Below are 72,089 nucleotides of genomic sequence, written 5' to 3' on the forward strand. Positions count from 1 at the left end.
ATTTTGGCCCACTCCTCGAAAAAGAGGGAAAGTCTTCCTCCAATGACAGGAAACGAGGAGGGGGCCGGCGCACCGTCATTGAGAGGGTCGCCCCTGAACTCCTGGCAGCTGCGGAACGTTTGTCCGAGCAAAAGGAGTTTCTCTGCTGAAAGCGGGCACGAGAAGTGAACCCAGCAGAACGCCCCAGGCGGTACCTTCTAGCTTCAAGGAAGCGAGGTCTGTAAGAGAAGCGGACCGCCTGACCCTTAGAGGAAGGCTTCAGCCTATCTTCGGGCAAGCGCTGAGGTTTGGAATCCCCCAGGTCTTTAACAATGTTTTCCAGCTCCTCACCAAACAGAAGGCCTTGAAAGGGCAACATCACCAACCTTTGCTTAGAGGCCATGTCCGCCGCCCAATGCCGTAGCTAAAGAAGACGGCGAGCCGCCACTGCTACTGCCATGTATTTAGCCGAAGCTCTGACAATATCATAAAGGGCGTCAGCAAGAAAGGACAAGGCCGACTCCATCCGCGGAGCCACATCTGAAAAGGGCTCCGCTCCATCACCGGGCTGTTCCACTGCCTGTTGCAACCAAGCCAGGCAGGCTCTAGCAGCATAACAACTGCATGCAGACGCCCGAATAGTGGGACCTGCAATTTCAATGGACCGTTTAAGTGCTGATTCCAGTCTACGGTCTTGAATATCCTTCAGGGCAACACCTCCTTCAACAGGGAGGGTAGTTCTCTTTGTCACAGCTGTGACTAGGGCATCCACTTTAGGCATAGCAAAGCGAGCCATATGCTCCTCACTCAGAGGGTATAATTGCCCCATAGCCCTGGAAACTTTCAAAGGTCCCTCGGGGTCAGCCCATTGAGCTGAAATAAGCTCTTGGATGGAGTCATGCAAAGGAAAGGCTCAAGCAGGCTTTTTGGTACTAGCCATCCTAGGATTCACAGAGGAGGCTGTGCCACTGGCAGGGTCCTCAATAGAGAGAGCCTGCAGGGCATCAGAAATAAGCGCTGGCAGCTCATCACGGTGGAAAATCCTCACCGCGGAGGGATCGTCCAGATCCTGAGTCACTTCTGCACCAGACTCTGGCTCCTCAGACCATGAAGGCCTGCCAGAGTCCTCCGAATCCTCGCAGCCCGACCACGGGGGGGGAAAATGGAGGTGCAGCACTCTCTGAAGGAGAATGAGCCCTTCTGCGCTTCATATTCTGCCAATTATCAGGGAATAACGCCTCAGAGGTCATACCCAGGCTAGAATCCACTGGGGGGGGGGGGGGGGATTAGAAGAGGCCCCTGCAGGGCTTTGTGGGAGAGCTCTTTTAAGCATGTATGCTTTATGCATTAATATGACAAAATCAGGGGAGAAAAACTCACCCTGGGCACCCGGATCTCTGCCGGGGCTAGTAGCTCTCATATCAGCCTCACTCCGAGGCCTCCCCCCGGGCTCAGGACTCTCCGTCTCAGCGGAGGTCACGCCATGTGGTAAATTCAAAATGGCGTCCGCTGCCAGCTCAGAGCGCAAAGAATCGTCGCTCGCCATGCTCGGGCCGGCTCTAACGTCTGTAAAGCACGATTTACAGAGCCCCGCTGCTGATCTGCGCTTGCCACACTTGGAACAGCGCTTTACTGTCTCCGCAGCCATCGCCGAAAACGGCGGTAAAATTCAAAATGGCGGTTCGCGCCAAATCGCCCCAATCGCGGGCCCACCCTGGAGGAGTCAGAAAACACTCTTACCTCACTGGACCGAGTATCACAGCTCCGGTCCCACAGAAAAAGGCAAGGAAAAACATCTGTTCCTTTTTTTTTTTTTTTAACGCTGTGAAGAAAGCAGAGGTAAATAGAACTCCGGAGGCTCAGGTGAGTGGGAAAGGCAGGGAAAGGGCGAACCTATGTGCCTGCATCCACTGTTGGTGGGGAAGGACAGGGAAAGTTAAGCAATGTGTCCACATCCACGGAGGTATGGGTAAGGCAGGGAAAGGGCGAACCTATGTGCCTTTAAAGTGAAGCTGCTATAGCCTCCAACACCCCTGCTAACAACTGGCAAAAGCACAGGAGCAACCTCCAGGCAGATTTTAGATGGAGCTCGAAGAAGCTGCAGCCACTCTGCTAGGGGAGATAGAGAATACTGAAGAGAGGCAGTGGAGCAAGCTGGTATGAGGCACTGAAAAAAGTGTGCTCTCTATCTCCCTCTGCTGGTTGATGGACACAACCCATCTGTAATGGCTGCATCTGCTTGATGACAAGGAAAGGCCCGTTTCGGTGAGAAATGAAACGGGTGCTAGCAAGGTTTTCCTTTGAGTGTGTATGTTTGACAGAGTGTGTTTGACAGTGACTGTGTGCGAGAGAAAGTGAATGTGAGATTGTATGTGTGTGTGAGACTGTGTGTGTGTGAGAGACAGAAAGACTGTGACAGTGTGTGTGTGTGTGTGGGAGAGAGAAAGACAGAATGTCGATTGATTGTGTGTGAGTGTCACAGTCAGAGAGACACAGCGTGGCTGTGTGTGAGAGAGTTTTGCTGTGTGTGTGAGATACCGACAGAGTGTGTGTGTCAGAGAATGTGTCTGTGAGACAGAGAGAGGTAGGGTTGCGGGGTAGGCAGTTTTTGAGGAGGGGGGGGGGGGGCGACGTGCACAGAGAGGGATCAGTGGGGCCAGTCAGGTGGGGGGGGTAGCAGCATGGGTGTAGGCATTTCAAGGAAGTTTATGTGCGTATGTGACTGACATTGTGTGTGTGTGTGCGCAACAGAGGGGTAGGCGCGGGCTTGGCGATTTGGGAGGGGGGGTGGGTCAACATGCACGGAGGGGGATCTGCAGGGCCAGACTTGGAGGGGGGAGTGTGAGAGATGGAGTGTGTAACACCGTAGCTGTGTGCGAGTGTGTGTGTGTGTGAGAGAGAGAGAGAGAGAGAGAGAGAGAGAGAGATTCCTGAATTCTTTACCTTCATATGGAAACATTAAACATTTCATGTCCTATTCTTTTTCTGCCTCCCTGTTGAGTTTTTGTTTGATTAAAATATGTCTTAGTTTGCAAATAAAAACTATACACAATGTTCAGCCAAATACATTTCCAAGCAGTTTAAAAACAATTATTATTATTTTTTGTTTTTCTGGAGGTGAAAGTGCTCTTTAATCCTAAACATTCATAGTATTGTTACTGGTACCATATCATGCCATAATAATTAGATACAACAGATGTTTTGACCTTCTTTGGGCTGTAATCTCATACCACAACAGAATTAAATTTCACTGATCAGGGCACAAAATGCCAAACTTTCTCCCCATACCCCATCCTGCAGATATTTTGTTGAATGAAATCATAGAAGAAAAAAAGTTCCATTACTTTGAAGAAGCTACATTTGCTGAGTAGAGTTTCCGTTGCAAGTGTTGTTTTCTTCGTCATCATCCTGAGTCCTCAATGTATAAATTGTGCCTTTTTGTTTTTAACTCATCGCCACCTTTCTGACTGACACTGGAAACTGGTTAGTAAAAGATTGAATTCTGGCTATTGCACTTCTTTCCTTCAGAGCAGCTTCTTTCCTAGCTTCTATTTTAATCTGTTGTCACAAAGGGGGAGCGGCGGGGCCAGTCAGGGGTGGGGAGGGGCACTCGACATATTGGGCCAAAGCAAAGATTAAGGCAACCTATCCTTCAGATAGGAGCAGGAAAGAGTGAATCTTCCGTTTAAGTGAATCCACAGTCCAGAGCAGTAAGAGGTGGAGGATTTTCTTTCGTGGTTGCGGGGGTGAGGGGGGGTGGAAGTGGTGTGTTTGGGGGAGCGGGGGAATTAACCTGTTGTCTCAGAGAAAGTGCTGATACTTTACCGGCACTGCTCTTCTCCTTTGGCGCCCTTGGCAGTTTCTTTTTTTTTTTTTTTTTAATACTTTTTTGTTGACATTGACTCGTGCTGCTGTGCTGTGATTGGACACAGTCATTTGAGACGTCATCATGTCAGCAGATGGATACACGGAGCACGAATGCTTCAAGGTGTTTGTCCACGCTGCCAGCTTCAGAACGTTGGAGATGGGTTTTTTATTATATAGGATGCTATTGCCCCACAGAAGCTGGTTCAAACTGGTCTGAAAAAGCAGTGGGCCAAAGAAAGGGAAGAAAAAAAAAAGAACGAATATACACACAAACACATACTGAGTTACATTAAATGCTTCAGAGCAATGTCTCATAGAAGGATCATATTTTGGCAATGAAAATTAACTCTCAAGGTGCACAAAAGAGTGATGAATAAAGAAAGTTAAGCACAGAACACTTCCTATACTAAAACTCATGAAATGTGTTAAAATAAAGGCATCATTTTTCTCCAATGTTCTATTTACCAAGTTTGCAAATCTTAAAAACGCTACTAACTTACAAAAACAAGTTGTACTAGAACCACTTTCGAAAACCCTATCTAAATAGGAGCCAAAGAATTGAGGCGGTGCAAAGAAAAGCTACGAGAATGGTATGGGATTTGCGTTACAAGACGTATGAGGAGAGACTTACTGACCTGAACATGTATACTCTGGAGGAAAGGAGAAGCAGGGGTGATATGATACAGACATTCAAATATTTGAAAGGTATTAATCTGCAAACGAACCTTTTCCGGAGATGGGAAGGCGGTAGAACTAGAGGGCATGAAATGAGATTGAAAGGGGGCAGACTCAAGAAAAATGTCAGGAAGTATTTTTTCACGGAGAGAGTGGTAGATGCTTGGAATGCCCTCCCGCGGGAGGTGGTGGAAATGAAAACGGTAACGTAGTTCAAACATGCATAGGCTGCGTAACCCTGGCAGCGCTATAGAAATGCTAAGTAGTAGTAGTAGTAAACATAGAGGAATCCTGTTCAGAAGGAAAGGATCCTCAGAAGCTTAGCCGAGATTGGGTGGCAGAGCCGGTGGTGGGAGGCGGGGCTAGTGCTGGGCAGACTTCTATGGTCTGTGCCCTGAAAATGACAGATACAAATCAAGGTAAAGTATGCACAGAAAGTAGCACATATGAGTTTATCTTGTTGGGCAGACTGGATGGACCGTGCAAGTCTTTTTCTGCCATCATCTACTATGTTAACTATCTAAAATTTCTATGGACAAAAATAAACACATGAGTATCTATTACAAAAAAAGTCAAATGACTAAAAAGAGAATATATCAGAGAAAGCCTAACACAAGCTACCACTATAAGACATCAAGAATTTATGGCTATTCTAATTTTAACAAAGGAAAATGACAGAACCAATTTCCTTCTCTTTTGCTTCCTGACATCTGGCCTTTCTCTATTGTTTGTTAAAGCTGCCAGTATCCTGAGTTATGCATACTGAATTCACTGTTGTAGTAACTCACCCTGTGAAGAGTCACTGTGTGTTGTTCCCATATCGCCGTTTCCTCCATTACTGTGCTCTAATAAAATATGGAAAAAAATCTAATTAGTACATATTTTATATTCAGAGACGTTTTTAAATTCAAATGAAAACATAAGACCTTATAACAAGAATAGCAAAGTAATACATACAATCTCATGTTAATAGGCTTGATACGACTGTGCTAGGTTCAGGGACAAAGGTTATGTTTAGAGACAGGAAACCTTACAGACACAAAACTTTCTTCCGCAATTAAGCAGGTTTGAAAGCTGCACTAAACCAATATAACCTTACTATAATGAATCTAGTCAGAAGGAATGTTTCCTAATAAAACATCCTGTGAAATTCCCATTTCTCCTAAAGTATTCAAATGTCATTGTAAGCTCTGATGGATCTCAATGGCTAAGGTTTTTTAGACCCGCAAAAGAACAGGGATATCCATAGACATCTTTCTACCAAAGACTAGTAGGTAACCTTTACCTTCTACGCCTCAAAGGTAAGGTACAAACATTTAAAATAAACTACAGTAATGAATTATGAAGCATCACAGTACCTAATTTATAGCAGCAGCCCAAGGACAGATTCTGCAGCAGTTTCTGAAAGCAGTTCTACGACACATATGCATGTACTACATTTTTTTTTAACTTTAAAGGCCATTTTCTGACATCTGTGTCCTCTTATCCTCTCATTCTTGGCAACTCCACATGCTTCTGTGCCAGCTTGAGATAGAGCTCAAGCCACCTCCTTCCATCGCTGCCTGAAGTTGGTACCTTCAACTGCATGACACACAGTAGTTCCTCTATATGTTTAAAGTAGGACAGTCGGGGTCTAGAAACAGAGGGGAAAGCTGCAGCTTCAAGCACCGTATTGCTGTGTTCTCCCCAAAACACTTATAATTCAAAATTGGGATTGGGAGAGTTGCACAGGAAGGGCTGAATTGCACGACCCTTCCTGTGGCACTGTAGGAGACCGGAGGGTCTGGTCATAACATTTCTCTACAAATTCATCTTCCCTCATCTTTTCAAGCTGAGGTTTTACATCAACATGTACTAATTTTGGCTAATAAATGGGCCAATTACCGCAAAATATGGCATGCTGTACTCAGCAATATTAATAGTACACATTATAAGTGGCTTCCTTGTTTAGGATCTTAAACAGAGCTCCACCTACCAACAGGCTGCAACAGAAAGTCACTGCCACTTGTTTGTCCTTAAGAAATTTCTGTGTTCAAGGTAAATTTAGTCTCTTGGTGCTCAATATACAATTGCACAGAAATTTCAAGAAAAAGGCTGCTCCTGCAATTACATATGGTATATCGGGTTGCAGCACTTGGAAGGAACATCTGAGATGTACAATCATTTTGCCACTGAGCCTAACTACTCCAGTGGCACACTGGTTCCTTGCAGGTCTTCAGCAATTTGATGGCCTCCCAGAAACACTATAAGTATTCTTGTCCTTGTCTTCACCATTGCTCTGGGTCTTGTCTGTAAGCCTCTCTCTCACAGGAAGGGCCTTTCCCTGCAACTTAGAACAAGCTGAGACATTCAGATCTTTCCTCTGCACTTTAAGGAAAAATGTTGCTTTTTGTATAAAGCTCAGACCGGAGATAATTCTGTGGCTGAGCCTCTACTGCCTAACTCTCCAATTATTACTGTCTGTTGGAAGAACTCATGGAGGACAGAGTCCCTTCCTATGGATACACCAGAGGACGGCTTGGTTGATGGTTTGAAAGAAATCATGCCAATGAATTTCTCTGAAGGACACTGGTGATCTAGTCTGCAGCTTATTGTACAGCATCTTCCATACTGCTTAACTCTTCTCTCAAAGAACTATTAGGTTATCTAAGTACCATTAACTCATGCTGAAAAAGGTGACTTTTTTGTTTGTTTGTTTTGATACCTAACTTCTGCATTCAATAAAGATAAGCAGTCAACGCTATGACCAAAATGTGCAACTAAAACATCCTAACATCCTTAAAACAGTATAACGCTTCAAGCAACAAGTGTTATATCCCAACTTCTGGATATTTTAAAAATAGTATAAACCTCTCGCCTCCCCACCCCCACTCTCAATCCCCCGAGACTGCATTATATGTTAAAAAGGGACTTCTAAAAATTCCATGTTTAAAGGGGAAAAGGATACGACTGGAGTTTACTGGCCAGAATGAACAGATGTAGAAATGTTAGCAGAAATTAGGGAGGCTAACAAACTGTGGAATACAATAATAATGAGTGATTTCAATTACCCCAATATTGACTGGATAAATTTAACATTGGGGAATGCTAGAGAGGTAAATTTCCTAGACTAAATCAAGGACTTTTATGGAGCAGGAACCAACAAGAGGGGGAGAAATTCTAGACCTAGTCTTAAGTGCATGATCTGGTGCAGGAGGTAACACTGCTGGGGTCACTTGATAACAGTGATCATCACAATCAGATTTGATTTAATAACCAGGTTTTTAAGTACACAGGAAATCCAATACGCATTTAACTTAACTTTTAAAAAAGGAGACTCTCTCTACCTACCTATCACTTTTGTTATTCTGTTATATTTTTTTATTTTCTCATCAATATCCTGTAATCCCTATTACTATGTAAGCCGCATTGAACCTGCTTTGAGTGGGAAAGCGCGGGATACAAATGTAATAATAATAATAATCATAAAAATGAGGAAAATGGTTAAACAAAACACCTTAGAAGAGCAGCTGTAGAGGCCGACCAAAACTGCTTTTTTTTCAGTTTTCACTGAAACTGCAGCTGAAACTTATCTGGTTTTGGTAAAACCAAAAGCAAAAACTAATTAAGAATCGTCTATGAAAGGAACTTTGTGAGAATGTGTAAAAAAAATAATGACTACCAGCATTTCTTACCCAAACTGTATATAAGTAACAAGAGAAAGTAGCACTGAGATGTTTCCTGTTTTGTATTTAGTTATAAAACTGATTAAGGACAAACATGACAAATTCTTACTAAAATAGGGTAAAGGAGTCCAGTCATTGGTCTATACTACAGACATTATATCAACCTGATGCACAATCCAGAATAAAAAAAAAGCCCATTGATGTTACTTAATGTAAGGACTATATTGCTCTGAAAAATTACAAATCAAGAGCAATACACTTCTCAAATTATTTTCTAATTTACTGTATACTGAACAATTACTAATTAATGTTAATCTTTTGATAACATACTGTTAAATGTAAACCGCTTAGAACTTATTGGTAAAGCAGGTTATAAATGTCAAATTAAAATATATACTTCATTTCATTGTAATATTTCCCTACTATAAGCTAAGCAGTACTTGTGCTTGAAAACAAATCACTGCAGGTTCCTTTCTCATATAACAGTTTCTGCAAGACAAGTTTGATTAAAACACTGCATCTTCATCGTACCCAATCGAGCCTTGAAATTCTTTAGAACCACCCAAACAGTATCCAAACTAGAATATATATAATAAACAGACTATATTTTTACCTCCAAGAAAAATAGCCTCTGCACACATGGACCTCAGCTAATGAAAACAAAGCAAAAGCCACAATGTTTTTACAGTGGCTGACTTTGCGCCACATTTGGAATGATAGCTGATGTCGTATCTCCACAGTGAAGCTAATTCCTAAGAAGCCTATCATCCCAAATTTACTTCCTGCTAAACTTTTGTATCAAAAGCATTTACCATATAAACTACTATGTAAAATCATAACTGCATTACTAACAATCACATTACACACACACAAAAGGAAATGCCAGTAGCCCCACAAACACACACAATTATCTTACAATCCCTGGTGGTCTAGTGGTGTAGTGAGGGCAGGAATTATCCCCAGTCATTTTTGCCCATGTCAACTCTTATCAAAATGACTGCCATGACCACTTGAAGGGAGTTTGACTCATAGAGGACTTCAAGTGAACAGAACAGAGGACTCAAAGCCACTTGGCACAAGCAGGAATTGTCCCCTATATGTGCCTTGGCTATCCAGTTCATTGAATGCTGCTGCAGCAACCTGGTACCTCCCTTGAATTGAGTGAGAGACCCTATCATTTGCACACTGAATAGCTTGCTGAAGCTTGGGGCCAAGGAGGAAGGGTAGCATTTCAGAACTCGCCCACCACACCAACTATGAAGGTAGCTGCCCTGAGGATTCCCTTGGCTATCTTATCTCCATTGAGCCTTATCTCCATTGAGGAAAGGTCTCTCAATGTTTCATTCAGAAACAGATCTGAATCAAATCAGCCACCACTCTTCAGTTTTTTTTTCAGCCTTAATGTGCTGAACAATTTTTCTGTAGAGGTGATTTGGAATATGGGAACACAGCTTGGTCAAACTCTATCAATGCTGTTTAATTGTCTGAATCCTCCAAGAGCATGTTTATTACGCACTTAATATACCACTCAGGAGAAGGACTAATAAGGAAAAGGAAAAAGAATTATAAGAAATGAAGAGTAAAATTCTGGAAGATAAGTACAAAATTTACAATCAGTAATTGAAGATTCTAAGGTACCTATATCTTCAATACAAGAAATGAATAAAGTTTTGATAACTGCAGTTTTAAAAATGTTGCAGAGATTCTTGAGATTTCAGATTCTGAACTGAAAGGACTGATGAATCAGATAGTAACTGGTGCCTTAAAGACCAATACAGACCTGGGTCCACATGCACAAAACCTAACGAGCCAGCAACATGGTTTTTATACTAGTTCTGGCCGGTTTAGTGAGCAAGGAGTAAAATGAGACATGCACAAAAGGGGCTCTCCAAGCTCTTTACCTATCAAAGTAGCAGCTAACGAAAACAGAATGCAAAGCTATTATAATGAGCTAATTACTACAGAAATGTGCATGCAAGGCGATGTACAGCCGTTTTCTGACCCGATGCACAGCAGCAGTCCCTAACTTTACCGTGGAAAAGTTAATGGGTGGTCAGGAGCTATCGGTACTGCATATGACAGCCGAAACAGTAGAGAGACGGGGTGGAGGGAACCAAAAGAGCTCCCGCAACAAGACTGTACACTTCCAAGCAGTGAGGGAGATGTAAACATTAATGTCGGTTAGATAATATTCTGACTGCTTCATGGAAGGATATACACTTCTCTACAAAAGGCACTTTTTTCATGAATCACGCAACATAAAAAAGAAAAAAAGCCTAAATAACTTTATAGCAAAACACTTTATAGCATACAATCACATTGCTTTAAAAACTACAACTTTCACTACCTATTGGGTAAAAGAGCTGCAGCTCACTGCAAGGAAGGTCCGTTTATAGTTTTATTTTTCAATACTATTTGAATCAGTTCTAGTCTATGGTTTTTTGTATATCCACTGTTTCTCTTAGACTATTATTTGCACACGGTACATTTTAGTCATCACTTTTTTTTAATTAATAAGTACCTACCTTCCTTTTTTTTTCCATTTTTTGACATCAGCTGTTCTTTTTGGCATGCGGGATGGCTATAATTGTCTTCTTGTGCTGCTGCTGCCCTGTCCTGCCTCCTGGCAATGAAGCAGGGGTGGCAGACGAGAGAGCAGAAGCCCAGAGCACAAGTGAGAACCTGGGGCTGGGGGTGGGGGCTTCAGTCTTGAGAAGCAAGTTTTCTTCATTTGAGTTTCGGGATCTGCCATCCCCCTCCCCACAGGAGACGGACGGCAGCCCTGCCCCCTTGGCTGGAGAGTGCAGGCTCCCAGCATTAGCTTATCTGTGTGTATGAGAGCTGTCTGTAGCAGCCATGCTTAGCTCGCCGACTAGCTTCCTCCATATCACATGCAAATGAGCTGGGTTGCAAAAGCAACAAGCAGCTCATTTGCATGAGATTCTCTTTAAGAATCCCTCTATTTCAAAATCGGTAATTTTTACCGATTTGGAAATACAAACAGATTAACGGGGACCTCTGTGCATCTGGGCCCTGGTTCTGTGACTTTTCTTCAAGTATAAAGAAACATTATGAATAGTTTGGCGGGAGAATTGAATGTTGGCGGGGGGTTTTTTTGCCCAATGTTTATTTTATTTTCTAGCCTGTCTGAAATAATATCCATTCTACTAAACGGAGTATTACACTACTTTACTGAATCCTCATATTGTCCATCCTATGAGATTGAGGTGATTTTGTTATCTAGTTATTTATTAAGACACCACTTGATCCATGACGCAGGCCTTCTGGCCAAAACACAGTCCATGTCGGGTCCATTGAGTTCTCAATAAAGGATCTCCTGCCATCCATCCTTCACTTCACTCTTTTGTGTTTTGTTACACTATACTGCGGAGTGTGGACTCTTTCCCTTTGTGTTTAGTAGAGAGGTGTGGTAGCCGTGTTAGTCCACTCTTAAGGAATCGTTCACATGCCCATCTTCCAATGTGGTATATATCATTCAGTGTAAAAAATGTAACGAAGGATGCTATACTGGAGAAACAGGCCAGATGCTTAAGACAAGATTCAATCTGCACAGACATCACATGAAGATAGCCGGTGCCAGTCAGGTTCCCACCCTGGTGGGCCAGCATTTTACAAGACCAGGACACTGCACCAGTGATTTCATAGTTAGAATTCTGAAAGGTAACTTTAAAACAATACAGGAACGTAAGACCTTTGAAGTCAGAATGATTGAATATTTTGACACCCAACAGACAGGACTTAACAGGGATCTGGGTTTTCTAGCCCATTATAAACCATAAAATTGTATTTCTCTGTTTACCACCCTCCTCTCACCTACCCACACCCATCCTGTTAGAATATCAATGAAATACTTTGATGTCTCTATGCATACCTCCTACCCACCGCCACCCTCCCACCCTGTCAGACTGTCAAAGTAATGCTTGGATGTCTCACTCATATTTACTATCTGCTACCACATTTGCATATTTCCGATCCGACGAAGAAGGGCAACCTTCGAAAGCTAATCAAGAAATGTATTAAGTTATGTCCAATAAGAAAGGTATCATCTTATTTTCTTTTCCATGTTTTATTTTGTTTGATTTCTATTGATAACCTTTGTGTTTACAAACAGAAAAGTCAGGAATTATCCTGATGTTTCAAGCAACACCCAAAAACTTTTGCTGAGACTAGGAGTCCTTCAATTAGAGGTCCTTTTCTTCTTAAAATTTCCAAGTAAATGTGTCATTAAGTATAAGCTGGGTAAATATGTTTTTTCACCCTACACAACTGACATCCTTTTTGGCTGCAAGTAAGATAGCTGGAGCTGAAACTGAAGTTCCAGTTAAAACCAGTATAAAACTTCCATCTCAATCCCTTGAGATTGCATTATATGTTAAACAGGGTCTTCTTGAATCTAATAGACAAAGTTCTGCAAGAAACAAAATATATCTTGGAATCCTTATGGTTAAAAATCAACATCAGTTAGTTCTTCGGGTGCAGTACTATTTACTTGGAGTTTTGTGCACTTAGGGGGTCTTTTACTAAAGGTTAGCTCAAGTTATTTGCAGCAAGACCCATACTGCAGTTAACTCAAGCTAATCTTTAGTAAAAGACTCCCTTATACTGCTTTTCTTTCCCTACTATTTTGAAATAATTACCTAAATCATGTAACTGTCTTTACCCCCACTATAGTGGGCTTATGGGATTAAGAAACTGAGGTTAGCTTTATTTTTTATTTTCATTTTTATGAATCTGGAGTAATCTTTTCTGTACAAGCAGTATATGCTTGGTTATTATGTTTATAATCATTCTATATTCTATAAAAATTAAATGTTAAAAAAGGAACTACAGAGAAAAGTGACAAAAATGAAACAGGGGATGGGATTTCTCCTCCTATGAGGAAAAGCTAAAGAGGCTAGAGCACTTCAGCTTGGAGAAGAAAAAAGGCTCAGGAGTGGAGTGGATTGCTTTTATTCATTCTAAAAACACAAGGACTTGAGGGAATGCTATGAAGCTACTATGTAGTACATTTAAAATCTGATAACATTTCTTCACTCAATGTGTAATTAAACTCTGTAATTTGTTGCCAGAGAATGTGGTAAAAGCTGTTAGCTTATCAGGGTTAATAAAGGTTTAGATCATTTACTAAAAGAAAGTCCATAAGGAATTATTATTAAGATGGACTTCGGAAAATCCACTGGTTATTTCTTGCATAAGCAGCATGAAATCTGTTTTAATCTTTTGGGATCTTGCTAGGTACTTGCACCTGGATTGGCCACTGTTGGAAACAGGATACTGGGCTTGATAGACCTTCGGTCTATCCAAGCGTGACAATGATTATGTTCTTATGCCTGCACTGGATCTCCTGTTCGGCTACTGCTGGATACCTCTGGGATCAGCTCTTCCAGAACCTCCTTTGGGCGCCGCTTTATAGAATACCCTTGTATTATAAATCATTCTAATAGGTTGTTAAGCAGAGCAGAGAGCATTCAGGAAACACAAAAATCTTCAGCCAATGCCTCCTTCTCCTAACCAAATTCAAACATCTAATCCAGCACCTACTTATTTCATACAGCAGGGAGGAAGAACTTCTTACAGGATACTGATTTTTATCTGGAATACTATAAGTCAACCTCATACAAAAACAAAGAAAAAGGAGCACAGATAATTCAATCTCGGTAGCAATAAAGGGCTAGCAGCACAAGGAATAAAATAAATCTTTATTACATTGGAAAATATAAAATCTACAAATTGTATCCACAATTCCAGGAATAACATGTATAGAATGTTTGTACGTTTGGGAAGCTTGCCAGGTGCCCTTGGCCTGGATTGGCCGCTGTCGTGGACAGGATGCTGGGCTCGATGGACCCTTGGTCTTTTCCCAGTATGGCATTACTTATGTATGTATGATTATATCACATAGATCTAAATTATATCAGAAGAGACATGTTCTGGCAAATGCCTTCATCAGGGGTATATGAATATAAACAAAGTCACAATTATTGCCATTTTTTTAAATGACGTTTATCACTCAACAAAAGGTTTCTGAACCTGTAAAAGGGATGAATAAAGGCAAACCTACAAACCAAAGAATAGATAAGAAAAAATAAAAAGGAAAGAAAAAAATCCAGAAAGCTTACCCAGGCAAGGGTGGAGACTCTACCATCACAAAAAGGCACCTGGACTCAAGGGTGCAATATACTTAACACCTACAAAATAAAAAACAGTTGAAGCTGAACCTAACCATTGTGATTTACAAAATCTTACAAAAATAATATAGTATAAATGAAAGTTAAACCAAAACATCAATTTAAAAATATGAAACTGTACTTGCCCTGTAGGGGCAGAGTGCAAACAGCCCTTAAACTCTAATCCACTCTTCCATAACAACCAGCCACAAGCTGAAGGTGAGTGGCACAACAGAGTGAGCAGTAGTAAGATCAACCATCCACACTGATAAGGAGCCTTTCAACTAAGCTACATTAAAAAAAAACTAGTGCTGATTTTACTGCACATTAAATGTTTAAGTGCACACCCATGCTAACATCTAACACGGTATAATACCTGCACTAGCTGCTTAAACGCAGAAATAGCAGTGCATGTGCAATGTGGAGAAGTGGTAGCTAACATGAAGAGCAGTATTGTGTGCTAGCTGACATGACTGCTGAGAGGAAAGCTGCACTTAACGCAACCTCAAAAGGTGGCCATAAGTGCAGCCACACTATCAGCAATTTGGTAGAACGACCAGTCTAGAGGAACTACAGTGGCAGACATCACAAACACCTTCTGCCCCCCTCCCAGACATCTTAGACCCTGCTCCCATCCGATCCCTGTCTGCAAACTGGACCCTTCCCCAAGAACACGCCCTTACACCACCAACCCCCCCCCCAAGACCTACCTGGGGGCCACCACAGACAGCCCAGTGGGCCAAGACGAGAGTGAATCCCCTCCACTCCCACCCAGGTATGTGCTGGGATTCAAAATGATACCAATACTCCCTACTGGTAGTTTCTTTCTATGAAATCAGAAACTCTGCTTATATGAAATAATGTCCCCTTAGTACCATCAGACTACTACTCAGGGGCATCGACACCATTTTGGATCCCAACGCAGACCTGCTAAGGCCCACTGGAACACCAACAGGGACCTCAGGTAGATTCTGGGACGGGAACTGGGGAGAAGGTATGGCTCTGGGAGGAAAAGAATTTGTTGACAGGAAACAGAATCAAAGGGGTATGTTATGTTGGAGGGAGGTACAATGGCAGCAGTGACTATATTTTGGAGTGAGCCAGCACTGTATGTGACATTGTGCCCATGCAGTAGATGCAGGGCAGATGCTGGACACTTGGGTTTACGTTTGTGCCTGTGCCTAAACACAGCACCCCCCCCACCCAAAAAAAAAAAAAAAAAACAAAACCCTTACTGAACTTCAGCAGAAGGGCCTTTACAAATAAATTTTAAAACGTTATCCATATAAAAAGAATATGCTGAGAAAAAAGCAGAAACAAAAAGCAAAGGGGGCAATTCTATAATCGGACACAAGAAGTTAGGCACCAAGATGTAGCAAACTGAACGCTAAACCTATAACAGCATCTTGGAACCTAGCTTCTAAGCGTGTAGAATACTACATTTAGGCATGCCCACATATGCCATGTCAACAGCAGGCATAAATGAGCACACTTGTGTGCTACAAACCCCCAGATTCTGTATAGGTCACCCAAATTTGGGTGTGAATCCTAGATATGCATGTAAACTAATTAGGTGCTGTCAATTATTGCAGTTAAACAATTGTCAGGACGAGTTAGGCGTGGTCCACTTTACACCCTATTCTATGACATATCCATTTAAATTTCATAGCGCAGAACTCCAAAAGGGAGTGGCCATGAGACAGTCATGGGCGTTCCCAGAAATTAGGCACAATGTTATAAAATGTCTGCATTTGTGCGCCAGCTTATACACCAGCCTTTGGCAGGTGTAAATGCTTGTGACTTTAGTTAGTTGCAAAATGCACACCAACCTAGTCTATATATCAGAGGTGTAGCCAGGTTTTGACATCATGGGGAGCAGATTTTCATAAAACAGGCGCCAGTTGGTGTCAGCTAGACAGAAGGCCTGTGTTGTTCTCAGATGCAGTGGCTGCGGCGGGCAGTAATAATTAATACAGTCTGCCTCTGTTGTGTTCTGCCTACAAGGAAGTTACATCAAGAGACAGGATGCAGAAAAGGTCCCTGGACTGGTCAAAGCAGGCAACCTATCTTCTTAACTACAAGTAGAAATATTCAAATTATGACCATCACCTCAGGAACAGCACACACATTCATTCCACTGCTAGATACTTTGTTTAAATCAATGAGCTTTTGTTTGTGTGGTGACTCTACAGGATGTGGAGACCACTAGTCCTGAGCATTTTTATTTTGGGTGCCAAGGGCCACCAAAGGCAGCCCTTGCCCACAGCCTACTTTCAAATAGGGCCACTTTGTGAAATAACACAAAACCCTGCAAAATGACACCCTAGTCATGCATCCAAAGTTTATAAAAACCTTTCAAGAAAGTCAGTTAATCGTTTAACTTATTAGTGGAACACAACCACAGAGGTATGGTATGGTCACATTTTCATTATGGTAATACTAGAGCCCAACTAAGGAACAGGTTATTTTGAGTTAGTTCAGAAATTATAGCCATAAGTACAGATAGTTATTCAAATATTATCACATGCACACACCAAAATAGGCATCTATTCACACAATGCAAAAGTTAACAGCAACAACTTCTACAGAATACATTTTCTCATTTCCACCTTCCAAAATTCTAGACAGCGAATGTACAGATGTACAGATCAGCAGGACCAAAAGCAGTCCAAAACAAGTAAAGTCAGAAACACCAGTTTACACCTAATTGTTCAACCACCCTTAGGATTCACCTTTGGGTTTAAAAACCAAAACCATGTGCAAGTAAGGACTGAATAAATAAAAACAAAGTTTAAAGCAAATGCCCTTAATATGTAATACTTAGTAGCAATAATGAAACAATGATAGAATATTCAGTAGCAAGCAGCCAGAGCCAACAGATTTATTTTCCACTTAACATAATTAACTTTGCTAATAGTGTGCTGAACTGCACAATAGTGGCACATTTACAATGGCTGGACAGAACTTCTGATGAAGGATGCCCTTCCCTCATTATTCAATACCTCTCTGAGAAATAGTAGTAATATAAAAGGCAAGTGCATTTTTATAATATACCACTGAATCCACAAAACAAAAGGAGCAAGTTCCTACATGCCATCTTTTTCTTTTGATGCAGGCACAGGAAAGATATTAAATGCTCCCAGGTTTCAACCTAATTAATGTTTGTTTGTTTTTAAATTTGTACTTTTAAATAGTAAGTCTGATTGTTAAGCACCTGAAATCATCTCTGCATGAATACAGGGAGTCCTAAAACTAGTCCCTCCAAATGACACGATTTACAATTTAGAACAAAATAGTACTCTAACCGATGAAACCAATACTTCCTCTTTATAAATCCTATGCTGCACAAGACAGCATGTTTAAAAATATAAGTAAGATCAAATAAAAATGCTACTAACAATAAAAAAGCGACAACGTGGATAGAGCAGCTACTAGATTTGCTTGCTTTGTTTTGGGTAAATGAGGATAATGACTGCACAGAGGAAAGGGAGGGAAACAATACATACCTAATGGCTTTGTTTTTACTTCAGTCTCCTTGTTTGCGCCACTGCCTCCCCAACTTGGTTGCAACAAAATATGGGAAAATTAGGTTCTTACCTTGGTAATTTTCTTTCCTTTAGTCATAGCAGATGAAGCCATTACGTATGGGTTATGTCCATCAACCAGCAGGGGAGATAGAGAGCACTCAAACTTTCACAGTGCCCTCTTGGCCAGCTAGCTCCACTGCCTCTTCAGTATTTGAAGCTTCCAAAGCAGTATGGCAAACCGCAATGGGAATCACAAGAGCTTTCCTCACAGCAAACGATGGCCCATCACAAGGGCATGAACTCATAAAGGAGGGAATGCACATCCTCCTGGAGGGAATAAACTCATCCTCCTTATTGTATAAGTGGAGGGGAACACACGCGCCTCCTGGAGGGAATCACACATCCTCCCAACACACTGGAGGGAATGAACTCATCCTCCTATTTATAGAACTGGAGGGGAACACACGCGCCTCCTGGAGAGAATCAACACATCCTCCAAAAAAAACATGCTGGAGGGAATGAACACATCCTCCTAAATTTAAACTGAACATGAATCCTGAAGATTGTTTTCCAACTTTCTCCCAAGGAAGGAACTTAGAACAGAACCTGAAAAACAGATTCACAGCATACAGACAATCATACAGGGAGGGCTCATGGCTTCATCTGCTATGACTAAAGGAAAGAAAATTACCAAGGTAAGAACCTAATTTTCCCTTCCTTGTCATCAAGCAGATGAAGCCATTACGTATGGGATGTAACAAAGCAATCCCTAGATAGGGTGGGAACAAGCCACACCACGCGCTAGCACTTGTGCACCAAAACGCGCATCCCTCCTGGCAGCCACATCCAGCCTGTAATGTCGGGCAAAGGAGAGCTTAGAAGCCCATGTTGCTGCACTACATATCTCTTGAAGAGAGAGTGCTCCAGTTTCAGCCCAAGAGGAAGAAATCGCTCTAGTAGAATGTGCCTTAAAGGCTACAGGCGGAACCCTGCCGGCCAGCAGATAAGCTGAAAAGATAGTTTCTTTGAGCCAGCGGGCAATAGTGGCTTTAGACGCTGGAGACCCTCTGCGAGAACCGGATAGCAAAACAAACAGATAATCAGAAGTCCTGAAAGAGATAGTAACTCGCAGATACTGCAGCAGAGTCCTGCGCACATCCAAAAGGTGCAGCTGCCCAAAAGATTCTGGAAACTCTTCCTCTGAAAAAGAGGGCAAGAAAATAGGCTGGTTTAAGTGAAAGGCTGAAACCACCTTAGGCATAAAGGAAGGCATGGTCCGAACCGTGACTCCGGACTCTGAAAATTGCAGAAATGGGTCTCTACAGGACAGCGCCTGGAGCTCTGACACCCGTCTCGCCGAGGTAATGGCCACCAGAAAAACGGCCTTCAGTGTCAAGTCTTTCTCCAATGCTCGCCGAAGCAGCTCAAAAGGAGATGCCTGCAGGATTTTCAAAACTAGCCCCAGGTTCCAAGCTGGACAGGGTGCTCGCACTGGAGGTCGGAGCCGAAGCACCCCTCTAAGAAACCGTGCCACATCTGGGTGAGCAGCCAAAGACACGCCTTCCACCTTACCACGAAGGGAGGCCAACGCTGCCACCTGCACCCACAGGGAATTATAGGCCAAGCCTTTTTGTACACCTTCCTGCAAAAAGTCCAGAATCGGCGAGACAGGAGCCCGCATTGGAACAATGGCTCTGGAAGCACACCAAGACTCAAACAGGCACCAAATCCTGGCATAAGCCACGGAAGTGGACCACTTGCGGGCTTGCAGGAGAGTGGAAATAACTTTATTGGAATAACCTTTATCCCTCAATTGCGCCCTCTCAATAGCCATGCCGTAAGACCAAAGCGGCCAGCGTCCTCCATGGCTACCGGTCCCTGAGTCAACAGGTTCGGTACCAGAGGTAACGGCAGAGGAGCCTCCAGGAGCATCTGTCGGAGGTCTGCATACCAAGGTCTCCTTGGCCAATCCGGGGCGATGAGGACCACTTCTCCTGGGTGCAGCCGAATCCGCAAGAGCAGGCGCCCTATCAAGGGCCATGGGGGAAACACATAAAGTAGACCCGAAGGCCAGGGTTGAGCCAAGGCATCCAACCCCGCCGAGCGAGGATCTCTCCGTCTGCTGAAGAAGCACGGGACTTTGGTATTGGCGCTTGTCGCCATTAGATCCATCACGGGCTTGCCCCATTTGGCACAGATCTGCAGGAATACTTCGTCTGCCAGATTCCATTCTGCTGGATCGATCTGATGCCTGCTCAGATAATCGGCCTGCACAATGCTCTGACCTGCAATATGAGCTGCCGACAGACACTGAAGATGCAGCTCGGCCCAGTGGCAAATCAGTTCAGCCTGCGCAGCTAGTGCTCTGCACCTTGTTCCGCCTTGTCGATTTACATAGGCCACAGTTGTCGTGTTGTCCGACATCACTCTGACAGCCAATCCTTCCAGGGTCACTTGAAAGGCCAGAAGCGCCTGAAACACCGCTTTCAACTCTAGGCGGTTGATGGACCACTCCGACTCCTCGGGTGTCCATAGGCCCTGGGCATGCTTCCCCTTGCAATGTGCGCCCCAGCCCTTCAGGCTGGCATCTGTTACCACTAGGCACCAAACGGGGAGCGTCAGCGGCATTCCTCGCCGCAGCATGCTGTCCGAGAGCCACCACTCCATGCTGAGACGGGCCGCAGGGAGCCAAGTAAGTCTGCATTGGTCATCCTGAGAAATAGGAGACCATCTCCGGAGTAGGGAATACTGTAGAGGTCTCAGGTGCGCTCTCGCCCAGGGTACCACTTCCATCGTGGCTGTCATCGATCCCAGCAGCTGGACAATGTCCCAAGCTCGCAGGCGGGGCATCCTCAGGAGCAGACGGACCTGATTCTGAAGCTTGCACCGCCTTGGCTCGGGTAGGAACACATAGCCCGAGTCTGTGTCGAACCTGGCCCCCAAAAACTCTAGAGGCTGTGAAGGGGACAGGTGACTTTTGGCCATATTGACGACCCAGCCTAGAGATTGCAGTACTGAGACCACTCTGGCTGTAGCTTGTAAGCTCTCTGTTGCAGAGTCTGCTCTGATGAGCCAGTCGTCTAGGTACGGGTGAACCCCGATACCTTCTCGCCTGAGAAAAGCAGCTACTACCACCATTACCTTCGAAAAGGTTCGGGGAGCTGTGGCGAGGCCAAAAGGCAAGGCCCTGAACTGGAAATGTTTTCCCAACACCGCAAACCTCAGAAACTTCTGGTGCGGGGGCCAAATCGGTATGTGCAAGTAAGCTTCTTTCAGGTCTAGAAACATGAGAAACTCTCCTGGCTGAACCGCCGCAATGACGGAGCGCAGGGATTCCATGTGGAAATGCCGCACTCTCAGGGACTTGTTCACTTCTTTTAAGTCCAGAATAGGGCTAAAGGACCCACCTTTTCGCGGCACCACAAAGTAGATGGAGTATCGGCCGCAGCCTTGCTCGGCGGGAGGCACCGGGGTCACTGCCCCTAACTGAATCAGATCTTGTAAAGTCTCCTCCACCGCCGCCCGTTTGACGGCAGAACCGCATCGGGACTCCACAAACACATCTCTTACTGGGGCGTTGAATTCTATTCTGTATCCATCTCTGATCAGGTCCAGAACCCACTGATCTGAGGAAATCTTGGCCCACTCCTCGACAAAGAGGGAAAGCCGTCCTCCGATGACAGGCATCGAGGAGAGGGCCGGCGCACCATCATTGAGAGGGTCGCCCCTGAACTCCTGGTCTTGAGCCACCGGCTGCGGAACGCTTGTCCGAGCGAAAGAAGTTCCTCTGCTGACCACGGGCACGTGAAGTGAACCCAGCAGAACGCCCCGGGCGGTACCTTCTAGCTTCACGGAAGCGAGGTCTGTACGAGGAGTGGACCGCCTGGCCCTTAGAGGAAGGCCTCTGCCTATCTTCGGGCAAGCGCTGGGGTTTTGGATCACCCAGGCCTTTCACAATTTTCCCTAACTCCTCACCAAATAGGAGAAGTCCTTGAAAAGGCAACTTCACCAACCTTTGCTTAGAGGCCATGTCCGCTGACCAGTGTCGTAGCCACAGACGACGGCGAGCCGCCACTGCTACTGCCATTTGTTTAGCCGAAGCTCTGACAAGGTCATAAAGGGCATCAGCCAGAAAGGACAAGGCCACCTCCATCCGCGGAGCCACATCCAAGAAGGGCTCCGCTCCATCTCCGGGCTGAGCCACTGCCTGTTGCAGCCAAGCTAGACAGGCTCTCACAGCATAACAGCTGCATGCAGACGCCCGAACAGTGAGACCTGCAATTTCAAAGGACCGTTTCAACACTGTTTCCAGCCTACGGTCTTGAACATCCTTCAGGACAACACCTCCTTCAACAGGGAGGGTAGTTCTCTTTGTCACCGCAGTGACTAGGGCATCCATTGTAGGCATTTGAAAACGAGCCATATGTCCCTCACGCAAAGGGTATAACTGCCCCATAGCCCTGGAAACTCTCAAAGGTCCCTCAGGGTCAGCCCACTGAGCCGAAACAAGCTCTAGGATGGAGTCATGCAAAGGGAAGGCCCGAGCAGTTTTCTTGGTACTAGCCATCCTGGGATTACCCGAGGAGGCCATGCCACTGTCAGGATCTTCAATCGAGAGGGCCTGCAGGGTATCTGAAATAAGCGCTGGCAGCTCATCACGGTGGAAAATCCTCACCGCGGAGGGATCATCCAGATCCTCTGGTAAATCCGCACCTGACTCTGGTTCCTCAGACCAAGAACGTCTGTCAGAGTTCTCCGAATCCTCACACCCCGACCACGGGGGGGAAAAAGGTGCACCACAATCTGAAGGGGAATTAACCCTTCTGCGCTTATCTTTAGGCCAAGCATCCGGGAAAAAAGTCTCACTGGGCAGTCCCAGGCCAGAATCCATCGGGGGGGGGGCAATCAGAGGAGCCTCAGGCAACCCTTGAGGAAGGGCTCTTTTCATCATGTATGCTTTATGCAGCAAAAGCACAAAATCCGGGGAGAACATCTCATCCTGGGCACCCAAATCCTGTCCGGTGCTAGCCACTCCTGAAATAACCTCATCTCGAGGTGCCCCACCCGGCTCAGGTCTCTCCGTGTCCACGGAGGCCGCGCCATGCGGTGTAAGCAAAATGGCGCCCGCTGCCAGCTCAGAGCGGGAAGAAACATCGCTCGCCATGCTCGGGCCGGCTCCTACGCCAATACAGCACGATTTACAGAGCCCTGCTGCTGATTTGCGCTTGCCACAAGTGGAACAGCGCTTTACATTGTCCGCAGCCATCAGCGAAAAACGGCGGTAAAATCCAAAATGGCGGTTTCGCGCCAAAATCGCCCCGATCGCGGGCCCACCCCGGAGGAGTTGGAAAACACTCTTACCTCAAAGGATCTAGTGTACAACTACGATCCTGCTGAAAATCAGGTCAAAAACCTCTGTTCCAGCGTCTCTGCGTTTAAAAACGCGACGCGACTTTTTTTTTTTTTTTTTAAGCTGTGAGGAAAGCAGAGGTATTGAAGACTCCGGAGGTTCAGATGAGTGGGAAAGGCAGGGAAAGGGCGAACCTATATTCCTGCATCCACTGTTGGTGGGTAAGGACAGGGAAAGCAAGGCAATATGTCCACATCCACAGAGGTATGGGTAAGGCACGGAAAGGGCTAACCTATGTGCCTTTAAAGTGAAGCTGCTATAGCCTCCAACACCCCGGTTAACAACTGGCAAGCCAGGAACCACCTCCCGGCAGATTTTTCTGGAGCTCGAACAAGCTGCAGCCACCCTGCTAAGGGAGATAGCGAATACTGAAGAGGCAGTGGAGCTAGCTGGCCAAGAGGGCACTGTGAAAGTTTGAGTGCTCTCTATCTCCCCTGCTGGTTGATGGACATAACCCATACGTAATGGCTTCATCTGCTTGATGACAAGGAATATCATGTTTCTTGATCTTAACTGTTGCTGTAATCTACCTTTGGGAAGCCTGGTGTATAATGATGGAATATGCTGAAATTAAATGGAAGTAAAACTAAAAAATCTTCTTTCGTTCGGACACATGGAACCACATCTGCATCTGATCTCTGTTTTGGTGAACCTTTACTAGGTGAAAACATCTCTGCATAAATACAGGGGGTGAAGGGGAGTCCCTATAGCCAGAGTATTTTGTAGAGTACAGGAGAAAATGCATTTCCGTGTCTCATGTACTGATATTGCACTGTTTATAGAGCCTAGCTTTCTTGGCTAGAGGAGAGGGAGGTCTCCATTTCAGTTTTTAATGAATGTTTTTTGTGGTCTCCCTATTTTGTACCAGGTGTGTTTTTGCACGTGCCTAGACCAATCGTTCTTAACCAAGGAAGTGTGTTGTGGACCAGTAGCATGCTATGACCGGCCTACCCTTCTGGCGCCTATTTTACAAAAGTCTGCTCCCCCAGACGTTAAAGCCTAGCTATGCCTCTGTTGATAATACGTAGATGCTGTGGCCAGGGAGGGGGGGTGCCAAAAAAATTGCTCAGACACTAAGAGTGCTGTGAACTGAAAAAGTTTGGGAACCACTGGACTATGCATATTTAAACTCTGCAAAACCTTATGTACTTTATTTGAACCTCTTCATATGCTTGATCTCCCCACCCCACCAGCATTGTCAACCTCCAAGCTTCCTCTCTGCCTCCTAGTTCTTCCTACCCCCCAAGCTTTCTTTCCCTCTGGTCCTCCCCCCCCCCCCCACCCCCCCATCAAAACCCTAGCCCTCTCTGTTCCTTGCCAGCTTCCCCCAAGAGAGTTCTTACTCCCCTCGCAACCCCCTCCCCTACCACCAGCTGTGTTCCACACCACAGCCACATCCCCAGCTTGCTTTGTTTCACTGAGCATTCCACCAATCAGGCAGCAATAAATAGAATTGAGCGGCTACACAATGAGCCATGTCTTTCTCTTCTGCAGCCTGGAGTTAGACTAGTTATTCTAAACACAGCTGTAGGTTGACCAACATAGTTCAAATTAGCAATCAAGCCCAGGGCAGGAGGAGGAGGAGGAGGAGGAGGGTGCAGCCCAATATACAGATGATTTCTTCCTCCTCTTGCAACATGATCAGTGTGGTGTGGGGGATGGGAAGAATCATCATGCTAGCTGTTACCACCTCACTGTCCCTGTGCAGAAGTCTGTGCTGCCAAGTGCAGACTTTTACACAGGAGGGGAATTCTGTGCAACACAAAATTTGTGCATAACTCCTCCATGAGTAAAATTTCATTTCTACCAAGTCAAGCCCAGTTGATGAAGGCACTACTTTCCACATCCACCCACACAGCAAAGACGACCAAAACAAAAAGGCACAAAATCTTTAAACACATTCTTTAACACTCAGGCCCAGATGCACTAAACCTTAACGACCCTTTAACAAAGAAATTTTCAACCGTAGCATGCATTAAAGGCCATTTTCCGACGACGCTAGCAGCTAACGAAAACGGATTGCAAATGAGTAACTACCATTGAAATGTGGACAATTCGGGATGCACTAACCATACCGACGATTGCAACGAATCATTTACCGTGATAAATTTAACGTGAGGTCAGACCTGTCGTTAAGGCCTGAGCTGTCATCTCCCCGCTTCCCCCTGCAGCATAAAAATCCAAGCTGGCAAGTTTAAAAACAAAAGTGAGATAAACAACACAAACATGCTTTCCTCTGCATACAATTGAAAATCAAAACAAACATCTAAAAAGGAAATGGAGGGGGCAAAGGCGCTCATCAGGAGCGTCCTGTATGGACGGCCTTGCCCCCCCCCCCCCCCGAGGTCGCCGCTGCTCCCCGCTTCTCACTGTATTAAATAAAAACTCAAAATAAAACTCAAAACTTTTGCAGCGCCGGGCCCCCCTCCCTTCCTCTCTCTCTTTCTCCTTCTCCCACCACTGCTCCGCCTCCCGCCATCCTCTGCCCCCGTGCCCCGCCCCCCTGAAGTCGTCGCCGCCGCTCCCCCCTCCACCGGGCCCCCCCTCCGCCTTACCGGGCCTGCGCAGCGCCTCTCACCTCTGTGTGAAGGCGCTGCATGGGCAAGAACAGCAGCTGATCGACGCGAGTCTTCAGGACATCTCTCCTGCCCTGACCTGGGCACACCCCCGTCTGACGTAAGCAACCTATGTAGTTACTATGTCAGACGGGGGTGTGCCCAGGTCAGGGAAGGAGAGACGTCCTAAAGACTCGCGTCGATCAGCTGTTGTTGTTCTTGCCCGTGCAGCGCCTTCACACAGAGGTGAGAGGCGCTGCGCAGGCCCGGTAAAACGGAGGGGGGGGACGGAGGATGGCGGGAGGCGGAGCAATGGTGGGAAACGGAGAGAGAGAGAGAGGAAGGGAGGGGGGCCCGGCGCTGCAAAAGTTTTGATATTTTGAGTTTTTATTTAATTACATGGAGAAGCGGGGAGCAGGGGCGACCTCGGGCGGGGGGGGGGGCAAGGCCATCCATACAGGACGCTCCTGATGAGCGCTTTTGCCCCCTCCCGATCCTTTTTTGATGTTTGTTTAGATTTTATATTTTATGCAGGGGAAAGCGAGGAGCCACGTGTTTGTGTTGGCTTTTTTGTTGTTTGTTTTGTCGTTTGTGGCATGCGCAGAGCAGCCAGCATAACGCTTGGATGCTCTGCGCATGCTTTAGGGGCCGATTACCGACAGGGATTACACCAATTTAACGAATCTTTAATGCATTGTACTTTACAATACCGTACCGAACATTAAAGACCTTTTTTTTTGTGCATTCTTCGTTTTTTTTAAATTTAAGGACTTTTATGTTTTACATTTTTTTACGTTTGGTTGATGCCTCAGACTTCATTGCACTCACTGATACAGACTGCTACTGTAAAGCTCTCAGAATACAGTATGCTTTGTGGTTCCAAAATCTGAGATCTTACTGAAACAAAGACATTGTAATGCAAGAGCACTACACTGTACATTAATCATTAGAAAATACTTCTGCCCATTAACTGTCATGCACACTTTAGAGAAAGTAAACATTTCTGTTGTCAAAATTGTATGAGTGGAGGAGTGGAGGAGTAGCCTAGTGGTTAGTGCAGTGGACTTTGATCCTGGGGAATGAGTTCAATTCCCACCACAGCTCCTTGCGACTCTGAGCAAATCACTTAACCCTCCATTGCCCCTGAATATATGTAAATATATGAATAAGTACCTGAATATATGTAAACCGCTTTGAATGTAGTATATTAAGTCCCATTTCCCTTTCCCCTATATAGTCATCATTTTAATACATATTTTAAGTGATACCACAAAAAAGAAAAAGTTATGCCTCTCTGTACATTCGATTAAACGAACATCCAAGGCACAGCAGATGGCACGAAAGTGGAAAGAACCAGGGGTGTAGCTATGGGTGGGCCCCAGTCCACTGGTGCACATTTGACAGCCGGCATGGGGGGGGGGGGGGGGGAAGCAAGCTGGGCTCAGCTATAGAGGATTCTACAGTCCTGCATCTCCCTCTCCCCCTCTCTTAACAAGCTTCTGTCTTCAAAGGGTTGCTGGCTGCAGCTGGCCCAGAAGCCTTCCTTCTGCAGCAACTTCCTAGATCCACCTGGACAGAACACAGCAGAAGGAAGGGTCAACCGCAGGCAGGGTGTAGGAACTGCTGATGCTGCAGGCAACTCTTTGAAGGGAGACACTTGAGGTGGAGAAAGATCCAAACCAAGGATCTGCTAGGAAAAGGCTAAACCAACAGGAGGAAGAATTGTTGGACATTTGTTGATTTGTTTGTTCTTATATCCCACATTATCTGAAAATTAATTTCAGTTCAATGTGGTTTCCAATTAACAGAACTTAATTACATTAATATACTGAATAAAGTTATAATTAACAAGAATTAGAAATAAACAATTCTCCAATTTTACAATTACATCTTAAAGAATTTCTTTAAAAAGATAAATGTTCAGGTTGTGAAAGAGCAATTATTTATACCTCTTTTTTTCCTTGGGAATTTGATTTCACCATTTGGATCCCAAGTAACTTATCGTTGCTGTGTGAGCTGACTTATAGGTTATGTTTTTGCAACTGGGGAGGTGAAGAACATAGTCTCTTGTTATTGGGTCTGCATTCATTCTAGAAATTTAATCCACCATGTAACCTGGTGCTATGCCAAACAAAATTTTGTACACGAGGGTACTGGTTTTGAACATCGATCGTGCTTTAATTGGGAGCCAGTGTGATTTGAGTAATAATGGGGTTACTCTGTCATACTTCAAATCAAGCGGGCTGCTGTGTTTTGAACTGTGTGTAGCATTTTGATCACAGTTTCCTTGCTACCCACATCTATTACATTACAGTAGTCAATTTGTGATAGTAACATTGTTTGTACTAACAGTCGAAAAGACTGTTTGTCTCTAATTCTTTTTCATCGCCAAAGGATTGTGAAAATTTTGGCTATAACAGCAGACACTTGAGTTTCAAAGGTTAAGTGCTGATCAAAGATTAAGTTTAAATGTTGTAGCTAATGTTTCCATCACGTCTAAGCCCAGTTTAATTATCTATATATATATAAAACTCACCCTCAACGTTCTGAAGACAGTGACGTCAGTGAAGCCAAGCCCTGACTTCCTTCAAAAAGGTTCGAAGGTTCGTGGTGGTGAAGTCACCAAAATCGCTCCGGGCCCCACCCTCGAGGGCGGAGCAATGGCAGAACAACGAAGGGGTTGGCAGGGAGGTGGGAAATCGCTACGGGCCCCGCCCTCACGTCAAACGTCACGACGTTGAGGGCGGAGCAATGCCACAACAACGAAGGGGTTGGCGGGGGGGTGTTGCCGACGAAAACCTTGCTAGCGCCCGTTTCATTTGCTCAGAAACGGGCCTCTTTTACTAGTATCTAATATTTCCAATAAGTCATGGAAGGGAAAGAGGAAGAATTGGAAATGGGGGGGAGGGGGGTCAGGTGAGAAGAAAAGAGATGCTGCATATGGGGTAGGGGAAGAGGGACAAGAGAGAGAAATGCTGGATGGGGCAGTGGAGGGGTGGAGTGGATGGGAGAGAGGGAGGGACAAAAAGAGATGCTGTACAGAGGGGGAGAAGTATTGGGCATGGAAGTGGACAGGACAGAGGAAGAGATGCTGCATGGGAGGGGGGAAGAGAGGTTGGACCCAGGGTGCAAAGTACAGGGTGACAGAGAGATGGTGGACAATAGGAGCGAGGGAAAGGAATGAAGGAAGGAACAGATGTACAGGAGAGGGAGGGGAGAAATAAGGAGACATACAGGACAATAGGAGGGAGGGAAGAGGAAAAAAGGGACAGGACTATGCTAGGGGTGGAGTAGAAGCGACAGGAAAATATCAGGCTACAAGGAAAAGGAGGGGAGGAAGAGGGAGCAGATGCTGAGCTATAAAGGGTGGAGGGAGGAAAGAATGAGAGGACGATAGTGATAACAGTGGGTAGAAATATGGTAATCGGTAGTAGATTAAAGATAAAAAGGAATGGACGGCTGGGGAAGAAGCGAGATGGGGGAATGGGAAAGCTAGTGAGTGAGAGGAGATGGAAACATGATAGGTAGCTGGAAAGTAAAAAAGAGAAGGGTAAGAAAGGAGGGTTAAATTTAAGTGGACAGAGGCAGAAAAGAAAATGAAAAAGTCAAAAAGGAAAGATCAATATGTCAGAAACAGGTGTAGTGAGGGAGAAAAGAGAGGAGAAAAAACAAATAGAAATCAGCCACTTGAAACAGAATTAGAGGACAAAGCAGGCGAGAGAAACTGGAACCAACATGATGAAAAAACAAAGGGTCACTTTTACAAAGAGGTGGTACCGCCGCTTTGCCACATGTCAATCCGGCGCTACCACCGGGTTTCTGCAGGTTTCTGGCACATCAGTTTTGTTTTATTTTGTGCCAGGGGAACACCCAGGAAATGGCCACATGACAAGTGTTTCACTTACTGTATGGCCATTTCCACCCCCCGCCCAAAGTTTCATTTTTCTGGGTGGCAGTAAATGGGGGGCCCTCAGTGCACAGCAAACCCGCATGCCAAAACCACTGCAGGGCCCCTTTTACCACCGCTTGGTAAAAGAGGCCCAAAATGTCCAAACAAAGGTAGAAAAAAAAGCCTTTTATTTTTTATTAACCGAAATATGACATTTTGGGAAATAAACATAGTAGATATCTTAGTATTGTGTTCACTAGAAAAGGAAACAGTATAGTCTTCTTAGGGGTCCCAGTTCAATTTTTGTCTACATATTTTTATTTCTAATTTGTAATCTTTTTTCTGTATTTGGTGAGGGTCTGTCCGTGGGATAGTACTGACAGGAGGGGAGGCAGGGAGAAGACGGGATTGGAGTCCCCTCCTTTATTTTCCAACCTGGGTCCCAGCATGTCTAAAACCAACCCTAACCCTTGCTGTAGTTGGTGGGTATCTCCAAGCACTTACAGCTGAGGAGTTCCTCCAAAGTCTGCCAGAACTTCCCTTATACCAAGCATTCTTGAGCCACTGATAACCAAGCATATATGGGGTGCTTGCATCAGTGGCTCATGGATGTTTCTGCTGTCTGCCAAGCTTGGTAAAAGGGAGTTTGGCTGCCTTCACAGGAAATCTTCAGCTAGCAGACCTTGGGAATCCTCATTAGCTAAAGTATTTATATTTTTGAGTTGCTAGATGGCAGGGGAGGGGTGGAAGCAGAGAAAATTTTGTGTTCACCCACTTTGAGCTCAAACCCATCCAAACTTGGCTGTCTAATTATACCACTTGAATGAGCCAAAGCCCAACAACTGAAACACTAAGATAAAAATCTAATGCCAGTTGACTAATTAATCCTTAATAAACTATAGCGGAATCACCTTTCCTAGTTGAAATTTTAACTTTTCTGGGACCTATGTAAAATGTAGCATAGCTAGCTAATATAGGCAACGAGTAGTGCTATGAAGAGAGATGGTTTTGACTAGCTCCATTTAATACGCAGATTCTTCAGTGGCTGTCAACATATAAAATTCAACATTTATGACATTTAAAGCAGCACAAGGCACAAAAGAGCATAATTTCAGTTAGTCGTTCCTGAAGCCACTAAACAGTTTGCAGTAGATGAACTAACTGCCTATCAAGTGTTTATTTCCCCATTTGATAGACGGTATGAACAATTTATAATAATGCCCTTTACACTGGGAAGGAATAAGCGAATGAGTGTCCGAACCTAAATACAAATTTCTGCAAATGGTACAATGCACATGTCTTCTGGAATTTCAACTACCAGCTGAAGCGACAGAACACACAGCACAGAGAAAAGAGACATACAAATAGAACAGTAGGAGGGAGTTAGCTGGGGTGGGGGGGTGGGAGAGGATAATTGAAGATGCAGATGACTAGAAATACTGAGGGTCAAGAAGGAAGGAGACTACTTAGAGCGGTCCACAGAAAAGAAACAGAGGAAAAGGAAGCAGTTCGGACAGGAGAGGACAAGAGTCCTTTGGGGAATACTTCATATTGAGTTTTCTGAAAATGCCCAGTAAGACAATACAAAAATAGGGTAGGGTTGAAGAGACATGGTAAAAATCAGAGGAAACAAAAATAAGAATGCATTTATAAATCAAGTAATGACAAAGCTTAAAATTTTGTTACTGCACTAAATAGCAATCCACAGCTGCAAATTGCACAGTTACTGCAGGTAGGATGCACACAGTCATAAATCTTAAAAAATGAGCATAACAAGAAATCTTACCTACAAACCCTCAAGGTGCGTTTCTGTTTTACTGATTACATTAGTTGATAGAGACAGCCTTGAGGTCTGCATGCTAGAACTGAACAGATCAGGAATGTACTTGAGGTTAATCCTTCCCTCCACTGGGGGAGCCTAAAATTCATTTCCCGACTCAAAATGTAATCTTTCCCAGTTGGAAAGTAGGGTAACCTAGGGAGGCTGATTTTGCAGCAAGCATTCACTGGAACTTTAGGGCCACATATCCTTTTCTCACCAGTAGGACAAAGCGAATGCTAGATTGCATAGAGAAAGGTAAAATCAGCTGAAAATAGGAAGAGATTACAAACTATGTACAAGTCACTGGTAAGCCCCATTTGGTATGCTCAGTTTTGGAGGTTGCATCTCACTATGACAAACAGAACTGAAGTGACTGAGAAGGCAGCAACCAAAATAGTACAAGGTCTGAAACAGAAGACACATAACCATCCAGAAAAAGGCAACTACACTGGATCTAAAATATTGAGAATGGTCAATTTTTCAAGTATTTCAAGTAATGGGTCCATAAGTCTGCAAAAAAGTTACATGTTTGAACTTCTGTTATTTTTTTTTCCCATGAAAGGATGGGCTTTAAGGACTGTGATATTACAAATTGTTTGCTCTAACAGAATTCATTACGACCTCATTTTTTTTTTTTTTTTTTTTTTTTTTGTGACTTTACTCACTTTTTTCCCCCCAAAGATGGTCACATATGAGAAGACATTTGAAGACCTGAATCTGTATACTCTAGAAGAATAGAGAATAGGGGATATGAGATACTGATCTTGAAAGGTATTATAGGCATATCTTTCAAAGATGAGGAAGCTATAGAATTTCAGGACATGACATGTTGCTTTTAAGTTCATCTCCTCACAGCCTCATCAGGAAATACTGTTCCACAGAATCGGTAAATGCCTAGAATGTCCCCATCACCTCCACCAGAAAGGCAAACAGTGACAGAATTCAAAAAGGTAAATCAAGGATATGATAAAATGCCATATAACCTACAGGTGAAATGGACCTTACATGGTTCAAAATACAAAATGGATAATGTTGCTCTTTTCCTTCAATGTTTATTCAGAACCTAGCAATGAGTGCGTTACTGGTTTTACATTAGATGCTACAATAGTGGTCGAGAGTAGCCACCTCTCAGATGAGAGGATGTTACTCACAAAACCCACTGAGGTTTACAGGGAGCTCCACGGTGGAAGTCTTGCTCCCAATGACTCCCTGGGAGGTCAGTAACGATATATGCAATCATAGATGAACAAAACAACAGATCAGTAGCAAAGTTGAAGTTTTAATTTTAGATAAGAAACATTAGGCCTACTTATTCCTGCAACTGGGGTCTATGGCATCATCATTACATGCACCTCACAAGTGCTCATTTTCAAAACAGACTTACCAAGTTGAATAGGTTAATATGTAACTTTGTAAGTCTAAGTATTTGAAAATATGCCTCACAGTCTACTAATTTGAATTACGTTAAGTAATAATCCTACTAAAATGAACAAATGTTTGAATTGCGACTCTTGTGACATTGGGCTAAAAAGGTTGGTTTTCTTTTTTTTTTTTTTTTAGGAAAGTATTACACAACTAGTGATCCAGCAATTTATTTATTAGGATTTATTTACTATCTTTTTGAAAGAATTCACTCAAGGCGGTATACAGTAAGAACAAATCAAACATAAGCAATAGACAATTACAGCAGTATAAATATTGAAATAACAGAAAGCATGGCATAGTATACTACTCACAATTTCAACACAATATGTAATAGAACATTTTAATAGGCAGCATAGGGTATAAGCAAAGGAACATATAGATAGATAAGAGAGTAAGAGGAGTTAGAAAAGAAGGTGACTAATTTAAGAAAATTGCATGAGGTCAGAGAAATGATTAAATGTTATCTCAACTAGTATTACTACTACTTAAGATAAACATGCCCTGCTGCAGTAAGTGCAGCCTGAGTCACTCCTTGTGTATGTGTGAGACTAAGAAGTTAGTTACTTCTTCCATTAAAGGCTCAGTTGAAGAGCCAAGCTTTCATCTACTTCCTGAAGTAGAGATAGTCTTGTGTTAAGAGCAGCCTTTCAGGCAGTGCATTCCAGAGTATGGGGGCCACTCCAGCAAAGGCCTGCTTGCAGGTTTCACATTGTGAAATGTCTTTTGGAGACGGTGTGGTTAGCGATACCCCTTAGGAGAACCTTTGTGTCCTTGGAGGTATGCAGAGGTTCAAGTACTCGAGGCCATTTAAGGGCCTTGAAGATCAAGCAGAGTTTTAAATTTAGCCTTGTATTGTACTGGTAGTCAATTAAGTTTTTGCAAAAATGGTGTGATGTGGTCACATCACTTGCAACAGCATTCTGAATCAATTGGAGCTGGTGCAGACCCTTTGCAGTCAGACCATTGTCGAGTGCATTACAGTAATCCAGTCTTGATGTTATCATGGCATGCACAACTGGGATATTTTCCTTCTCGGTGTAAGGAGAGAGGCAGTGTAGTTGTCGGAAATAGTAGAAGCAGCAACGTTACTTGGATTTGGGGAAATCACAGTCTGTGTTGATTCAAACCGTATTCCAAGATTCCTAACTTGCGATTTGAAGGGGAGTTCGTACTTCCCAAAAGAGATTTTGATGTCAGGTACGTGTCCACTTGTGTTAGGGACCCAGAGAAGCTCAGTTTTACTTGGGTTCAGGCAAAGTTTGTTGTGCTTAGCCCACTCTTGAATTGATGTGGGACAAGTGATCAGTTTATTCAAGGCTGTAGGTAAATCAGGTTCAATGGGTATGAGTAGCTGCACATCATCCGCACAGATGTAGAACTGAGTGTCCATTGACCAAATCAGCTCGGCTAGTGGCTTGAGACAGATATTGAACAGAATGTGCGACAGTATCGATCCATGTGATATTCCACAGGTCAGTGCCCATGGTGGCGATGAGTTGCTACCAAACATTATGGATTGTTGCCTGGATACATTGGGCATTTACTGCTTGGATCCTTCAATTTAATCTTGTCACAGTGCAGAATTTATACTTCAAAAAAGAATGGATCTAGATCTTCCCATATGACAGAATTTTGCATGTGCAAGATCAGCTCTTACCAAAGTATTCAACTTCCTTTTCTTCAAAATCTATTTTTCAACTTACTTTTCTGTTTATGGCATTTGCCTCAAAAGAACAGAAAACAGTTTGCTGGAAAGAAGACAGCAACATCAGCTTTTAGAAAGTTATTCAGTGTTAAATAGGAATACAGAATTGAATTAGCAGACTACGATGCACGTAATGCCACAGAGTTAATGGTGGATGGAAAAGCATAATGCTTAGGCTTCATAGGGAGGGGAATACTGATGATTAAGTCTATGTCACATTCATTCATCAGTTTGGAACATACACTCCACTAAACTAGAAAGCTATTTAAGAATGAATCACTACTGTTAAGAAGAAAAAAAAAAACACAGATCTGCTCACCATGTGATCATAAGGAAAGGGGAAAAAAAAAAAAAAAAAAAAAGACACATGCATACTAAATGAGGCAAGTTACCAAGTTTAAAGAAATCGTCTAAATTTTGAAAATTTGTCATACCATGCTGGCATTTAGTTTAACAACAGCAGCTACGTAAAATCCATCTGTCTTTTCAATTAAAAAAAAAAAATAATGAAAAAGTTAATTCACCACACACAAAACAAACTACAAGGTATACACAGGTCCACAAAAGGAAAACACATCATACACAGACCAAAAGAAATTATTACTTATAAATTGTACAGCAAATCCAGAAGCTTAGGTTTTAAAGTAATGTGAACCTCTGAGACGAGGATCCAGGTCAAGACTTGTCAAGCCTGGCCACAAAACTCGTTTTGATGCACTTGGCATGGGAAGGGAGGAAAGGAGGTAGATGCTGCTGCTGCTACTGCTACTACTAGAATAGCTCTTGCAAGGCACTAAGTGGTGCTGAGGGTATGCCTTGAAGACTATTTCCTACAATCAGTACAGTAAGGATCCCTTGATAAATGTGGAATTTTGAGAAGGAAGGACTGCCAAAAGAAAAAAAAAAAAGAATAAAAAGTTTCACCATTAAGACCCCACAAATCAATATCTGGAGACATTCTCAAAACTAACCATGCTCCTCCGTTTCGTACAATACCACTACAGACAAAGCACAAACACATATGGAAAAATAACACAGTCATTTGCATAAATATATTTCATTGAAAGAGAAAGAATATCTCCAGATCAGTACAAGTTCAATCCTAGGCAAGTATCAGTGTCCATTATGAGATATACATAAAAATAGGAAAAAAAAGAAAATAAAGACTATTCAAAATTCTAGTCCACACAAAAGGAGGAGATAAAAGCAAAAGCACAAAAAAGGCATATCCAAAAGCCCTGCTGTAGATTGGGTACCAGCTAAAGACATTAAAAAAAACAGGTAGTGTTAAAAGGCCAAACCACAATCATAAAGGGGAAGAACTCCTTTCATATGACTTAAGGCTAAGACAGTGGTTCCCAAACCTGGTCCTGGAGGAACCCCAACCAATCAGGTTTTCAGGATGTCCACAATGAGAAAGATATGCATGCACTGCCTCCACATCTCTCTCATGAATATTAATTGTGGATAGCCTGGAAACCTGAGCAAACGCGAGCGCTAGAGGCCAATAGCGCTGTATTAGCACCTATCCGATGATCAGAGCTGTCAAGCACATGTAGCAACGCGCTCACCGGCTCTGAGAATCTCCTGTATTCCTCCCTCATGATCAGCATGCAGCCTGTCAAACAAAGGCACTGCTCCCTACGCAAACTCAGAGCTGGCATAGGGTTTGGAGGAATGGGGGCACCATTTATAGAATTTAATCCTATGTGTGCAAAATTGTGCACGTGTAGGTTATAAAATAATGAGAGTTACACATGCAAATTAAAATAAGGCTCAAAATAGCACTAACCAAGCACTTATGCACATAACTGACAGTACTGTAAAAGATTAGTGTATAATTGCCAACATTTAGGTAAATGCTTTTACACCAGTCTTTGACACAGCTTAGGTAGTTGTGCCTAAAGTTAAGCACATAAATGCCAACCTACACCAGAATTCTATAACTGCAATTATGTGCCCAAAGAATTGTTAAGAACACTCACTGGATGTAGTTTACTTGGATTGCAGAAAAAGGTTTCACACAGTTCCTCACATGAAGCTCTTGAATAAACTCAACAGGCTGAAGTTAGGACCCAAAGTGGTGAATTGGATTAGAACCTGGTTGACTGCCAAAACATCAAAGGGATGAAAGTAATGGAATTCATTCAGAGGAAAGAGCAGTGGGTAGTGGAGTGCCTCAAGGATTGGTGCTGGGGTCAATTCTATTCAATGTATTTGTGAGCGATGTTGCCAAACAATTAGATGATACATTTTGCCTTTTTGTGCACAATACAACAATACAAGATTTGCAATAGAGTGGACATGAAAAGTGATCTGCAAAAATAAGAAAGGTCTAATGTTTAGTAGATAAAATTGAATGCCAAAAAGTGCAGAGATGCACTTGGGGAGTAGAAATCCAAAGGAGCTGTAAGTGCTAGGAGGGGAGAGGCTGATATGCAGAGTGCACGCGAACTTGGGAGATGCTGTCTACGGATCTCGAGATGACAAAAAGTGTGACAAGACAATGGTCGTAGCCAGAAGGATGATCTGCTGGTTAAGCCACTCTCTGTGCAGCTTAAGAAAGGTGGTGTTGATGCCCCACTTGGAGTACTGTGTTCAGTTTTGGAGGCTGTGGTGCTCATTTTCAAAGCAGATGGACGTCTTAAAATACCTAAAAAAAAAAAAAAAAAAAGATCTGCTAAAAATGTCCAAATCCTGATTTTGTAAAGTCAGAATTTGGACCTTTCACACAGTGGTTCGTCCTAACAGCATGGGGGCATGTTGTGGGTGTGTTTTGGATGGGACGAGGAAGGGCCCAAAAGTAGGACATCCAACAGGGATTTCTGAATGGGAAGAAACATCCATGTCTAAAAAAGAGGGCATTTTAAATCTAGACCTGTTTCAGTTATGTCCAAGTTACAAAAAGTTGCTCAAATTGAGCAGCTGGCTACTGGAAGAATTAAGACATGACTCCCTCCTTAATCCCCCAGTGGTTGCTGTCTGCCTCCCTCTCCCCTGAAAGAGAAACTGGAAAACCAGGCTCTATGATGGCTGCAGGTATTGTAGACATTCTGAACAAAGCAGCAAGCTGGTTAGAGTAGCCGCCTAGTGGTTAGTGTAGTGGACTGTGAACCAAGGGACCCAGCTTCAAGCCCCACTACAAATCATATTTAAAAAAACACTACTGTACCTAATTATAAAGATACCTGCAGGACTGAAGGCAACTGAAGTGGTGTACATTCATGTACAGTATTTTTCAGGTCCTGGAGGAATCTTTTTTTTTTTTTTAATAAAAGATTTGTAGAGAGGTTTGAACCTGTGTCCCTTGGTTTACAGTCCACTGACTTACCACTAGGCTACTCCTCTGTTCTGCAGGGATGTCAGTGTGGCCATACTTTTAAAAATTATACCAGACATTCAGGTCCATGGTCTTTTTGTCTTTCAAAAGTTAGACGTCACTTTGGAAAATGGCTATTCATTCTGGAAATTTTCAGGGCAAAAATGTCCATCTCAGAGCCATAATCGAACAAATCTAGATGTTTTTCCTGTTTGATTATAGCCGAGATGGACAGGCTTGGACATCATTTGCAGGATTTTTTTTTTTTTTTTAAATACCCCTCCACAACTTGCTAAGGATTTTTTTTAATGACTTGAAGCAGTTCAGAGAAAGAGGAGGAAAATTGTATGGGGTTTGTACCAAAAGACATACGAGAAGAGACTGAAGACTTGAATAAGTATACTCTAGAGGAAAGGAGGGATAGGGGAGATATGATCCAGACATGTAAATACTTGAAAGGTATTGATAGGCAAATATTTTCCAGAGATGGGGAAAATGCTAAAACTAGGCAATCAAAATTACTCCTAAGTCTAGCATGCCAAAATGTCAGGAAATATTTTTTCCATAGAGGGGTGGTCAATGCCTGGAATGCCCTCCCAGGGGTAGAGGTAGAGTCCAAAACAGTGATAGATTTCAAAAGGGCATAGGAAAAGCCTACTTACAAAGAGCTTATAATAAAAAAAATAAAAAATAAAAAAAAACTTAAAATGACCTCACAGATGTTGATGTATAGAGTGGTAGATGGCAACTCCAGCTGTGAGGAACAGACTGTGCAGACTTCTACAGTCTGTGTCCTATATACAGCTAGATAGATCAGGACAGACTAGAGTGGACCTCAATGGCAACTCCAATAGCAAATAGCAAAGATCAATTACAATAAAGTATACATATTTTTATACCACATTAATTGTGTTAATCATGAATTGACAATGAATATGACTGTTGGGCAGACTGGATGGATCATTCAGGTCTATCTACCAATCATATCATCCTATGACTAACTTTAGCCAACCTTTACTGAATGTATTACTTCTTATGGTATGAGTTTCAAACATACCTGCCAAGAGTAACTAAAATATTTCACTTAAACATGTTTTTACCATCTTCAACTCATGGTTCAGATTTTTTTTTCTTACAACTGATCTTAAGCAAAAGAGAAAAGCCAGAGGTTACTCACATTTTACCCACACTAACAGCAGCTTTGGACAAATATGATTGTCTTACTTTTCAAGCACTGTACCAACCATAAGCTCACTGGTACACATAGAGGCTTATTTTCAAAGCACTTAGCCTCCCAAAGTTCCATAGAAACCTATGGAACTTAGCCTCCCAAAGTGCTTTGAAAATATGCCTCATAATAAGTGTTATGAATTACTGAGATCAGGACAAGCTTAGGATTGTAACAGAATTTTATAACCTCTCCAGTTGAAAATCAGAGTCACATTTGGAGCCTAACATTAGAAAAGCAAAGTATGCAAAAGTATCATTACATTTAGGTGTCTACTCAGTTTAGCAATTATCTCACCTAGACTGCTAACAAGACAAGGCAACACTCCTATTAAGTAAAAAGCACCCACAGTGGAATTAATACAGACAGCTCTTTATGCTTAAAGGTGATAGAAACTAAAGCAATTTTTATCCAAGTACTCCTATTTTTCAATAGGGAATTCTGTTCTTTTGGTTTTTTTTTTGCCTTGCACATATACAGAATATTTTATAAAGCATTTTCCACATGGAAAGCATGCTTAATATGCAGAAAAAAACTTCTTACAAAAATTATGGAAACAGTGAACTTATATTTACTGTATTGTTTCTTATAATCGCCTGGTTCTTCTGAAGTCTAGGGTGGGCTGCTATTGGAGGCACTTCAATTTTTAGCTCTCCTTCAAACATTATGCAAGGCACCACAGTTGTTCTGGCCGGGTGGGGAGGATTCAAAACTGGACCTAATTCCTGCCTCCCCCCTGAAACCTAGAAGTAAACTCAGAGCCCGAGTCACTCGCCCACTCTGTCCAGCATTAACAGCAAATCTTCCTCATGCAGGTTGAGATTTGGAACACCTGGCTAGCTGAATGTCATATGAAGTCTGATACAGTTGACTTCAGGAAAAAGGCCTCTCTCTCTTATAAGATTTTATAAGATTAAATTCCTAAAAGTTGTCATTTATTATCTGGTTTATGCTTGTGATTAATTCTAATTGCTCTTTGTTTTGTACTCATATCTTGCGTGTATTTTTTTGGAACCTGCTGAGGAAGATACAGTCACTGAATTGGAGGGATCTAAATATATATTAAAATATAGCAGGTGCAAAGGTTTGGACACCTTTTCAGTCAATAGAAACATCTTCCAAATTCCTGTGGCCAAACAGGCTCTTTTTACTAAAATGCACTTTTGCAAAAATTAGCCCATAGTTCAGTACAAAGCCTGTGCAGGAATTGCTGGACAGTGTTTGCAGCATATTTACACACCTGGGGGAGTGGGGGGGGGGAGACAAAATACCTCTACTTCACAAGAGAGTACAGTGATACACAGCTTGCATGGACTTACCACCTGCCCTGGACATTGGAGGCAGCACACAGCAACTTACCATGCACAGTCCTCTCACCATTCCAAGACATGGAGCTAGCATGTGAATTAGCATGAACCGCCATGCTACTACTACTTAACATGCTAGCATAGTAACAGTTACAGCAGCACTGGTAATTGCTTAACTCACATTTTACTAGAGGACTCCTAAAGTTTTTCTATTTTTGCTTTTGGAATTCCCATTCCCCCTCCCACCCCACCTCCCTTCATGTACTGCAAAGAAGTCTTCTGCAGGTTTGATATCACCCTCTCAGTTTTTCAGTAGCACTCAAGTCTAGGAACTGTAAAGGACATTCAAAAACCTTTATCTTTATTTCATGTGATTACTGTTTCAGATCATTGTCTTGCTGAAATAATCAATCTCTTTTCACCGTCAAGTTTCTTCATGTGCCACTGGCTGACACCAGCCCAAAAGCATAACAAATGCAACCCGTGCTTAAATAGTTGGCAAGGTGTTTTCTTCCAATGTCTAATCCTTTTTTTTTTTTTTTGTCTCCAAAACGTATTGTGTAGTTGTAGTTCAATTTTCATTTCATCAATCCAACTTTTTTTTTTTTTGAAAAAGGTTTCTGGCTTATGAGCATTTCTTTCGGATGCTTCTGACAACTTGTCAGTAGGAAACTTTTATGACCTCTCACAACCCTTTCATGCAGATCATGGTTGCATAAGTAACATTGTATGTATACTGTGGACAACTATTTCAGTGTCTGCTAAACTATTCGGCAGGTTTTTTTTTTTTTTTTTTTGCAAGGATCTGTGCATATTTTGCAGATCTGAGTGGTTTTTGAACAGCTCTATCAGACTTCTTACTCTTTCTGATCTTATGTTGGACTTCAACAGTTCCAGGTAAATTCTACTTTCTGTTGCTTCCTACTTTTTAGAAGTGAATAACCTTCATTTCCAAATGCTTGGCAAGCTGCTTAGAGGTGCCCACAGTTGTAGGAAACACAAAACCATCACAATCTGAGAGGTCAGATGGGTCAGTATATTCTGTTTAACTGTGGAATTATCTACACCTAATTGAAGGCCTATAAAGTCAATCCACTTCTACATTAAACTTATCAATCAGCTGTTAAAGAATGCCCAAAATCTTGCATATGCCATAATCACATTATTGTACATGTTAAAAGCAGCAAGTAGTAATTTTCCCTAGTTGTCATGTTTGTGTCAAATTCTGCTCACAAAGGGGTCCTTCTACAAAGCTGCAGTAAGAAGTGGTCTTAAGCCTTATGCAGGTCTTTCCCGTGCCTTAAGGTCATTTTTACCGCAGCCATAAAAGTGGCTTTTTTTTTTTTATAAACACAGTAATGGTAATACACTACCCATTTTGTAGATGGTAAGGGCTCACAAGGTATCCATGCACTAAATCAGCTAGCACACAGTAATGTAGGAACACCCACTCTTCACTCCTAATATGCCCCCTAAAACAAAAGAATTTTTTAGTGCGTGGTTAGCATGTGCATATTTCAAAGTTACTGCAGTACCCCGAGTGTGTCCCGCAGTACTCCACTGGGTGCGTGTTAGTAAAAGGGCTCCTTAGGGATTTCATTGAAACAAGTATTTTATACCACATTCATTGCTGAATCATGAATTGATAATGAGCATGAGTGTTGGCCAGACTGGATGACCATGTAAGTCTTTTATCTGCCATCATCTACTATGTTACTACATAACTATGCCTAATAATTTTGCACACCGCTGTTTACACATATCCCCAGATTCTATACATGGCCATCTAGTTTGGGCACACTGCTGAGATGTGCATTCAGCTTAATTGCTTAATAAGTTGGTGCTAACCACCAATTACTGAAGTTTCTGGCAACAATTAGGATTTGTGCAGGCATCGGACTGCATGCTGTTCTATTAACAATGAGTGCCCAAATCCCATACAACTAGATTCTAAAATTGGCGCAAAAAAATGTATGTGCTGAGAGCTATTCTATAAAAGATCTGTGCCCTTTATAGAATAGTGGCTAAGCATATAAACTGTGCCTATGTTAAGGAGGCACCCGGAAAACAGGTGCACATAAATTCTGGGAATACCCTCGAATGCCTGCCCTGCCACGATCCCTTTAATTTATGCACAAGATTTCAGCTTGTATCGTTATAGAATATGTGTGCGTAAATCCCAATTAATGACAATAATTGGTTGTCAGCAGCCAATTATTGGCACCCATTGGCTCAATCAGTTCATTTTTGTGCACAAATGTAGCCACCATATATAGGGTATAACCCCAAAAAGGGCATGTGTGTGTCTGGAGCAAACTGCACATGTTACAGAATACTGGCTCAGCGTAGCCAACTAATACCTGCCAGGTTTCAGCAGGTATTAGTCTGGTGCCCAAATTAGGGCACAGGAATTGGCACCAAGCGCTATTCTATAAAGGATGCATGCCCCTTATACAACTGCGCTTAGTGCCATTCTTTACTGGCGTCCATTTATAGAATCTGGTTCATACTGCATTTCTACATTTTCTTTTACCCACATTTTGTTGGCTGTTATTTACTTCAATTATATGCTGCCTGGAGCATAGTTTATAAGCTGCTTATCTAAAAATTAACTTGCAGACATTTTTCTGTCAAAAGCTCCATTTGTCACAAAACCTCAAAAGAACTATGTTTCACTTCAGTAGAGTACTAAATTTCATGTTTATCTTTATATTGTGATAACATGCTTATTTTCAATACCATCTTGTAATTTTTTTGGTTAAGAAAAAAATGTTTAACAAGATGTTTAACAATACTTAGAAATACTGTAAGTCATTATAAAAAAAAAGGAAAGTATATGAATCTCATGCATACTCATTAGGATATCCTTAAAAAGCAACCTGTTTGAGGCCTTTGAGGACCGTTAGTGAATGCTACTGCACTAATGAAGTCCTGTAGTGACACCCTGCCCAATCCCTTTCCCCTCTGTGTTCATGGTCTATTGACATATGAACCTGTCCATACAGGTGGGGTGGGGGTTTGAAAAGACAACACTGATCCCCTGCTACAAACGCCCAAATAGAAAGTATGAAAAGATCAGTACTTAAAAGGGCATAACTCTACACCTGCCCATACGGTTAGGACCAGCCTAAGGGCATTCTTCAGCCTTCAACCCTGTGGATCATTCCCTACTTTTTAGTCGCCTTCATTCTATTGGTATTTCAAATACCGTCTACACTTGGTTTTCCAGTTAGCTGACTAATCGCTCTTTCAAACTCGCTCATCATTCAACCAAGTCGGTTTCTCTCCCTGTTTAGTCTGGGATTCCTATTCTGGCCCTGTCATGTCTGTGGCCGTGACCACCCTCAGCCTTACCTTCTTTCTGGGGGTCAGCAGCTCTGCTGGCTTCTGTCTGTCTTTGTGTTAGTGTTGGCTCGGGCTTTGTGTGCTGATTGCTCCACTAGACCTCACCTGTGTGGGCTCTGCCTCTCTAGGGAGCCAGCAGCTAAGATGGCTGCCACCAGCTCTATGCCAGCTTCCAAGATGGCTCCTGCATGTCTTTCCTGTGGGCTCACTTCCTGTGTGTGTCAAGCCTCTCTTTGGGGTCAGTGTACTTCCTGCTTCTGTCCTGCTGGTGGTGACTCATCAGTGAGAGCCTTCATAAGGAAGTGCTGTGCTTGCATTCAGGGCCTTTGCATGGTGTCATGCCTAAAGGTCAGCAGGTTAGAGTTCTGTTGCGCTGCTACTAAGCCTGTCTCTAGGTTCCTACCCATCTGCTTTCTGTACCTGTGGACTGCTAGTCCTTCCCTGTGGGCCTTGCCCCTCTGTTTGTGTGTCTGGGGACTGCTAGTCTTTCTAGTGCTTTCCTCAGTCTTTGTTCTCAGCCTGGGTTTGGAGATACTCAGCTACAGCCTGGGGTTATTTCTCTGGCTGTGTGTGGAGCTGCTGTAGCTTCAGCCCAAGACCCTTGGCCTGTTATTCCTGGTTTGCTCTCTTTATCCTGAGCCCTGCTTTGCCCAGCTTCTATGTTAACCCTGAGCCCTGCTTTGCCCAGCTTGTGTGTCAACCCTTAAGCCTGTTTCTGCTTGGCTAGTGTTATCTGGTTTCCCGCTCTGCCTAGCTAGCGTATATCCTAAGTGTCTATCCTGAGTCCTGTTTCTACTTAACTAGTGTTTACCCGGTTTCCTGCTCTGCCTAGCTAACGTATATCCTGAGTCCTATTTCTACTTAACTAGTGTTTACCCGGTTTCCCGCTCTGCCTAGCTAACGTATATCCTGAGTCCTATTTCTACTTAACTAGTGTTTACCCGGTTTCCCGCTCTGCCTAGCTAACGTATATCCTGAGTGTATATCCTGAACCCTGCTTTAATATCCTGAGTGTATATCCTGAATCCTGTCTCTGTCTAGCTAGTGTGTATTTCCTGGGTGATTATCCTGTATCCTACCTCTACCTAGCTAGTGGGTTTACCCTGTGGGTATTCCCTGAACCCCCTTCTGCCTAGCTTGCATGTTGCCCTTGTCCTTGCTCCTGCTAAGCTCTTGTACGTCTTGTCTTTAAGTCTGTCTTGTGTTTCTGGTTTATCGGCTGCATGCAGCGCTCAGTGCAGTCTAGTATTTAGTATTGCTTCCTCGTGTTTCCTAAACCCAGGGTGGGTCCTCTGGATCTCCAGTTCCGGCCTTGTCCTGCAAGCCCTGCCGGCCACCCGCACGCTGGAGCTCAACTCCAGCGGAACGGTGGCTAAGTGCAGGTGAAGCGGTTCCTGTTCTGCCGGTTCCAGTTGCCTACTTCCAATCCAGAGTTCCAGTCCTGTCCTTCTGTATGTCCAGTTCCAGGGTGGTCTTGCCTGCCTCTGCTGCTCCTCGGCAGGGGTCCAAGGGCTCACGATTCCCGGTTCTGCCTCGAGGACCTGACAGAATGCAAAGGCCCTCGAGAACGCGACAGTCCCCTACCCTGTTTAGCATCTTTCTTGCTCACCTTCTCATTCTAATCCAGGAACAAGGCTGTGTCTCGTTTTGTTACACGGATGACATACACATTTTATCGAGCGTCTCTGATCCATCTGAACCTCCTAATTTGAATTCTTGTCTTTCAACTATCTCCGCCTGGCTCCAGGATAACTGTTTGTTTCTTAACGCCTCAAAATGTGAGGCTATTGTTTTTATTAGCCCTCAGTCTCCATTACCTTCAGCCACACTGCTCAATTCTAAACAGCTTCACTTCAAAGAATCGGTCCGTATTTTGGGGGCCATTTTTTACTCTAAACTTCCATTTAAACCACAAATTGATGCCATCATCCATTCATCTTTCTTTGCAGTGCACAGAATTCGATCAGTTCATTCTTTTCTCCGTATTTTCTATTTGTTCTCTTGTTCTTGCTATGGTGATCTCCCAGATCGATTACTGCAACTCACTCTATGCTGGTCTTCCTTTACACTCCATTAAGCACCTTCAACTGATTCAATCCATGGCTGCTTTTAACTCCTTACCCTTACGCATTTGTTCAGTACCTATGTTTTATCATTCCCACCTTAGTAATTCCCTTATTCCTTATTTGCCCTGTTTGTCTGTCTGTCCTAATTAGATTGTAAGCTCTGTCAAGTAGGGACCATCTCTTCATGTCCGGTGTACAGTGCTGTGTGCTATAGAAATGATAAGTAGTGCTATAAGTGTTAAACTTATCCATCGTACACACCATTTTGATCAGAAAGCTCCAAAATCGGCAAAAATCCCAAAAGTAAAAGTAAATGTAAAAATGAATTAAAATTTTAAAATGTAAAGAAAAAAATGCAAGGCTTGTCCAGTATTAAATATGAGCTCTAAAACAATTACAAAACATAATACAAATGTATTTTTGCAAAAGCCACCAAAAATACTAACAAATTGTCTTCAACATTAGGAGTGCATTCCTAACAAATGCACTAATTGTACAAAATAAATGACAAAAACAGTGGCAAACGTATGGAACTCTTCTCCCTTTAACTAAAGGCATGCTAGCAAATCAAGTTCTTTGAGACCAAAAAGCTCTACTGTCCTGAATTAAAAAATCATTGTCTGCTCCATCTTAATCAGTAGATTGTCCGTATCTCCTCCTCTCTAAAGGACACTAAGTTTCTGCAGGACAAAAAGCCTATAATCTTCAAATTTATGATTCATTTTGGCTGAATGTTCTACCAAAGGTTTGTCCATTATCCTATCAATTGCGCTACGGTGTGCAATCACTCTCTTGCTCAAAGCACACTTGGTCTTCCCTGTATACAGTAAATTGCAAGGGCAAAAACAGGTACAGTGGGGGAAATAAGTATTTGATCCCTTGCTGATTTTGTAAGTTTGCCCACTGACAAAGACATGAGCAGCCCATAATTGAAGGGTAGGTTATTGGTAACAGTGAGAGATAGCACATCACAAATTAAATCCGGAAAATCACATTGTGGAAAGTATATGAATTTATTTGCATTCTGCAGAGGGAAATAAGTATTTGATCCCCCACCAACCAGTAAGAGATCTGGCCCCTACAGACCAGGTAGATGCTCCAAATCAACTCGTTACCTGCATGACAGACAGCTGTCGGCAATGGTCACCTGTATGAAAGACACCTGTCCACAGACTCAGTGAATCAGTCAGACTCTAACCTCTACAAAATGGCCAAGAGCAAGGAGCTGTCTAAGGATGTCAGGGACAAGATCATACACCTGCACAAGGCTGGAATGGGCTACAAAACCATCAGTAAGACGCTGGGCGAGAAGGAGACAACTGTTGGTGCCATAGTAAGAAAATGGAAGAAGTACAAAATGACTGTCAATCGACAAAGATCTGGGGCTCCACGCAAAATCTCACCTCGTGGGGTATCCTTGATCATGAGGAAGGTTAGAAATCAGCCTACAACTACAAGGGGGGAACTTGTCAATGATCTCAAGGCAGCTGGGACCACTGTCACCACGAAAACCATTGGTAACACATTACGACATAACGGATTGCAATCCTGCAGTGCCCGCAAGGTCCCCCTGCTCCGGAAGGCACATGTGACGGCCCGTCTGAAGTTTGCCAGTGAACACCTGGATGATGCCGAGAGTGATTGGGAGAAGGTGCTGTGGTCAGATGAGACAAAAATTGAGCTCTTTGGCATGAACTCAACTCGCCGTGTTTGGAGGAAGAGAAATGCTGCCTATGACCCAAAGAACACCGTCCCCACTGTCAAGCATGGAGGTGGAAATGTTATGTTTTGGGGGTGTTTCTCTGCTAAGGGCACAGGACTACTTCACCGCATCAATGGGAGAATGGATGGGGCCATGTACCGTACAATTCTGAGTGACAACCTCCTTCCCTCCGCCAGGGCCTTAAAAATGGGTCGTGGCTGGGTCTTCCAGCACGACAATGACCCAAAACATACAGCCAAGGCAACAAAGGAGTGGCTCAGGAAGAAGCACATTAGGGTCATGGAGTGGCCTAGCCAGTCACCAGACCTTAATCCCATTGAAAACTTATGGAGGGAGCTGAAGCTGCGAGTTGCCAAGCGACAGCCCAGAACTCTTAATGATTTAGAGATGATCTGCAAAGAGGAGTGGACCAAAATTCCTCCTGACATGTGTGCAAACCTCATCATCAACTACAGAAGACGTCTGACCGCTGTGCTTGCCAACAAGGGTTTTGCCACCAAGTATTAGGTCTTGTTTGCCAGAGGGATCAAATACTTATTTCCCTCTGCAGAATGCAAATAAATTCATATACTTTCCACAATGTGATTTTCCGGATTTAATTTGTGATGTGCTATCTCTCACTGTTACCAATAACCTACCCTTCAATTATGGGCTGCTCATGTCTTTGTCAGTGGGCAAACTTACAAAATCAGCAAGGGATCAAATACTTATTTCCCCCACTGTATATACATCCTTTTTAGTTTTACAACTGAAGGAATGATGTAAAACAAACCTCTTACCAGAAAGATGGTATACACAGGATCTAATGACAACATCTGCAGAACATACTGTGCACCTGTCACATGTGGTATATTTTTCTTACATGAATCATTCCTTCCGAACATTGATGACATTTTTCAACATGTATGCTTTGTTTATGGAGCTATCCAAAATTTATCAGAAAAGGCATCCACTGTCTTGTTCAAATACCAATGTTTGTATTAAAAGTGTTATAATTTCATTGGACAAATGCCTGAGTGCAAACAATTTTATTTTCTACACATTTATCTGTTACTCTAAGAAGTTCCTTTCTATCCTTAAAACATGCTCTTTTGTAGCACTCACTGACACAGCTATCAGGGTATCCTCTTTCTCTAAATGTGGATTTAAGATCAATAGCACACTTCTCATATCTTTTCTTAAATTCTTTTAGCTCTTAAAAACTGACTATATGGTTCATTCCTTTTCAAAGCCCTGCTATTACAGCTGTCACAATGCAATTGACAGTTGGTTTTCTATAAAATGTCTAATCATTTTACTCTATTAATAATTAAAGTATCAAGAAACAGTATTTTGTAATTTAAAAAATTTAGCTGAAATTTCAAATTGACCTCCAGGACATTAATCCATTTATGAAAATTAAGCAGTTCCTGCTCTGTCCCTTGTCAAACAAAAATATCATCTCTTTTCCATACCAGCAACTGTTCATTGCATGGGTGTCCCGTCCCCTCCCTGTTCACAAAGCCATTTGACAATGGCGACACAGCCCATTCAAAGCGAATGGGCTGTGTCGACATTAGCGGACAGCTTTGTAAACGGGGGGGGGGGGGGGGGTAGCCATGTATAAACTGTCAATCGATGGTGCCATGGCGGTGTCTCTAATTTGTTCATAAAACACCTTGTCTAAACAAGTTTCCATTCAAAGCCATCTCTGCAAGAGAGGTCAAAAAGGCAACTAGTATTTTCCTCAGCAATATGTTCCTCAGTAAACTCTCCTCAATGACCTTAAGGGCTTCATTTGCAGAATATTTGTATACAGTGCTTCAACATCCATAGTGGCTAAAATACACTTATCACCCAACTTTATCTCTTCTAAAGAATTAATCATATCAGATGAATCTCTAATGTATGACGGCATTGATGGTACCCACTGGCTGTAAATCTATAAAAGGTTCTAGAACAGATTTGTTACAAGACACTATTGGCCTACCTGTTTTGTTTTTTTAAGATTTATACATTTTGGGCAAAATATACAGCACAGGTATACATGACGTATGTGAACAGAGAGAAACTCAAATTCTCTCCGTTATATATCTACCATCTAAACTAAACCCCATCTGTAGTATAGAACCAACCTTCCTTTTAATCCTCTCAGTAAGATCAACTGATAATCTCTTGTAAAATAAAAAAATTAAAAAAACCTTATGGCCCCTTAATTGGCAATTCACTTCCGTACCATACTCTTCTGTATCCATAACGACAACTCCACCTTTATCAGCAGGTTTAATGATGGTGCTAGGGTCATTCCTCAACAAATGAGCAGCAGCTTTCTCTTTTTTACTAAGATTATAAAACACTTTTTTGACACTGTTTTCAAGCATTGTTATTTCTTTTAATACTACATTCTCATATGCCATGATCATAGGATTAGGATTGCCAGGAGGCATCCATTTGCTCTCACGTTTAACAACAGAATGATCTGATGCACTGGCAGTTTCTTTTGAGAAATCATCAATAATCCACAATTTTCACGTAAATCTAATCAATTCTACTCTGGTATTAAAAGCATTATGGAGGTGAATGAAAGACACATCCAAAACTTTTATTTCATCCATAATGTCCTACTCGAAAGGTTCTACACCCCATTTAATGTTCTTCCTGTGCCAATGTTTAAAATCTATTGTAACTGTCTATCGTTCTGTGAGCATAATGTTCCTCTCCCTCCCTCTCTGCTTCTCTGTCTTCCCTTGTGTGTGTGTGTATATATATATATTTTTTTTTAATTAGGGTAGATAAATCTTTGTTGAAAATCCCTCTTTGATGGTTTTTGATGTTGAACTTTATCTCTAGATTTTCCATAACTGAAAAACCTGTTGGTCAACATTCATCTCAGGGTGAGGGGGGGAGGGGAGGGAAATAAATATCTTCTCTGAATCCTTCCTGCTATACTTTTATGCATTCTCAAAACTTCATCTTTGTGAGGAATCATGCCCGTATGTTTTCTCTCTCTCCCCTTTCTTCCTCATTCTTTTTGTTATTATATGGGGAGTCTTACTGCCCTGATAGCTATAAGGTTTGTATCAACGGTAGACATTATTGAATCTAAATCATGCCTCTTAAATTTTTCAAATTTAGCCTGTCGTAACTGCTTCTTAAATGACTAATTGTTGTTTATAATCTTCATATAATAAATCAGAGCATGCATCTTGTTCTTTTAAAAAAGGCTAACTACATTTCCCTTTTGAGGATTCTAATGTTCTATTTGAAGTCTGTATGATTAAAATCATCAAATCTAGGGAACATTTAAGGAAGTCATCATTGTTCAGCTTTGGGGCTTTTTCTTAAGCCATGAGGGATCCTCTTAAATCTACAAGAGAGAGTGTAGTTCACTCTTCCCCACTGTCAAAACATCAACTTCAGAGATTTGCTCCCCTTGAGGTGCCAAGTGTCTTTTTTTCATAGAAGGCAAATAGTAAATAAGAGATATTGGGGGCATGATTCCTCTGGCACCTGTAGAATCTCTTTCATATATCTTTTAAACATGTCTGTAGGTGAAAACAAATGTAGTTTAGGAAAATGTATTACCCGAAGGTTACATAGTCTAGTATGATTTTCTAAACTCTCAATCTTCCACTTCATAATGTTATCTTCATTTATAATAGATGCATTGACCGCCTGTAGCATTTTAATCCAAATAACATTTTCGGTGCCCATTTGCTCAGCACAGGTCACCTGCATTTGCAAGGCAGTCAGTGGAGAGGCATTAAAACCACAATTTGTGCCGAGCGGGCCTTACCCATCTCTGCAAATTAAGTTCACATCGTCTCCAGAGAAAACACCGGAGGCCTTCGGAGCGAAATCTCAGCAAGCTCGGCGACCTTTGATCCACTTCCAATAGCAGCAGGAGCCAGGTCCGTGTCCAACATTGCAGCTCCACCAGATGCCACTCCTAGAGAAAGCTGACCCAGAGAAGTAAAAACTGCTTCCTATGATGCTGACTCTATACCTCCACGAGCTGGGGACACGAGCATCTTGAATCAGGAGCCAAGTTCTAAAACCAGCGATACATCAAGAAGCGGTTGTAGCCAGGGTTTCCATAAGTCGGGAGTTAATGAGATGTCAGACCCAAAGCCTGGAGACATACTTCCTGGTTGTGGTGTCAGTTCAGCCAGGAGCTCACCAACTAAAGAAGGTGTTGACACCGATGAAGGTAAGTGTCCACTGGAGCAACAACTACAGAAGAGACGTGGGGCTGCAGTTCAGAAGGATAAACCCTCAGCCTCCCTTTTTTCTTCACCATAGCAAAATGTTGAGCACCAAACTAATCTGTGGTTGCCATCTTGACTCCTCCCCCCCCCCCCCCCCCCAATGTTCCTGTATTCTGGTTATGTTTACTAGCTTAAGAGCAAAATTCTGGGTACAATAAGGCCTTTAAAGACTATGCAAATAATCCCAAATACAGCAATTTATTAAAGTCACAACAAACTACTATAAGACTGTGGGGCATCCAGGTCAGGACATTTAAATTTCTTCCCCACCCCAGTATTTTATGAAAGAACCTTTTGTAAAATACAGACAAAGACAGTGGCAAACACCTATATGTTTGCCAGCACATACAGTGGGAGCTGCAATTTCAGAGAACTACACACAGAAAAACAGAGCAGCCACATTCAGCAGTTTTCATGTATAAGTGCCAGTGTTTATATGTAAAAATGCTAAGTTTGCAGCTTCCAGGTATAAGTTCCAGCAATTATGCATATATGTAATGTTTTCTTGAAATGGGGTGAGTATATGATTGAAGCCAATCCTATCAAGCAGCAAGACTACAAAGAGTTTATTTTTCATTTTGATGACAAAGTTATAAAACAGGGGATAAAGAATGACTACTCCCAATCCCTGCTTTTTATCTCTGGCTGAAGCAAGCATTTTCATGAAAAAGTTATACAATTCTGAGAAGGTACAAAACCCAACAGGGAAATTATTTCAAATTTGTATATTCCCACTGTAAAATGTGAAATGCATGTATATTTTTTTAGCCCAAACTACAATCGTAATACAACCCCTCTGAATCTGTATTCCAGCCCCTCTACATGGAAGCAGCAGCTTTCTACAGTTACCATTCACACATGTAGCCATTCTGTACATATAAAAGCCACTATTTACACATATAGAAGCCAAACAAGGCTTCGCCTCCTATATGTTTTATGTTACCACCACAGAAGATTTTGCTGAGTGGAGGAGTGGCCTAGTGGTTAGGGTGGAGGAACTGAGTTAGATTCCCACTTCAGGCACAGGCAGCTCCTTGTGACTCTGGGCAAGTCACTTAACCCTCCATTGCCCCATGTAAGCCGCATTGAGCCTGCCATGAGTGGGAAAGTACATGGGCGGACGCATTCAAGCTGAAACTCAATGCAGAAAAAACCCAATGCCTAATACTCACCTCACAACATAAACACGAAAAAATTCACCACCATTGACACACCAAAACTGAAGCTTCCAATCTCGGACACCCTAAAAATTCTTGGAGTTACCATCGATCGACACCTAACACTTGAGAGTCACGCGAAAAACACAAGCAAGAAGATGTTCCACTCAATGTAGAAACTGAAAAGAGTAAGACCTTTCTTCCCAAGAACCGTCTTTCGCAACCTGGTACAATCAATGGTACTCAGCCACCTACATTATTGCAATGCACTCTACGCTGGTTGCAAAGAGCAAATAATCAAAAAACTTCAAACAGCTCAAAACACTGCAGCCAGACTTATATTCGGCAAGGCAAAATACGAAAGTGCTAAACCCCTACGAAAAAAGATGCACTGGCTTCCACTTAAAGAACGTATCACTTTCAAAGTATGCACCCTAGTTCATAAAATTATTCACGGAGACAAACCAACCTTCATGTCAGACCTGATAGACCTACCATCCAGGAATGCTAAAAAATCATCCTGCACATTCCTCAATCTTCATTTCCCAAATTGCAAAGGTCTCAAATACAAACTAACGCATATGTCAACCTTTTCCTACCTGAGCACACAACTCGAATGCGCTGCCGCGCAAATTAAAAACGATCTATGAATTAGCTAACTTACGAATTCTACTGAAGACTCATCTCTTTAACAAGGCATACAACAATGATCAACAAATATAAACTCCTATATGCACATCCAAAACTACCTCTACTATATCAAACTGCCAAAACACCACCATGTTTTTCACTATCATGATACCCAAGATCCTGTAACTACTACTAAATGTATACTTTCTTATACAATTCTTATTTCTTAGATACTTCTTAATATGTTTGTTTGCTGAAACACTATTATGTTTTATCATTATCATACTACCCAAAATCCTGCAGTTATCACTACATGCATACTTTTTCATGTATTTCTGTTACTCATGATGTATTGTAAGCCACATTGAGCCTGCAAAGAGGTGGGAAAACGTGGGATACAAATGCAACAAAATAAAGCGCGGGGTACAAATGTAACAAAAATAAAAAATATTAGCCATTACATGACATCAATAATGAATCCATAAAGAGATCAGACATTGTTAAACTATAATCACAGTGCTACTACACAAGGTCAGCGCTGAACTAGTTATTTTCCAAAAGGACACAATCTACTCACCAGGATGCCAGCATTATTAAAACTGATTCACAAATCCTGAAATCCCTGGCTCTCAGCCCACTGCTCCAAAACACTAGACTATGCAAATTATGCTGTTCATAAAATATGTCAGTACTTACATATATGTGGCACAGCACAACATTTCATAAGGCCCTATTTTAGCCTTGAATTACAAATTTTATATATGCAAGGGAAAAGGAATGGGATTTGATATACCTTTCTGTGGTTATAATCAAAGCGGTTTACATATTACCTACGACCTAAACTTCAGTAAATCATTCAAAACCAACCTGTTCAAAAAGGCATACCATACCAACCCAACATAAATGCCTACACTCCGCAACACAGCAAAACCAAAGCTCGTAATGGCCACTATATAACCTCTCCTCTCTTCGATCCCCATTGTGCCTGAACCGTAATCGGCCACAACATCACCGTGTATTTGTTTCCCTACCGGACTTGGCGAACGCCTTTACGGTACTATGTAAGCCACATTGAGCCTGCAAATAGGTGGGAAAATGTGGGATACAAATGTAAAATAAATCAATAAATTATATACAGGTACTTAATTTTGTGTCTGGGGCAATGGAGGGGTTAAATGACTTGCCAAGACCACAAGGAGCTGCGCTGGGAATCTAACCCAGTTCCCCTGGATCTCAGGCCACCACACTAACCATTGGGCTACTCCTTCACTCATAAAGTCTAACAATAAGCACTATGAGACTAGGGTAATAAGAAATCAAATTCAATATGCACCAGAAATGAATGGAGTTATTATACCATCCCATCTACAAACAAGCCTGCCTCACATAATTGCTGCAAATTCAGCAGACAATTAGGCATAATGCCATTGTGTATTCCTTAGCTGAAACCCTGTCATTCTGTATAACCTGCCAAACAGGATACATATATGTTTCCATGGTTTTACACAAACTTTCAAAGGAGTGGGAGAAAAAAAAATCGTGAGAAACAGTCGAGAGTGGAAATGCTGTAAACATATAGGATTACTCTGCTGAAAACGACTAAAATATAAAATTATTAAATAAACCTTTTGAAAGAGAATACATGTTTTCAAGCAGAAAAAAATATGACAATTTCATTCAGCCAAGTTTGCATTAGCTTTTTGCAGAATAAAACCTAATGCTGTGAACACTACATTACAAGAACTGTTTAAAGTACACCACCATAAAAATAGTTCAAATATCTTTCCACATGATCATGCAAAGTTTCAGGGGAGTGGCACGTTTTATAAAATAAAGGATTCCAGAGGGTGAAAACATGATTTACAATGGAGGTCACAGATTCAGCAAAAGAAGGGAACCTTGAAATCTTCTGAATTGTATTCCTCCCTGTTTTCAAAACATTAGGCTACCTGTGACTGTCTTCCATTTCTGCGACATGCTCTTGGATCACCATGCTGGTAGGTCAGTAGATACTGACAATTTAAATTAATTGTGCCAATGTGTTTCTTTGCTACAAATTCTGTTTTTTAAATATTATATAATTTGGGGAAAATATATACAATGTTTAATACTTCAATTGAATTCCACGTTCCAGACATATATAATTTAAAAAGTACCCCGTATGCTGCGTTTAAATTTTACCAAACAATGTTTTAGTGTAATTAACATACCAATGAATGACATCAGGCCGAAACTGCATAGTTTCGCTTTCACACACCTTTTTCGTTCAATCATTGTTTCAACAAGGTTTCTTACTAATATGTAACTTTACCTGTTAACGCACGTTTTGAGATTTACTACACACTCAAATCTTGAATCATGTACAGTCCACATCACTATTATCTTTGAAACATATGAAATGCTAACCTGTTCCATGTTCTTACTCCACCTTCCCCGCGAGCAATCTAGTAATTGCATAGCAGCACAGGTGAGGTCAGAGTACACCCTGGCACGCCGTACCAGAAACTCTCAATTTAATGCTATCCGATACTGTATTTTCTATATACAGAAACGTACACTAAATAATCGGATCATCTTTAACCGACACCTAGAAAGGAAACAGTCACTACTTGATTTGTGACTTTTTATTTCTTCTGTTAGATAAACTGGTCAGACCAAAGCACCCCAACCCCAAAACTAAACAAAAAGGCAGTCGTTTCGGCCAAATCCTGGAGCCACAATAAAGCCATCACAACGAAAGGGCTACTGAAAGCGCACAAAGGAAAACGGAAACATGCAGAGCACACTCTCAGTGCTGGCACTTAAAAATAATAAGTCATGTGGAGATATCGGCATTGTTTTCCCAAGGTGAATGGCCTCGCCTCCGGGAATGAACAGTTTATGAAACTGCTCAAGAGTCACGAAGTGCAATGAACAGCACCCCCACCCCCCAACAAAAAGTGTGCTGTCGCGCTTGGGAGGTGATAAAGTAAAGCTGGAGACGGGATGCTGAACTCAACAGGTAGTTTTGGGAGGGCGCACAGCAAAGGGAAGCGCAGGGAGGGTCTGTTATCACCCCTTTCCAGATGGATGGTCGCACCCACGCCCAACTTTACTTTAGGTGATCTCGAACACGGTCACACGGACTTTAAAGTTTAGGGGCTCGTTTCTCACCCCTAGATGGTTTAGGCAAGATGCTGCTTTCAAACAGGAAGCTTACACCACAAGATCTCAGGCACTGCCCACCCCCTGTAAATCAACTAAAAATAGCAAACAACTTTCCCTTGTACACCTAATTATCCCCATTATTTAAACATTTTGGGAGGGGGCACCCCTACACGTATGGATAATTCCTTAAAATGCACAGAACTGGGGAAAAGGGATTAAAACACAAACCCCACTCACCAATGCCGGCCTTCCACGACACAAAACAGACTTTAAAAAGCTCCACCAGAACCAAACGGGAAGCCACTCACAGCCGAGCAACTTCATGGATTTATTTGAAGACTATCTTACCTTAACAGAAACAGCTCTGGCAGACATTTTGTTTCTTTCCCAGGGCACTATAAATAACACACAAGCCAGAGAGAAAGTCCCTCTCCCTTCGGTTTCACACAGTCAACACAAACATCGCCAAGCCCGGAAGGAAAGTCAAGTCGCAGGGAACAGCTCCGGCAGCCCACGAGCGCCCGTTTCAAATCTTTGGGCCGCCACTCGGCGCAAACTTCGACGACTGCTGCGTCCTCCAGCTCAAGAAAAAAAAAACCCCAACAGGAGCGCCGAGCCGACTCCAGAGCTCTTCCCTGTTAACGCTGCAATTCCCGGCGCTGCCAATACAGTGGCAGCAACAGGCTCCAACACCGCCGCTCTCTCCCGCTCCTTATCACACAACTACATCATCTACAACATGCCCCTCGCTCACTCTCTCCAAGCAACTACTGAGATGTCCGACCGGCAGCAACCATTCCACAGAGTGGGATGGGGGGTGGGAGGAGTCACCGCCACTGTATCGCTTCCTAGTAATACCACAGATTTTTTTCCCCCTGAAAAACTTTATTCCGAAATATACTACTGAGTACGTGGACAGAAACGAATCGCTGCCTGCTGGCCCACGGTGCCCTGTTTTGTTTTTTTTTAGCAGAAAGCGTACGTACTGAACACGTAGCACCCCTTTAATTTTCGGTGTTGGAGACTACTAGTCTCTTCCTCCCACGCTCACTCCAGAGTTCTCTGTCTCTCTCAGTGGGAAGCGTTGCAGCTCTGCTGCTGCGTCGGGGACAACATGGTACGGAGTTTGTTTGTAATCCCTGAGGCTGGAAAGGCCACACGATAAAGCGGACTCGGTTTTTGCTTTCTTCGGTTGCTGGCCAGATCTCTTCTCATGCTCTCTGGGGCGTGTCGGTTGGTACCGGACTCCGCTTGCTTTGAACAGTTATGTATTTTTGGTTTAGTATTGCTGAACTAAATATTGCCTTGGGCACCATGGCTCCCTGAAGCTGAAGGAGACCTAGACTACAGACAAGCTGGAGCCTCCTCCCCATTTGCTACCCTAGGCCCCTGAATAAATAGACTTCCTGAGCCGGTAGTCAAGCTCCATCTCTGGCCATCTTCAAATCTAAACTAAAAGCCCACCTTTTTTATGCTGCTTTTAACTCCTAACCCATATTCACTTGTTTTATCATCCTGATTTAAATATTCCCTTATCTCTTCTGTGTCTGCCCTAATTAGACTGTAAGCTCTGTCGAGCAGGGACTGTCTCTTCATGTTCAAGTGTACAGCACTGTGAGGCAGATGCAGCAACCAAACGTAAAAAAATCAAAATCGTTAAAGTCCCTAACGATTTTTAAAAAACGAAGAATGCACCAAAAAAAAAAAAAGTCACACATGCTCAGATCGGTATTCAAACGTACAATGTATCAAAGAATCACAATACACATCGGTAATTGGCCCCTAAATCATGCGCAGAGCAGCCAAGCGTTTTGCTGGCTGCTCTGCGCATGCTGCAAACGTAAAAACAAAAAAAAAAAAGCCACAACAAATACACGTGGCTACCCGGTCAGCAAAATCCAAAAACAAAGGATCGGGAGGGGGCAAGGGCGCTCATCAGGAGCGTCCTGTATGGACGGCCTTGCCCCCCCCCCCCCCCCGCTGCTCCCCCCTTTCTGCCGCCCCCCCCCCCCCCCCGAAAAAGCAAAATGCTAGCTGCCCCGGTCCCCCTCCCTTCCTGTTCCTGTGTTCTACAGAGCTAACTCCGCCTCCCGTCATTCTGCCCCCGTGCCCCGCCCCCGCTGCCCCCCCTGAGGTCGACTACGCCGCTCCCCCCTCCACTGAGACCTACGTCAGAAGGAGGCGGGGCCTGGGCCAGGGAAGCAGAGACGTCATGGAGACTCTACAACCAACACAATAGATCTTCCTGCCCGTGCAGCGCTTCTGAAAGAGGTGAGAGGCGCTGCTCGGGTCGTTAATAGGGAGGGTGTCTCGGTGGAGGGGGGGAGCGGCGTAGTCGACCTCAGGGGGGGCAGCGGGGGCGGGGCACGGGGCAGAAGAATGACGGGAGGCGGAGTTAGCTCTGCAGAACACAGGAAGGGAGGGGGACCGGGGCAGCTAGCATTTTGCTTTTTCGGGGGGGGGGAGCGGCGGAAAGTGGGGAGCAGCGGGGGGGGGCAAGGCCGTCCATACAGGACGCTCCTGATGAGCGCCCTTGCCCCCTCCCGATCCTTTTTTTATTTTTTTTATTTGATGTGTTTGCTGACGTCCTTTGGACCAATCACAGCGCTTTTAGCTCTGCTAATGCGCTGGGATTGGCTCAAAGTTTGTTTATTTTTTCACTTAATGATTTTTCCTGGCACAGAGCTGTCCTAACGAGAGGTCCAGACCTCTCGTTAGTTTTCCTGCCTTTTTCCTGCGTAAAGGCAATCGGAAAAGGTTAGTGCATGTCATTTCAATGGGGTTTTCACACTAATTGCTCATCTCCATTCCGTTTTCGTTAGCTGCTGGCTTCCTCGGTAAAAGCCCTTTGATGCATGCAACGGATCAAATTTTCCTCGTTGGAGGGTCATTAAAGGCTCATTTAGCTTTAGTGCATCTGCCTCTGTATGTCTAGTAGAGCTTTAGAAATAGTAGTAGTAGTGTTTGTCAAAGCCAGCCCTGATAGGCAGCCTGTAAAACCCACCTAGTTCAGGTCCTATGCAAGGGCATTAGGTACCCTAGGCAACTCCCAGGGACAGTCAAATATCAGCAGTAACAACAAGATGTTTCAGAACACTGTGGAAACCGAGAAGAATTAGAGACTATTTTCCAAGACAGTCATTCAGGTTAATAGTACAATCGATGATACTATCACAACTTGACTACTGCAATGCAGTATACGTTGGCTGCAAGGAAAGCGCACTGAAATCAATACAAGGCTAATCATCAAGAAATCAAAATACAAAAAAGCCACCCCCATTACTCAAAACACTACACTGGCTGCCAATCAAGGCAAAACTATTTTTCAAAGCGAACATTATTCGATAAGTCACCAGAGTACATGTTAGGACCTGATAGAACTATCACCAAGAAATGCAAACCCAGAAACTGCCTACTTCTCCATCTTCTAATCTGTAAAAACGTAACATACAAATCTATTTACATAGTCAGACTTAACTACCTGGGTTCCAATTGGTGGAACTCAATACCAAAGATCACAAGAAGCATCATGAACTATCTTCAGTTCAGAAAAGAACTGAAAACATATCTTTAAAAAAAATTCTACAACAAATTAACTTAGCAATTGATGTCCATTCTGAAAAATAATCGCAACCATTATAGTAGAGGAGTGGCCTAGTGGTTAAAGCACCCGCCTTAAGATCCAGAGGTGGCCTGTTCAAACCTCACTGCTGCTCCTTGTGATCTTGGGCAAGTCACTTAACCATCCATTGCCTCAGGTACAAACTTAAATTGTGAGCCCTCCAGGGACAGGGAAATACCCAGTGTACCTGAATGTAACTCCCTTGAGCAACTACTGAAAAGGTGTGATCAAAATCCAAATAAATAAAATATAAATACTAAACCTTAAATATAAACTGCACTAAATGTAAACAAATATTATAACTGCAAACCAGAATGTGATTTGTAAGCCACTTTGAATCAAAACATGTTTTTGGATAATAGTGGGATACAAGAATGCATAAATTGATAGCTTTTAGGCTTGAAGTTAGTGTATATACCTGGATAAAATAGCATTTAGAATTTGCCCCTTTTTGTATGTGTACATCTAGTTATTTAATTTTTTTTAATTGGTTATATTCTTTTGTCTTTCTGGTAATAGTACACAGATGGTTCTTCCTATTGTTGTCTGGATCTGTCATTATGCTATGACTGCAGCTGCTCTTTTCAGCTGTGCCTAGGCAGTCTAATGGTTAAACTGGCCCCAACCTAGACCACCATCTATTATGCCAGATCAGCCTCTTAGACCCCAACTGAGATGTTTCAATTTAGGAAGGCCTACATGGTGTGACTGCATCATACTCATTTAACTGGGACGTTTGGAAGGACCTCTAGTGCCATGCAGGATGTGTAGGCACTCCCCAGTTTGAAATTTGGGCAGAGCTGCAATGTATGCATATTTTATAGCACACATGGGTGCACATGTACAGTACACACACCTTTATCAGACAGATGTAAATGTATTTGTTGACATTGGCATGTTATTGGGGCTGGCTCTGGGAGCATTTTATATAAAAGGATGTAAGCATCTGTATTTCCTTTATAAAATAGGCACCTTTTTGGGCTTCTTACATAGACATCCTGTTATATAATTACTACCAATAAGAATAAATAACAGCAAATAAAACATAGTTGCTAAAAAACTTACCTCTTCAAACAAGCCTACCCAAATGACCAGACTTAACCTATGAACCCACTCTACACCAGTCCTACCCCTACATCCCCTGCCCATTTCACCTATCTCAACCTATTTCCTAACAACCAAATCATACCTCTACTATTGCTACAGCTGTGTTCTTTCTGTGATACTATGTAATTCCATACTATGTAAGCCGCACTGAGCCTGCTACCGAGCGGGAAAGAGCGGGATATAAATGCAATAAATAAAATAAATATAAATACCAAATAAGATAAAAATATTAAAAATCACACATATATATATCAAAAACTACCAGCCAAAAAGAAAATCTCTGCAAAATCATGGTCAAAACACAACTTGCTTAAAGAAAAAAAACTTTATCCTTCCTAAATGATTGAAAAAAAATCAGCAAGCATGATGGGAGTGAGTTCCACAAAACTGGGCCACACATGCAAAGAAAACTGCAAGATTGTATTTCAGCCCTACAAAAGACTTTAACCACTCTGTTTATACCCCTTCTATTCAGCTTGCAGTTTAATTACAAGAACTGGGCACCAAACATAGATTTACTGTGACAAGTGCAAGTCTAGCTCAATCATTGGGCAGAGTAGGCAGTTTCCTACAGCAACTGCAATCAACGCAAATTGATCCTGAGCCACACAAATTCAAAGAGCCATCAGTGTGCACTTTATCCTGCAGGGAAAGTGACGAATGTTCAAATAACCAATTTACTTGGAATTGTTCTATTATTTCTGCCTGAAAGTATTATGTCCAATTATTCATTTTTAGAATATTGTTCTTGGAGAGGGCATGTTGGGGTGACCACAATTATTGAGTTTAACAATCCAAATCTCAAGGGTAAAGAGCTTGAAAGTTAATCGAGAGGGGTTCAAGGCTGAAGGTTTTCCTAGGCGTTGTGATACCCTTGCATTGGCCTTGGACAAATGACAACTTTTAGGTCAGGTACTGTGGTTGCCAGACTGTCTCTTTGATCAGTGTTTCTCAACCCATTCCTCAGGGCAAATTCAGCCAGTCAGGATTTCAGGATATCTACAATGAATATGTATGAAGAGATTTGTATGCACTGCCTCCTCAGTATGCAAATCTCTCATCCATATTCATTATGGATATCCTGAACACCTGACTGGTTGGATGTACCCTGAGGACTAGGTTTAGAAGCACTGCCTTTGATAGAAGTAAGAAATTGCACTATAATTTTTTTTCAATATTTCCTAGAGCTATATTTTGTCTTTGATTCTAGTACCATGAGATGGGGTACAAGACAAAAGGATGTGAGCGCCTGCCATTATTTTCCACAGGAGTTTTTAAAAAATTGTAAAATTAAATTTTGCTCCCATAGGAAACAATGGGATATATCGGTGCTTCTCAACGTAGGTTTGCAAATCTATCTCGTGCCTAGATCCATTGTGGATATCCTGTATACCTGACTGGATGAGTATACCCCCAAGGGCTGGGTTGAAAACCAATGGTAGTTCTGCTGACTATATGAGATTAATATATTTTTCAGGCCGTTCTAAATACCTTTCTGAACATTTCAAATCACACCAAATTGTAGTATTCTATATGTGTTAATAATGGGGAGATATTTGCACTTGTATACTGCTTGCTTTCTTGAGCTCAAAACTGCTCATGTTGAATCAATCTCTTAGGGGTCCCTTTACTAAGCTGTGGCAAAAAGTGGCCTTAGCGCGCTCTTATGCAGGTTTTTTCCTGCACAGTAAGGCCATTTTTACCTTGGTTGTAAAAATGTTCATTTTGTATCAGTGGCCATGCACTAATGTTGCCATTAGTGCATGGTCATTACAAAATTTTACCACATGAGCACTTACCGCCACCCATTTTGTAGGCAATAAGGGCTCATGGTATTCCTGTGCTGACCAGTTAGTGCACAGTAATGTAGCTGCGCTGATTAGCACAGGAACACCCACTCTCCGCCCCAGACACACTCCTCAAAACATTAATATTTTTTAGCACGCACTATTATTATTTATTTGGATTTTGGTCACTCCTTTTTCAGTAGTAGCTCAAGGTGAGTTACATTCAGGTACACTGGTTATTTCTCTGTCCCTGGAGGGCTCACAATCTAATCTGAGGCAATGGAGGATTAAGTAACTTGCCCAAGATCACAAGGAGCAGCAGTGGGATTTGAACAGGGCACATCTGAATATTAAGACTGGTGCTCTAACCACTAGGCCACTCCTACACTAATTTGGCAGTTACCTGATGGATGCTTGAGCACGTCCCATGGTACGCCATTTTAAGCTGCAACAGCGAAGCAAAAGGGCCCCTTACTGAATAAAGGCAGCAATGTACAATTATGGGAAGGGGGTTGATTAATTTTGTCCATACACCTCTCCTAAAGGTAGCTGCTTTGCTGATTCTGGTCTCCTTTTTAGTTCAGAAGGGACGCTTGCTCTAAGACTGAATATTTAGCTGGCTGCAAGCAATAGGTCATCTTTTAGAAGATTATTATCCTCTCTTCCCTCACTGATCATATGGCTTATAGTTCATTTAGAAATTGCTATATTGCCTGTAACTAACTAGCAGATTAGTCACCTTACTTTCTAACTCCTCTTACTCTCTTACCTAACTAAATGTTCCATCTTTGCTTATATCCTACACTGTCAATTAAAATGTTCTATTATGTTTTATGTTGACATTGTAAGTAAATATACTATGCCATACTTTTTACTGTTATTTGAATATTTTTACTGTTGTAATTGTCTGTTGCTTGCTTGATTTATTCTTATTGTACACTGCCTTGAGTGAATTCCTTCAAAAAGGCGGTACATAAATCCTAATAAATACATGAGATGTAGGTGGTTTACAGACTAAAATCAAACAGTTCAAAGAAGGGGAAAGGGAAATGAGACTTGATATACCGCCTTTCTGAGGTTTTTGCAACTACATTCAAAGCGGTTTACATATATTCAGGTACTTATTTTGTACCAGGGGCAATGGAGGGTTAAGTGACTTGCCCAGAGTCACAAGGAGCTGCAGTGGGAATCAAACTCAGTTCCCAAGGAAAGGAACTACAAAGTGTGGAAGGAAAGAGCATATCATTTACTCAAAAATAAATAAATGTACCCCCTTGTTTACTAAGCCACATGGCAATGCCAACACAGCCCATTCAAAGTGAATGTGCTGTGTTGGTGCTCATGCGGCTTACTAAACGGGTTAGGGAGGTAGTGAGTCAAGTAGGGAACAGGAGGTGGGGGGGAGGTTTGGTGGTGGAACAGAAAAGCAGGCAAAGAGGGTAGGATAATAGAATGCCAATAAGTAATAGCAGCAACAGTCCTATGTGAGATTATATGCTTGGTGAAAAGGCCAGGTTTTTAGGGCAGGCTTGAATTGTTTGAATGAACACTCAGTGCAGATTGAAAAGAGAGGGAGTTATCCAGTCTGCTCATTCAAACCAACAGCATTGTCTCTACAACTCCTTCTTCTCCTTCAGAGAGCCCTGGTGGTTGTCCCATGCTTTGCTTTCTTACATTTTGATACTGTTCTCATCTCCACCATTTCTACTAGAAGCATATTCCACGTGTTCACTACTCTTTCTGTAAAAAAATATATATATATTTCCTTGGCTTGCTCCCGAGTCAGCCCCCTTTCACCCTCATCCTATGATCCCTTGTTTCACAACTTCCTTTCCATTGAAAAGACCTGGATCCCTTATATTTATACCTTGAAGGTATTTAAATGCCTTTTGGGCTCATTTTCGAAAGAGAAGGACGCCCATCTTTCAACATAAATCTGAAGATGGACGTCCTCCCAGGGTCATTCAAGTCGGTATAATCGAAAGCCGATTTTGGATGTCCCCAACTGCTTTCAGTCGCAGGGACAGCCAAAGTTCAAGGGGGCGTATTGGAGGCATAGCGAAGGTGGGACTTGGGCGTGCCTAACACTTGGACATCCTCGACCCATAATCGAAAGAAACAAGGACGTCCCTGACGAACACTTGGACGACTTTACCTGGTTGTGTTTTTCTTACGACCAAGGCACAAAAAGGTGCCCGAAATGACCAGATGACCACCGGAGAGAATCGGGGATGACCTCCCCTTACTCCCCCAGTAGTCACCAACCCCCTCCCACCTTCAAAAAAACTTTCAAAATATTGATTGCCAGCCTCAGATGTCATACTCAGCTCCATCACAGCAGTATGCAGGTCCCTGGAGCAGTTTTAGTGGGTACAGTGCACTTCAGGCAGGTGGACCCAGGCCCATTCCCCCCTACCTGTTACGTTTGTGGAGGAAACAGCGAGCCCTCCAAAACCCACTGTACCCACATCTAGGTGCCCCCCTTCACCCGTAAGGGCTGTGGTAGTGGTGTATAGTTGGGGGTAGTGGGTTTTGGGGGGCTCAACACACAAGGGAAGGGAGCTATGTACCTGGCACATCAGGGGGACCAGTGCACTACAAATGCTGGTTTGCATTTGGTGGTTTCTGACATGGATGTCCTTGGTTTCGATTATCGCCGAAAATCGGAAATTACCAAGTCTAAGGACAACCAAATTTCAGGATTTGGACGTCCCTGTCCGTATTAGGGAAACGAAAGATGGATGTCCATCTTGTTTCAAAAATACGGGTTTCCCCGCCCCTGGATGGGGACGTTTTGCGAGGACATCCTCATCAAAACTTGGACGTCCCTTTCGAAAATGCCCCTCTTTGTCATATCTTCTCTTTCCCTCCTTCCCTCCAGAGTGTATGCATTTAGATCTTTGTCTGTTCCCAAATACAGGACCAACCATTTTAGTAGCCAATTCTCTGGACCAACTCCATTCAGTTTATATCTTTTGCATACGGTATTTCAATTCAGGTCAGAGAGACCTATACAGAGACACTATCACATCTTTTTTTTTTTTTCTGGCTGTTCATTCCCTAATACACCCAATCATCTTGTTTTTTTCCAATTGCCCTATCTATTCAGCCACCTTCAGATCATTAGATATCACCTCTAGGTCCTGCTCTTTTGTTGACAGTACTTCATCTTTATACTGTACTGCTCCCTTGGCTATTTCCAATCCAAATGCATGATTCTGGATTTACTGGCATTAGATCTTAGCTGCCAAACTCCAGACTGTTCCTAAACCTTCACTAGATCTGTCTTCATGTCACCCACATGCTCTAGGGTATTTGCAGAATTGGTATAATCTACAAAACCATACCATATTGTTGCTTGTATTCCACATTATTCTATGAAGGATTCAACGTGGATCACAAAAAGAAGGTATCAACAATTGAGGGAAGTACAGAGCAGGCATACAACAACATTTAGATATTATTCCATACCTTATTTAGAAAACAAATGTCTAAAGTTTAACAAAAAAAGTAAGAACTACATTTCCTAAGGGGGAGAGGCAAGTTGTTCCATATTTTAACACTGATAACTAAAAGATTGCTCCAGATAGGGGAAAGCCAATATCATATTACTTACACTATGGGAATCAATACGCTTCTTCAAAAGATGACAATTAAAAAGTCAAGAAAGCAATTTTAAATTCTATCCTAAGATTTACTAGCAGCCAATGGAGATCTTTCGAACAAGGAGAAGTTCTCTCATGCTTGCTCACCCTACAAATCAATCTAGCTGCAATGTATTGAAGCAACTGCAATTTTTAAATAGATTTTTCCACAAGTTTTGCCATATAGTGCATTTCCATATTCTAATTAAGGTTACAAAAATAGCTTGAGCAATAATCCAAAAACTTAAGAATTCAAAGAGGCTCAAATTGTTCTCAATTGCTGTAGCCTAAAAAAATAATTGTTATTAAAAAATGTATTTGAGCCTCAAATGTCAATTCTGAATCAAGGATCATTCCCAGAACTTTTGACTTATTCTCAATTTGAAAGGTCTCTCCTATAATTTGAATTAAATTATAATCACAAAACCAGACCATTTTAGTCTTCTGTTTATTCATTTTTTTTTTTTTAATGCTACTTGCAGTGTCACAAAAATACTGGAAAGAACCAGACTAAGGATTGATTTTTGTGGCACATTACTAGTAATACCCTTTTCCTCAACGTGAACTCCTTGTATCATTACCTTTTGTTATATCCCATTCAGTCAATTTCTGACCCAGTTAGTCACTTTTGGTCTCATACCAAGGGTGCTCAGTATATTAGTCACTGCATCGTCCTCTGTTTTAGTAGTAAAGCCATTCATTTGTGCTTCCTCCTTCTCCCATTGCTTTGTCTACTTTTAGTTTAGCTAACTGCTCATGAACACAGTCTTTAGAATTTGGCTTAAGTTGTTCTTCACTTCCGTTCCCATTTGTGTCCTTTTTTGTGCTTCCATTCCTGATCCTTCCTCAGTGAACACCTAACAGAAATATTTGTTAAGCAAATGTGCCTTTTTTCTTGTCTAACTCCAGATACTAGAATGGGCAGCCCAAACATTTTTGTTTCATTTCATTTTGTGTATCTTGTGCAACATTGTTTTGTTATGTTATGGTTAGATTTTCTTTTCGAGAGCAATGTTGTCAAGAGGATGCATTCTTTGCAAATAGTGTGCACATGCATGGTGAATGTAGACACAGAATAACACATGCATGGGGGTTCATGCATACAAACACCAATTGAAAAGTGGGCATACTCCTTCCAAAAGAGTCATGTTTTCTCTGCTTGTTTTCACTTGTTAACGACATGCAATTGCATGAGATATGTCACTGACATTAACAAAATGCAATGACACGGGTTATATCACTGACATTTTCTATGACGTTGCAACTGACAGACCATCCCTACCACATATTCCTCCCCTTTATCCTATAGCGCTACATTTTCGCTTTCTCCTGTCAGTGCATACCTAAGTCTTGTTATCCTGTTTTACCATTTCAGCTATTTTTCTTCGATTAGCATCTTTGCTTTCCAAACCATTTTCTCAGCTTCTCTTACTTTTGTCAAATATTGTTGCCTATCTTCCTCTTTCTCTGTTCTTTTTTCCCAGGGCCAGCTTAACCATTGAACCAGGTGAGGCTGTGGCCCAGGGCGCCAAAATACTCATCCTCTGACCTCACCTGATCTACAGGTTAAGCCTTTTCTTCTCCCCCCCCCCCCCCCCCCCCAGTCTAATCTCGCCCCTTCTCTCTAAGCCCCACCCCACCCCTCCTGTGGGTTCGGCGCTGCTTCCTCACCCCTGTCACTCCTACATGTTCCTGTAAAGTTTACATCAGTTGCCAGCGGTAGCAGCAACAGCATGCCATTGGCCAGCCCCTGTGTCTTCCCTCTATTATGGTCTTCCTCCTCATGCAGTTTCCCGTGGGCAGGATGTGGCAAAAGAAAAACCTAGGGACTGGCCAAAGGCAGCCTGTCATACTGTTGCTGCTGCCACCAGTGACCAATGTAAACCTTACAGGACCATGGAGAAGTGAGAGATGAGGAAGCAGTGCCAGACCTGCAGGAAAGGAGGAGAGAGAGACTGGACCGGGGTGGGGGGGGGGGAGATGGTGGCCCAATGGAGAGAGAGATACTGAACCCATGGGGGGAAGAGATGCTATGCTATTGGAGGGAGCATCAACAAAGCAAGTTGGCTCAGGGTGACACTATCCCTTGAGCCAGCCCTGCTTTTTTCCTTACTGTTTTAACTACTTCTTTCAAAAACTATAGCAGCCTCTTTTCCCTTTATTCACTTTTCTAACAAAAAAGGTGTGTTGCCCTTACAGTTTCCTCCTCCCACCTCTCTTCCTATCCCCTCTCTTTATTTTTCCCTTTTTCTTTGCTTTCTTTTATTTGCTAGTTTATTGAATTTTGTACATCACTGTTATCTCCTTGAGGAAAGGCAATTAACCAAGTTTTAATAAATCAAGTCAAATATCTCCTTTCAGTTTTATCCACCGCTTTTTTAGATTTTCTCAACCAGCTAATGACTTCTTGAGGTACTACCACATATCTTAGTTTTATTCTGAAGTTCAGAGCCCTTGCTTTATATGTTCTAATACTGGACCTCACCATTCAGCAGTTACTTGATGATCACCCTCTATGACATCATAAACACACTCCCCATTCTAAGCACCCTGTTCAGTATCACCTCCTCCCACTTGAGTTCATTTTCCAGTTGCTCAAACAATTCTTCTTGTAGAGAGCCAGAATCTCCTTAATTCTAGATGACACTGTAGCCGGGATATCTTAATCTGTGTTTTAATATCTTTATTCATTTTTCAACAAAGTTAAACAGAAACATAACAGGTTCATAAAAATGAACACAAGCAGTGGTCAAGTATAGATATAATAAAGGTTCACTCAGCCAGCCATTAACACAACATAACTCACTAGCCCCAAATTCCAACCCCCCCCCCCCCCCCCCCCACACACACACACACACATGGCCTGATAAGATTAGACCTCTAAATCATTTAACAAGCTAAACCATACTTGTGATGTAACAGTGTCCAAAAAAGGTGTCCAAAGCTTTAGAAAATGACATTTAGCCCTTAGCTCCTGCATGTCCACTAAAAGCCGTTCCATTCACAACAGTTCATGCATTTGACTGCCACTGGGACAAGGTTGGGGGATCTCGGTGTATCCACTGCAGGAGAAGACAACGCTTGGCAATGAAAAATGCTTTACGCGAGAAGAGGCCGATACTCTCATGTCTTCTTGTATCACAGAGACATTGTCCAACAAGGCTGCCTGTGGGGGTTGGGGCCCAGGTCCATCCATACATAGTAGCTAAATGATTCCAGACTGCTAACCAAAAGTGGCAAACCGGAGCACAGTCCTGAACACAATGTTTGTATGAGGCATCCCTCACACTACATTTCACACAAGATCCATCGGAGGGGAATCCCATTTTCTGTGCAAGTAATTGCACACTCTCCACTCAATATAAAGAATAAAAGCCTTGCGGCTTCTTCAAGATTTCATAATATCTGCCCACCAAACCCTTCATGACCGCAGCAGCTAGTGGTCAAGAGTCTTCAAAAGGAGATTCCACAAAAGCAGGATGAAAGTCTCCGTAGTAAAGAAGAAATGTGGATTTTCCTCCGGGTCAACAGAACTCTCGCTTTAGGACCTGGAGTACCAGGGGATGGACTATGATTCAACAACTGGTTGAGAAGGATGCTCCTGAATTGCTTCTCTATGCAGAAGTCCGTCATGCTTATACTCTGCCATCTACAGATTGGTACGCTTATATTCAAGTGCATCGTTATGTTACCCACTATGGGTAAATATTTAGAACAATGAGCTGGTAGATGAAAATATTGCCTGTAATGAGCCCACACCCAACGCAAAGGCTTTACCAATGGATGTCGCTTGATCCTCTGGGACAGTTTTCATGCTCAGGTATGTATCAGATAAGCCAGAGAAGTTGTACATAAAGTGGATTCAAAAGCTATATCAGAAAAAGTTGAGGTAAAATACATCCACAAACCCCAAATGATATGCAAGATATAAGCTTTCAAATCAGGTAATCCCATACCACCCTCTCATCTAACAAGCTGTAGCTAGCCAAGGATATGTGAGGGTGTTTATTGTTCCACTTACCCAGATCCCTAGGGTGCAAAAGTAGTGGCAGATTTTGCAGGACAGACATCCACTTAGGAAGTACAATCATTTTAATAAGATGGACTCTGCCCCAGAGAGAAAGAGACGGGGAAGGGGTCCAGTGCTGTCAAAGCATCCTAGTGTTTCGCAATAATGGGGTAATATTCCGATCATATAAGTGAGTGAGGTCCCTAGGAACAATCAATCCCAGATATTTTAATTCGGTGTAATCCCACTGCAAAGGGAAAGTTCCGTGCTAGTGGATCACCAGATTCCCCCCAGGTCCAAGGCCTCCTGGGACGTCTCAATCTAAATTGAAATCGTATAATAAGAGCAAATTCCCTTTCATAGCAATATGGTAAATGTTTTCAATTGATTATCTGTTTCTCCTGCCTGCAAAGGTCTGTATATCACACTAATAGACATAGATTTCCGTTCCTTCTTTCCTGTAAATCATGCAGATGATCAAAAGCCCTGCGCTGTTCCAAACTGTGCTCTAAAATAGCACTGGAACAGCGCGGGGCGTTATTAGACCTATGATCAGAGATAATTGCATGCAAATGTAAGTACGCTGTCAAAAGCCCAAACCTGTCAAAGACAGGGGCTGGAGGTCTCCCTTATATGGTGTGTAGCCCCGCCCAGCACATCCCAGGATACACTGGGCAGGGCTGGGCGCTGCCATTTTGCGGCGTCGAAGGAAGAGGAGGGAGGCAGGCTACCTCCCTCCAACCCACATGGTAGTGGGGAGGGAGGGGGCGGATTGATCACTGGACCACCAGGGACCCTTTGCTGGGGGATTAGGGTGGGCTGGAGACCCACCGGATTTCCAGCCCTCCCTGAACCTGGGGGGGGGGACCAGAGGTCCAGTGGACCTGCAGCCCTCCTGTCGCTTGGGGGAGGGTTGGTCGCCCACTGGGCCACCAGAGACGGTTTGCGAAATGTTGAGGGGAGTTAGGGGCTGGAGAAACAGAATCCGGTGGATCTCCAGCCCTCCCTGAACCTGGGGGGGGGGGGGGATTGTCAGGGGGACCG

The 72,089-nt window shown here is 42.8% G+C and overlaps 1 long non-coding RNA gene across 1 annotated transcript; it reads right to left on the reverse strand.

Moving 5' to 3' along the window:
- Positions 1 to 5,308: 5,308 nt before the first annotated feature.
- On the reverse strand, positions 5,309 to 58,207 carry LOC115458958. Its single transcript, XR_003940174.1, has 3 exons — positions 57,225 to 58,207; positions 14,327 to 14,395; positions 5,309 to 5,366 (listed from the first exon to the last, which is right to left on the reverse strand). It is a non-coding gene; the product is annotated as an uncharacterized LOC115458958 (long non-coding RNA).
- Positions 58,208 to 72,089: the final 13,882 nt, after the last annotated feature.

The sequence above is a fragment of the Microcaecilia unicolor genome, unplaced genomic scaffold, assembly GCF_901765095.1.
Source record: "Microcaecilia unicolor unplaced genomic scaffold, aMicUni1.1, whole genome shotgun sequence".
NCBI classification, from domain to species: domain Eukaryota; kingdom Metazoa; phylum Chordata; class Amphibia; order Gymnophiona; family Siphonopidae; genus Microcaecilia; species Microcaecilia unicolor.